This window comes from Salvelinus fontinalis, chromosome 32 (assembly GCF_029448725.1).
Source record: "Salvelinus fontinalis isolate EN_2023a chromosome 32, ASM2944872v1, whole genome shotgun sequence".
Taxonomy (NCBI): domain Eukaryota; kingdom Metazoa; phylum Chordata; class Actinopteri; order Salmoniformes; family Salmonidae; genus Salvelinus; species Salvelinus fontinalis.
Window position 1 is genome coordinate 23598055 of NC_074696.1, and position 60300 is coordinate 23658354.

Sequence of the window (60300 nt, forward strand, 5' to 3'; positions counted from 1 at the left end):
TCGGGATCCTAGGATGTCTCCCAAGTACCCCCTCTTATTGGATCAGTCCTAAATAGCATCACCATTACCTTTTATAGTGCACTACTTTTGACCAGGGCCAATAGGGCTTAGGGTGACATTTTGGACTTAACCATTCACATTTGTCAGTAATTCCCTCATCCCGCAGAAGATGTGAGATTCTGGAAATGGTATCAAAACAATGTTCACATTTAAACAGTTTTATTCTGACTCCCAGGTATGATAAAAATAACACGATTTACACAAAGATATGAAGTCATTATGGCATTCCTGTGGGGCAGTTCTCATCGACAGTTTGTTTTATGAAAATAGTGACAGTTTGAGTGAACCAGGGGACTACACAATGACAGCCTATCCCATGCTATTTCTAGAATGTTCCCTTGTTTATAAAGATCAAACATGATGCGTACTGCACAGTATTGAAACAGGTTGGTGAATACAGACTCCTGTTATGAAATGCCAGATGAAAAGGTAGTAGTAACCTTTTTAAAGTAGATATGCAGGTTTGTTAGTGAATGTCGTTGTACTGCCATTGTGCAACACCACATTCGTTCACTAGGTAGCGCTACTTCATAATGCATGTTCAAAAGACCTCAAAGAATTGCCTTAACTGCCTTTCAACCACAGGATTTCCATATCATAACCAAAAAGTCTTAACCCTGTTCCACATTTGGCTACTATGAGTCATAAGTGTTTACATCTGCCATCAACCTATCAAATGTATGGTTCATGCTGTTCTTAAATTCTCTGTATAGCCTAAGATCTTATTGATTAGGGTGTCCTCCCACCAATATTGTGCCATGTCAACTGTATTGTGTCATCATGGCACACCCTCCACTTCAAAATCCTTTGCGACCACGGCTTCTGGGCTTGGCTCACGGGTCTCCCAAATGACACCCTATTCCCTATTTACTGCACTACTTTTGATTAGAACCCATATGGATCTGGTCAAAAGTAGTGCACCACATAAGGGTGCCATTTGGGACAGCCTGTACCACCTCAGTCTTGACTCAGAAGAGAAGCATTCAACAGTGTTCAAGTCATATACAGTATCCCTCAGTTCTGTCATGTGCATTACATCAGTGAGGTTAGTCAGAACACTGACCCATTAGGATGTAGTGACTTCCACATTAGTCACAGGTTAAGTCCCCAATGGCACTCTATTCCCTACATAGTGCACTACTTTTGACCAAAGCTCTATAAGCCCTGGTCAAAAGTAGTTGCCCTATATAGGGAATAGTGTGACATTTGGGGCATGGTATGAATGGTTCCAAGCATCATCTCTCTGGAGACACCCAGGCAAAGCTACACTGCTGACATTAATGATGGAGAGGCTGTCTGGAATAAATCAATCCCTAGAATGCATTCTTCGGTTTTATGCTATTCTCCCTCCGCACCATGTTGGTCACGTTTCATTTGGAATGTACTATAGAATTACTATATTTATTTTTAGCTGCTGCTACTTTCCAAGGTTAGGCCTACAGCTCTTCTTGCTTTGGGTATTATTGTTGGTGTAGGGACTTGGGGGAGAAAGATTTGGGTTTTTCTCTAACAAATGGGTTTCATTTTATCCTCTAGCTTTTACCTCACTCATAATCCCTCATGAAGAATGATGGTGTATTTCAAATGACATACTTCTTTCCCTTCTCTATCCAAACCACACTGTCTAGTCCAAATACATGTCCTCCCCTCCCTGTCACTTCCCATGTCTGCAGCCATGGAGTCTGACATGAGAAGTTTATGGTTAGAGCAGGTCACATTTCAGTCCATGACTCAATCATGTGTCATAGATAAAAATGTTACTCTGTGTTCTATTGGAGCAATATGATCTGTCAGTTGTTGTTTTATGCTCCATCCAAAACATTCTGATCGGAACAATAGATTGTGCGAAGCAGCTTGAAAAATACAATTACTACAGGGTCGGGCCATTTCTATTTTGATTCCAGCCAGTACAGGAAATTCATAAACTAAAGACTAATGTTCCGGAACAACTGGATTCCTCGAAATGGCACTAGTTGTATAACTGGTTCCAGTATGTACTCTCTTGTGACAGACTTTTAACATAAATGTTAACCAAATCAAGTAGCTGGCCAGCATTCTCATGAGATTTGGTTCTGTGTTCTGAGATTACTTGTAGTATAACCCTGTCCCCAGGCTCAATTGTAGAGAGCGCCGACTGGGGACAAGAGTACTTCTAGCACAGTATATTGTGTTGTGAATGTATCCTGTTACAGACCCTAGTGCATCATGTGAGGCCTATATCTCAGTGATGGCCTGTAGGGGGTCACATTATGTGAACCTGATTTATTTTGCAGCTGCCACCGGCAGAACTGTTGAATAGGTTTCGGTGGGGCCTGTTGACTGCATCCCCAGCCCCAGCCTGTGTCCCAATTGGCATCCTAAGCCCTATATAGTAAACTCCTTTTGACCAGAGCCCTATAGGGACAAAGCCCCATATCAACTAGTCTATGATGCTCAGATCTCTTTGGGTGTTGTGGCCACAACCCTGGCTGATAGTCCTTGTGGGACCAAACAAGGGTCAGCCATCTTCCAGGAGAAGTCATGGGAAAAAAATATTTAAAAACGCACAACAACATTGCCCTTGATTTTTTTGATAGATTGTTGATCTCATCTGATAGGCTTTTGTTGCGATGAGAATCAAGCTTGTGTCGCAGTTAGTATTTCAAATGTGGGCTCTTTGACATGGGTCAGTAAGCATGGACACAAAACACACATGTACGGTTTTGAACAAGAAATACATTTTAATCTATTACTATTATTTGTCATTTCCAGTTCCTGGAAATCATGCATATAGGAATCATGCACATGTAAGTCTTTATCAGCCCCATTCTTGACTGATGCATACACACTGCATTGACCTGGGGGTTGACACTGGTCCCAGAGGAGTGGCTCCTCAAGCACATGCACTTGCGACTTCCGAGGCTAGGCCCCTCACTTCCTGTCAACTTCAGTTGAACTTACTACACACATGGGGTTGTCAATCCTGTATGAATGTGTGAACAGTCTTGTGTCTCGCTTTCGAACCACGTGACCCAACATATCTGTTTTTACCTGTAGAAACAACTTGGTTTAAAAGGCCAGCTACTTTTTGTTCTCTGTGTAGTCTTGAGCTACATATGGAGGGCATGGGCTTTTCTTCATAGTGCTATGAAGTTGCCATAGTGCCATGCTTAGTATATTCAAAGTCTACGCAAACGGAGCTACAGAGCACAACAGTACGTAGAACTGTTGGATCCATTGCGTAGACCGTGTAAAGCTTTTTACAGCCCATTATCAAAAAGTGGCTTTAGCAAGTCATTGGGTATTTTGAAGAAAACTACATTCCACATTGAATAAAGATTCAATCAGCCTTCTTTGGACAGTTTGTACCTCTGCTACAATGTGTTTTGTGTTGGTCTGCCTGAACCCTCACTGGATTCCAGGGAGTGGCCACTGGGCACCACCACCCTGGCACAATCAATGTAAAAATGATCAAATCTGTTCACACCCAGGGTTGAGTAAGGAAAGTCATGTGTAATGTATGCAGAAGTCTGAAGGCTGTTCCCATCAGAAGACAGTTGGGAAGCCTTATGAAGGGTTTCTTTTGGCCCATTTGAGAAATAGAATATATTCATCTTTACAAATACAGTATTCTGATCCAGTTGCGTTATTATTACAGTAAATAAATTACGCTTTATTTCTTTAGAGTAGTAACACTACACAATAGTTACAATACAGCATACAAAAACAAGGCAAGAAAGGCAATCTTGGTTTATATAAAATAATACAAAGGTGGGGGGAAAAAAGTTAAATATTATTGACAAGCTGAGCTCTGACAACATTTGGATCATTTTTTATATTGCTGCAATAAAATACAGCTGTTAAGGCACTTCAAATATTTAGTTCACACTATATGTGCATCACTAACACCATATTTCAGCAGAGCCCAGGTCAGGTGCATTAATATGTACGATACTTTCGGATCGTACGATACTTTCGGATACTTTCGGATTTAATGTATTTGTGTGCAAAAATATATTACAAATTACAAGAGGAAAAGCTTGTGTTATTCATACTTGTGTTATTTGCTGACTTTAAACATACATTTCAATGTGCTTTATGTTGTAAAGGCAGTTTAACAACATAGAATACATGCAACGCTGATTTAATTTTTAAAATATATTTATATAAATATATTTAAGGTGATGTAGTATAAAATGTAGTGTTTGCTTTAATATGTTGAGGTTTAGATGCTCTCTGTACTGTACTGTAGATGTTAACAAACCTGGAAGTGGACACCACTGTGTTACAAACTTGTTAGCTATTACTGTACATTTGTGATTGGTCAGGTGCAGTTGAAGGACGAAGACAGTGATTCTCATTGGTCTTCTTGGTCGTTGTTGCAGTCTCCACACAGGATCTGGTCACGGTCGGGGAAGAAGCCAGCCCCAACCAGAGAGACAGAGCAGCGGGAGCACTTGAAGCAGGGCTGGTGCCATTGACGATCCTGGAAAGAAATATACTTTCCCTCGCCAAACCCTGGAGGGAAATAAAACACACTCGTTAGCATCTATAATAGAATACGGTTGCGTTTCAAATGGCACCTTATTTCCTGTATAGCCCTATGGGCCCTAGTCAAAAGTAGTTCACTATAAAGTGAATAGGGTGCCATTTGGGACATAGTCTACGTCTGCAAAGAGACCTTTGACTCTCACCTGGATTGACAGTTGGGCAGTAAGAGAGACATTACATAACACAAAGAAATGACATTCTGAACATTGAGTTCTGTGGGTTATTCTATGGTTGGCTACAATAATAGCCCTGCTGAGGATCTGCCAGGTCTTAGAGGTCTCTGTGTTTAATTGAAACATTGGCATTCTAAACATAGCCACAAGCCTTACTAGTATATTTACAGTACGTCTGTGCTCTGGCATTTGCCTGGGTTGGTACAAAGTGACATAATGGGGAAGACATTGAGTGCATCCCAAATGGCACTCTATTACCTCTATAGTGCACTCATTTTGAACAGAGCTCCATGGGCTATATAAGGTTCCATTAAAGGACAAAACAGTGTCTCAAATCAATCCATATTATCTAGTCGAATGGAGAATGTACTAACCTGTGATGGGAGAGTTACAGGAGGCACACTTCTGTGCGTAGATGCTGCTGAAGCACTTGACGCAGTAGGGCGTGTCTCCCTGCGAGGTGAAGGGCTGGCCGGCCAGTGGGATCTTGCATCCTGTGCACACGAAACACTCTTTGTGCCACGTCTCATCCTTGTAGCTCACACCCCCTGTTGCCAGTGCCTACGGAGGATACATACCCATCAACCTCACCCACTTGATCTAGCAAGTCTTTTTCACAAGGAACCTATCAACTACTGTGAGCATGTCCCTAACAGTGACAGGGAGAGGATAATGAAGGTTTGCAGTTGATTTGAGGAGACCCTGGTTCACCTTTTTGCAGTGGCTGCACCGCGGGGCGAACCTGCCCTCGTAGCACGGTACACAGTAGTAGTGGTCTTTGTCTGGGATGAAGGACTGGGCACCGATGGGCTTCTCACAGCCATGGCACACAAAGCAGTTCTCGTGCCATGCAGAGCCCTCATACTCCAACTTCTTTGAGCCTGACAGAGGGAGGAGGGAGAGGGGGGATAGATAGGGAGGAGAGCGAGAGAAAGAAGAGAGAGAGGGAGAGAAAGAGAGACAAAGAGAAAGAGACACAGACAGGTTTTGTATAATTCAGTCTGTCTGCAAGAGTCATCATCTGAGTAGTCATCCCAAGTTTGTGTGCCATGTCAGCCACTTTAGTTCTGGGTTAGATTGTCCAACCTCAGCATTGCATAATCTCCAAGTGCTCGCACTACTGCTATTGCCAAAACAGGATGATTCAGTAATAACTGAACCTGTTTGTACACAGACTCAATATATCTCCCAGTCATCTCATAAAGTATAAATACTATTACAGGATTTTATCATCAAGAACGCTTGTGTGGTGTTACATCCAGTCAGGGCCGAATGGCTCTGGAGGTATTTCAGAATTATGGTTTATGGGTGACTGTTATTGGAACTTCTGACTTTAAGCGTGTGCAGTTTGGTCTTCCACAAATACACACTTCCTCCAAGTAGGTAATAAAAGTAGCCAAAATAAAAAAGCGAGCCATTCCTATGAAAATGAACATCAGACCTCTTAATCATTGCTCTTGTTTTACGAGCTTTGGGACCTGAAATGCGCACGTGGGGAGGTCGGCCAGTGGAACGTGTAACCGCCTGAATTTTTTAAAAGGGCGAGGGCACAGTGTAGTGTTTAACTGCGTTCCACTACAGAAACCTAACAAAACGACTGCTCAGTTCTGCAGAAACTGTGGAGAAATAACACCCCACCCCACCTTGTCCAGATTAAACCCTATGTAATTTGCAGTCATCTGACACCCACACCCGCTGATAGCGTAATGCTGCCATGCAGTCACAAAGACCCTGGGGCCAGAATTCAACAGTAAGGCACTTTCAGTCGAGCGAGCAGACAATTGCAATGTCACATCTAAGCTGTGTCACACCCTAGCTGCTCAACAACAAAAATGCATTCGCCTTTTTATGTCAATGTCCCAAATGGCAAACTATTCCCTACGTAGTGCACTACTTTTGACCAGGGCCCTGAAGGTAGTGCACTATATAGGGAATAGGGTGCCATTTGGGACACACACGACTGGATGTGAGAACCCCTACGTTTTCCCTTTAGTGACACTGACTGAAGCAGTGCTGCTTACTCTGTAATACCCATGACAGAGGTTTCCCAGGTATTACACGCCTGGCATTGATACAGATATAGGATCTTAATTTGAGCCAGTTTGCTACAACAGGAAACTAAATTACAAACTTTAGAAGCCTTTTTAAACCTCAAATACACTACAAGTTCTAATATCCTGCATTGCGGAAAAGTTCTCTTGCAACAGTGTGATCAAATTAAGATCCAACATCTGTAGGTGTGAGAACAGGAGTTGAGTAACCACAGGCCAAAGCATCACCAGTAAGGTCTTTTTAATGCACTTTTATGCCACAGCAACTATGATGGATGTGTAACCAGCCTAGCGCAGTACAGCTCAGCTCAGCTCAATACTGTCAAAGGGTGTTGTGCACAGGAGGAAGGGCTCGTGGTAATGGTACTGGAATGTTGTCAAATATATCAAACACATGATTTGATGCCATTCCATTTGCTTCCCTCAGCAGCCTCCACTGGTGTTGTGTTATGTTGTCATGTATCCCTGCACGTTTTTGAGAGTTTCGATTAGTACCTCCTACTAATCATGGTAAACAGTATCAGGTTTGTGTACCTGGCATAACGGTCTTGTCGCAGGCCACACACTTGGAGGAGAACTCATTGCAGTAGCAGTCGTTGCACAGCAGCGCCTCCTCCTGGCTGGTGAAGGGCTCGTCTGCCAGGGAGCGGTCGCAGCGAAAACAACGGAAACAGTGTTCATGGTAATGTCTGTCCTCATAGAACAGCTCCTGGAGAGGGAGAGGAGGAGTGAGAGGGATGGACCCAGGCAAGACAGGTCAGAGTCCGAAATATTTGGATTGAAAGACCATTCATGTTAATGGTAGCTGGTGGGCCGAGGCTCATTGTAATAGCTGGAGTGGAAATGGAAACCATGTTTGATGTGTTTAATACCTTTTCTTTCCGTTCCTTCCATTCCAGCCATTACGATGAGCCCGTCCTTCTACATCTCCACCCACCAGCCTTCTCTGGTTCACATTCATCATTTATGTTTATATGACAATGAGCTAGATTAGATCTGTTAACAAGGAGGTTTTAGTGAATAACTCTAACTTCAATCTAAACCATTTGAGTAAATATTGAAACAGTGTCCACAAAGAGATTTTTAGATTTTTTTTTTTATAATCCACCTCTTATATTCCAGATCAACTGTAGTCCAAGCAAACACTGTTAACACACATCGCATGATTAATGTCTTACTTTATGTTTGGGGTGAAAACAATAATAATCAATTTTATTTGACACGTTGGTGGGTTTTCACAGTGTTAGTAAAAGGGAATTGGACAGAGAGGGAGGGAGGGGTGCTGTTATTATTGTGTGGAGGAGGAGGAGGGCCAAAGCTAACAGGAGATTTATTTACTGCCAGTCCCTCTGAGAGAGTCCATAACTCAGGGGTCACCCATGCCCCGTGGCGTCTAAGGGTGTTCCCTTCAGCCCTGTGTTTTCATTTGACTCTAACCAAAAGGCCTTAATGTCAGCCTGGAGCAGCTCAAAGGGGATTTTCAGATGTCTTGGTACTAGCCAAAAGAGCAGGAAAGTTGTGTTTTCCAAGAACTCCAGCTCTTTAGAAGCCATTATAACCGAACAGATGGACAAGGACACGCACACATACACACACACACACACACTCGTGTATGTACACAGAAGTAAAACCTCAGAAGTGAGCACACATTCAAACAACTGTAGACAGAAAACACCCACTTGCCACATGTAAACACATTTATACACACAACATATGCTAAACACATTTACACCCACACACACAAAGACAGATCATACAGTTTATGCTTACCCGTGCATTGTGTGCGATGAGCTCCTTGCACTCCTGACATGTGTTGGCATACAGGCGGTCATAGCAGGGGATGCAGTGGGGAACGTCCTCCACTTGGATGTATTTGCGTCCGTACAGGGACTCCTTGCACTCGCCACAGTCAAAACGGTCACTCATGTTGTCTTATCCCTGATTCACCTCCTGAAAGGAAACATCACAACCACAGTGAGTGAACGTTTGCTGAGCAAAGGAGGAGGGGAAGGAGGACAGCGCTGTGAACGTGTGAGGGGGGAGGGGCAGTGAGGGGAGTGAGAGAGAGGAGAGAGAAAGAAATCATTAATACAGACATTGTCATGCTAATTTGGTATAGAGCAGGCCTAATTCACTCTATTAAATTCATCAAAACAGGAAGATTTTACATTTGGCTAGAAACTGAGAAAAATGTCCTCCTGTGTGCTACCCCCACTAGAATCCCCATCCCCATACAGCTTCTCCATCCTGTAGGGGGAAATTAATAATTTCCATGCCCATGGACATGTACTAGTCTGTGGCGACCTACATTCCAGAACTGGACAAGAACCTGACATCCTCAGCACACAGGGGGGACAAACACCTACCTGGAGGTGACAGCATTCCCTCCCACATATTCCCCCTAGGCGCAACTACGACAACGTAACCAACAAAAACCGGTCACAACTCCTGCAGCTCTTTCGCACACTGGGTATGTACATAGTCCACGGTAGGCTTCGAGGGGACTTCTATGGTAGTTACACGTATAGCTCATCTCTTGGCAGTACTACTGTAGATTACTTTATCACTGACCTCAACCCAGAGTCTCTCAGAGCGTTCACAGTCAGCCCACTGACACCCCTATCAGATCACAGCAAAATCACAGTCTACTTGAACAGAGCAATATTCAATCACGAGGCATCAAAGCCAAATAATATTCAAAGCGGAATAATATTAAGAAATCCTATAGATGGAAGAAAAGTAGTGTGGAAACCTACCAAAAAACAATTAGGCAACAACAAATTGTAACCCTTTTAGACAACTTCCTGGTCAAAACATTCCACTGCAATAGTGAAGGTGTAAACTTCGAAGTAAAAAACCTAAACAGTACATTTCAGCTTTCAGCTTCCCTATCAAATCAAAAAAATTCAAACAAAAAATGAAGAAAATTAGCAGCAATGACAAATGGTTTGATGAAGAATGCAAAAATCTAAGAAAGAAATTGAGAAACCTATCCAACCAAAAACACAGAGACCCAAAAAACCTGAGCCTGCGCCTTCACTATGGTGAATCACTAAAACAATACAGAAATACACTACGGAAAAAGAAGGAACAGCATGTCAGAAATCAGCTCAATGTAATTAAAAATACATAGACTTTAACCACGTCTGGGAAAATTGGAAAACACTAAACAAACAACAACATGAAGAGTTAGCTATCCAAAACATGAGATGTATGGGTAAACCACTTCTCAAATCTTTTTGGCCCTATAACAAAGAAGAAACAGCAAAAACATATACATGATCAAATACAAATCTTAGAATCAAATATTAAACACTACCAGAACCTACTGGATTCTCCAATTACATTGAATGAACTACAGGACAAAATACAAACCCTCCAACCCCAAAAGGCCTGTGGTGTTGATCGTATCATCAATTAAATAATAAAATATACAGACCACACATTTTAATTGGCTATACTTAAACTCTAACATCATCATTGGCTCTGGCATATTCTCCAATATTTGTAACCAAGGATTGATCACCCCAATCCACAAAACCGGAGACATATTTGACCCCAATAACTACCATGGGATATGCGTCACAGCAACCTTGGGAAAATCCTTGGCATTATCATTAATAGCAGACTCATACATTTCCTCAGTGAACACAATGTATTGAGCAAATGTCAAATTGGCATTTTACCAAATTACCATACGACAGACCACGTATTCACCCTGCACACCCTAATTGACAAACAAACAAAACAAAGGCAAAGTCTTCTCATGCTTTGTTGATTTCAAAAAAGCTTTTGACTCAATTTGGCATGAGGGTCTGCTATACAAATTGAGGGAAAGTGGTGTTGGGGGATAAACATACAACATTATAAAATCCATGTACACAAACAACAAGTGTGCGGTTAAAATTGGCAAAAAACACACATTTCTTTCTACAGGGCCGTGGGGTGAGACAGCACCCGGCCTCACCCTACTAGAATCTGAAGTCAAATGTCTACTGTTTCAAATCAAATCAAACTTTATTTGTCACATGCGCCGAATACAACAAGTGTAGACTTTATGCTTACTTTACAAGCCCTTAACCAACAGTGCAGTTCAAGAAGAAGAAAATATTTACCAAGTAGACTAAAATAAAAAGTAACACATTAAGAATAACAATAACAGGGCCTCCCGGGTGGCGCAGTGGTCTAGGGCACTGCATCGCAGTGCTAGCTGCGCCACCAGAGTCTCTGGGTTCGCGCCCAGGCTCTGTCGCAGTCGGCCGCGACCGGGAGGTCCGTGGGGCGACGCACAATTGGGCTAGCGTCGTCCGGGTTAGGGAGGGTTTGGCCAGTAGGGATATCCTTGTCTCATCGCGCTCCAGCAACTCCTGTGGCGGGCCGGGCGCAGTGCGCGCTAACCAAGGGGGCCAGGTGTACGATGTTTCCTCCGACACATTGGTGCGGCTGGCTTCCGGGTTGGAGGCGCACTGTGTTAAGAAGCAGTGCGGCTTGGTTGGGTTGTGCTTCGGAGGACGCGTGGCTTTCGACCTTCGTCTCTCCCGAGCCCGTACGGGAGTTGTAGCGATGAGACAAGATAGTAATTACTAGCGATTGGATACCACGAAAATTGGGGAGAAAAGAGGATAACATTTTAAAAAATAATAATAATTAAATTTTAAAAAAGAATAACAATAACGAGGCTATATACAAGGGGAACCGGTACCGAGTCAATGTACGGGGGTACAGGCTAGTTGAGGTAATCTGTACCTGTAGGTGGGGGCGAAATGACTATGCATAGGTAACAAACAAACAGTGAGTAGCAGCAGTGTACACAAGGGAAGGGAGGGGAGGGGAGGTTAATGTAAATTGTCCGGTGGTGACTTTATGATTTTTTCAGCAATCTTATGGCTTGGGGGTAGAAGCTGTTGAGGAGCCTTTTGATCCTAGACTTGGCGCGGAGAATACAGTCTATAACTTGGGTGACTGGAGTCTCTGACAATTTTATGGGCTTTCCTCTGACACCGCCTATTATATAGGTCCTGGATGGCAGGAAGCTTGGCCCCAGTGATGTACTGGGCCATTCGCACTACCCTCTGTAGCACCTTACGGTCAGATGCCGAGCAGTTGCCAGACCATACGGTGATGCAACCGGTCAGGATGCTCTCGATGGTGCAGCTGTAGAACCTTTTGAGGATCTGGGGACCCATGCCAAATCTTTTCAGTCTCCTGAGGGGGAAAAGGTTTTGTCGTGCCCTCTTCACGACTGGCTTGGTATGTTCAGACCATGATCGTTTGTGGGTGATGTGGACACCAAGGAACTTGAAACTCTCGACCCGCTCCACTAGAGCCCCATCGATGTTAATGGGGGCCTGTTCGGCCCGCCTTTTCCTGTAATCTACGATCAGCTCCTTTGTCTTGCTCACATTCAGGGAGAGGTTGTTGTCCTGGCACCAAACTGCCAGTTCTCTGACCTCTTCCCTGTAGGCCGTCTCATCGTTGTCAGTGATCAGGCTGTTGTGTCGTCAGCAAACTTAATGATGGTGTTGGAGTCGTGGGTGGCCATGCAGTCGTGGGTGAACAGGGAATAAAGGAGGGGACTAAGTGTTAAGGATCAGCGTGGCAGACATGTTGTTGCCTACTCTTACCACCTGGGGGCGGCCCGTCAGGAAGTCCAGGATCCAGTTGCAGAGGGAGGTGTTTAGTCCCAGAGTCCTTAGCTTAGTGATGAGCTTCGTGGGCACTATGGTGTTGAATGCTGAGCTGTAGTCAATGAACAGCATTCTCACATAGGTGTTCCTTTTGTCCAGGTGAGAAAGGGAAGTGTGGAGTGCGATTAAAATTGCGTCCTCTGTGGATCTGTTGGGGCGGTTTGCGAATTGGAGTGGGTCTAGGGTGTCTAGGATGTGAGCCATGACCAGCCTTTCAAAGCACTTCAGGCTACCGACGTGAGTGCCACGGGGCGGTAATAATTTTGGCAGGTTACATTGGCTTCCTTGGGCACAGGGAATATGGTGGTTTGCTTGAAACATGTAGGTATTACAGACTCGGTCAGGGAGAGGTTGAAAATGTCAGTGAAGACACTTGACAGTTGGTCCGTGCATGCTCTGAATACACATCCTGGTAATCCGTCTGGCCCAGCGGCTTTGTGAATGTTCACCTGTTTAAAGGTTTTGTTCACATCGGCTACCGAGAGCGTTATCACACAGTCATCCAGAACAGCTGGTGCGCTCGTGCATGCTTCAGTGTTGCTTGCCTCGAAGCGAGCATAAAAGGCATTTAGCTCATCTGGTAGGCTCGCGTCACTGGGCAGCTCGCGTCTGGGTTTCCCTTTGTAGTCCGTAATAGTTTTCAAGCCTTGCCACATCCGGTGAGTGTCAGAGTCAGTGTAGTAGGATTCAATCTTAATCCTGTATTGACGCTTTGCTTGTTTGATGGTTCGTCTGAGGGCACAGCGGGATTTCTTATAAGCGTCCGGATTAGTCTCCCGCTCCTTGAAAGTGGCAGCTCTAGCAATTAACTCAATGCAGATTTTGCCTGTAATCCATGGCTTCTGGTTGGGATATGTACGTACAGTCACTGTAGGGACAACGTCATCAATGCACTTATTGATGAAGCCGATGACTGAGGTGATGTATTCCTCAATGCCGTTGGATGAATCACGGAACAAATTCCAGTCTGTGCTAGCAAAACAGTCCTGTAGTGTAGCATCCACGTCATGTTTGCTAATAATCTGGGGCTTCTGTCCCCAACCAAGCAGGGCCTACAGCAGCACCTAGATCTTCTGCACAGATTCTGTCAGACCTGACAGTAAATCTTAGTAAGACAAAAATAATGGTGTTCCAAAAAAGGACCAGTTATCAAGACCACCAATACAAATTCCATCTAGGGCACCGTAGCCCTACAGCACACAAAAAACTGTACATAACTCGGCCTAAACATCAGTGCCACAGGTAACTTCCACAAACCTGTGAACGTGCTGAGAGACAAGGCAAGAAGGGCCTTCTATGCCTTTAAAAGGAACATAAAATTCGACATACCAATTAGGATCTGGCTAAAAATACTTGAATCAGTTATAGAACCCATTTCTTTAATGGTTGTGAGGTCTGGGGTCCGCTCACCAACCAAACATTCACAAAATGGGACAAACACCAAATTGAGACTTTGCATGCAGAATTCTGAAAAAAATATCCTCTGTGTACAACGTAGAACACCAAATAATGCATGCAGAGCAGAATTAGGCCGATACCCGCTAACTATCAAAATCCAGAAAAGAGCAGGTAAATTCTACAACCACCTTAAAGGAAGCGATTCCCAAACCTTCCATTACAAAGCCATCACCTACAGAGAGATGAACCTGGAGAAGAGCCCCCTAAGCAAGCTGGTCCTGGGGCTCTGTTCACAAACACAAACAGACCCCGCAGAGCCCCAGGACAGCAACACAATTAGACCAAATCATGAGAAAACTAAAATTACTTGACACATTGGAAAGAATTTACAAAAATACAGAGCAAACTAGAATGCTATTTGGCCCTAAACAGAGAGTACACAGTGGCAGAATACCTGACCACTGTGACTGACCCAAACTTAAGGAAAGCTTTGACTATGTACAGACTCAGTGAGCATAGCCTTGCTATTGAGAAAGGCCGCAGTAGGCAGACCTGGCTCTTGAGAAAACAGTACACACTGCCCACAAAATGAGGTGGAAACTAAGCTGCACTTCCTAACATCCTGCCAAATGTATGACCATATTAGAGACACATATTTCCCTCAGATTACACAAATCCACAAAGAATTCAAAAACAAACCCAATTCTGATAAACTCCCATATCTATTGGGTGAAATACCAGTGCGCAATCACAGCAGCAATATTAGTGACCTGTTGCCAGAAGAAAAGGGCAACCAGTGAGGAACAAACGTCATTGTAAAAACAACCCATATTTATGTTTATTTATTTTCCCTTTTGTACTTTAACTATTTGCACGTAATATGACATTTGTAATGTCTTAATTATTTTTTGTTACTCACTTTTGTGAATGTAATGTTTACTGTTAATTTTTATTGTTTATTTAACTTTTGTTTATTATCTAGTTCACCTGCTTTGGCAATGTTAACTTAGGTTTTCCATGCCAAAAACGCCCTTAAAATGAAATTGTGAGAGAGAGAGAGAGAGAGAGATTCCCATGCAACAACAAAAAATTTATGTACCTACAAGTAAGTATCCAAGGCAACCAGTCAACAGTAGGATAGGATGACATTTAATGCCCCAGAGGGGGAAATTGTCTACTGCTGTATACAAAATGGACACTGTACAAAACACACACAACATACAGTGCATTCGGAAAGTATTCAGACCCCTTAACTTTTTCCAAATTTTGTTACATTACAGCCTTATTCTAAATTGTATTAATTACAAATTTTTCCTCATCAATCTACACACAATAGCCCATAATGAAAACTGTTTTTTATAAATGTTTACAAATGTATTAAAAATAAAAAAACAGAAATACCTTATTTACATAAGTATTCAGACCCTTTACTATGAGACTTGAAATTGAGCTCAGGTGGATCCTGTTTCCATTGATCATCCTTGAAATCTTTTTACAACTTGATTGGAGTCCACCTGTGGTAAATTCAATTGATTGGACATCATTTGGAAAGGCACACACCTGTCTAAATAAGGTCCAACAGTTGACAGTGCATGTCAGAGCAAAAACCAAGCAATGAGGTCGAAGGAATTGTCCGTAGAGCTCCGAGACAGGATTATGTCGAGGCACAGATCTGGGGAAGGGTACCAAAACATGTCTGCAGCATTGAAGGTCCCCAAGATCCCAGTGGCCTCCATCATTCTTAAATGGAAGAAGTTTGGAACCACCAAAACTCTTCCTAGAGCTGGCCAAACTGAGCATTTGGGGGAGAAGGGCCTTGGTCAGGGAGGTGAACAAGAACCCAATGGTCACTCTGACAGAGCTCCAGTGTTCCTCTGTGGAGATGGGAGAACCTTCCAGAAGGACAACCACCTCTTTAGCACTCCACCAATCAGGCCTTTATGGTAGAGTGGCCAGATGGAAGCCACTCCTCACTAATAGGCACATGACAACCCGCTTGGAGTTTGCCAAAAGGCACCTAAAGGACTCTCAGACCATGAGAAATAAGATTCTCTAGTCTGATGAAACAAGATTGAACACTTTGGCCTGAATGCCAAACATCACATCTGGATGAAACCTGGCACATTAGCTATGGTGAAGCATGGGGATGGCAACATCAAGCTGTGGGGATATTTTTCAGTGGCAGGTACTAGGAGATTAGTCAGGATTGAGGGAAAGATGAACGAAGCAAAGTACAGAGAGATCCTTGATGAAAACCTGCTCCAGAGCGCTCAGGACCTCAGACTGGGGTGAAGGTTCACCTTCCAACAGGAAGTGGCTTCGGGACAAGTCTCGGAATGACCTTGAGTGGCCCAGCCTGAGCCCGGACTTGAACCCGATCAAACATCAGCGACGCTCCCCATCCAAATTGACAGAGCTTGAGAGAATCTGCAGAGAAGAATGGGAGAAACTCCCCAAATTCAGGTGTGCCAAGCTTGTGGTGTCATACCCAAGAGGACTTGAGGCTGTAATCACTGCCAAAGGTGCTTCAACTAAGTACTGAGTAAATGGTCTGAATACTTATGTAATATTTCAGTTGTTTGTTTTTTACAAATGTGCAACATTTTCTAAAATACTGTTTTTGCTTCGTCATTAGGGTGTATTGTGTGTAGATTTATAAGGGGGGGGAAACCATTTCATCAATTTTCGAATAAGGCTGTAACCAAATGTGGATAAAGTCAAGAGGTCTGAATACTTTCCAAATGCACTGTAGTACATACATTGCACGTTACCCATGTCATACATGTTGTACACGTCTCGTACAACCAAATACATAATACATATTGCACACACTGCCCTTACACATTCTGTCAGCGGCATACTAACAGATCAGCTTAATTTATTGCTGTTTAGACACCATGAACCTCCAAGGTCCTAGCCTGGTCCCAGATCTGTGATTTTGAACACTTCATTTTTATTGTCAAGCCAAACAAGGTTTTGCATTACAATTCCATAAGAAGTTGACAAGAGAACATAAACAGATCTGGCACCCAGGCTGCCAAGGCCCCTGATTCACCCTGGGAAACATTCCTGATTACATGTTCTAATCAGGTGATTGACATCTCATATGGTGAATAGGGAGGACGGGGTGAAAATACGCCTGACAGCTCTACTATACTGAGACAATCATAACACCCTCTGGCTACTTCTTAAGTCTGTAGGGAGCTGCTAGAGTATGTGACACAAGGTCAGATACATGTACCCCAGTAGCTTTCCTATGGAACGGGAAGGGAAAATAGGGTCCAACAGGGTACATATGGGCTGTGTCTCAAATGGCACCCTATTTCCTACATAGTACACTACTTTGACCAGAACCATATGGGCCCTGATCAAAAGTAGTTCACTATATAGGGAATAGGGTGCCATTTGGGAAGCATACATAGTATAGAGTAGCAAAAGTGGGGGGATAAAGGTTGGAATTACATGAGTGGAGAAAAGTCTCAAGAGTTCAGGTAAAACAGGCTCAAGAAAACATTGTCAGGAACATGGCATTGACAGAGACTCTAAAGGCAGACACATAAATGTTTCTCTTGGAAGACATTTTGTTTATTATATTTTCCCTCTTTTCAAAGAAAAGAACACCCTTGAAATGCTTTCAGAATGTCAAAAAGCAAGGAGCGCGGAGAAGGGTTGTGGGTTCAATGATGTGCACCGGAGATTCAGGCGGTAGGTTTTAAAGGGGGGGTGAATGGAAGGGAAAGCTCTGGGGTGAAGGGTTTAGCAGCTCCCACTCAGCAGACAGAGCTGAAGTCACAGCCTCACAGGCTCCATGTCCTTGTGGTGATTGAACCCAAGAACTGTGTTGCATCCCAAATGGCACCCTATTCCCTATACCTGTATAATGCACTACTTTTGACCAGGACCCAAAGGACTCTGGCCAAATGTAGTGCACTTTATAGGGAATTGGGTCCCATTTGGCACGCAGACATGGAGTTCCTAATGAAGCAGACCTCATTTCTTGGAAATGCATTTTGCACACACAGGGTTGGCTTGATATAAAACAAGGGGGAATCAACCATTGCTCATGAAAGGAATTCCATCCCACAGTTGCGGTTGTTTTTTACAGGTATTGAGTTAAATGTACTAGAACCCACAAGTTATTTGCGTCTGGTCAATTAAGGAGTCGGCTCAGCAGTGGGGTGTACGTGCCATTCAAATGACTAGCCTCAGACTTTATTTACCATTATTGCCACCATTTATACACGATGGCAAGCACACAAGACAGAAGACTTGGCGAAAGAACAACTTCTGTTTTATCCACCCTATTTGTCTCTTTTGTTTATAATCAAGCAACTGAAAACTTGGCTAACCTCCACAAAATGTCATAGCAGCAGAGCATTTGTAATGGGAACATTCAGCCATATCCTCCACCCCCATCAGCTAGGCTGCATCAGCCTGAAGAGGTTTGAGGCTTTACAAGGTCAAAGACACTTGGACGGAACACAAAACAGACAAGTCCATCAAACTCCATATCTGTTTCATGTCCGTTTATTGTGAGAGCGGTGGAAATCAGCTTGACTTCCCCTGCTAATGTCTCTCAAGAGGTTAGGCTTCTAGCTATTCTAGTTCATCCATCCCTAAAACCACTGCACTGATACAACAATGGTCTTCCTTCCGGGCATAGTCCCCACACAGCATGACATCTGCAAATACGTTATACTTGTGTCGACAAGTATAAGCATTATGACATTCCTTTCTATCTTTTGAAAGTGATAAAAATGTTAACCATAAAAATGTATATGTCTGACCAAAATCAAAATACAAACCACGCCCTTTCTGTTGGATAATTTTTTATCTATTGCGTCTACCCACCCACGGACAATATTTATATCTTTGTTTAAACTCAATTTCGGCTCATTTATGCAATGTCCAGACCGTTCTGTTATTGTAAGAGCTACTGAACTACAAAGAGCTATTCCCAAACAGCATGTCCTTTCCAGCTGTAGAGGAGATGACTGACCCTGAATGAGCCACGTCGGCATGGATACACTCCCTCTGTGGTTCCTCATCCTTATGACTGATGGTCGTGTTACACATGAACGTGACCCGGGTATAGAAACGATTTAGAGGGAATGCCTCAAAAATAGAGCACGGAGTAAAAGAATGAACAGCAGGATGGGCACATACAAATACACGTACACACACGTACACATATCGTAACACAGAGTAGCTGGCTAGCATCATTGTTTTCGGAGCCACAGATGAATTGGACCTACCCTTCACTGAACAGAAATATAAACGTAACATGTAAAGTGTTGGTCCCATGTTTCATGAGCTGAAATAAAAGATCCCAGAAATGTTATGTATCCACAAAAAGCTTATTTCTCTCATCTTTTGTGCACAAATTTGTTTACATCCCTATTAGTTAGTGGGCCTGGCTGCCAAGTGGGTGGGCCTATGCCCTCCCATGCCCATCCATGGCTGCACCCCTGCCCAGTCAGTTGAAATGCATAGCTTGTGACCTAATGAGTTTATTTAAATGTACTGATTTCCTTATATGAACTGTAACTCAGTAAAATCTTGGAAATTGTTGCATGTTGCGTTTATATTTTTGTTCAGTGTATATAAATGTATCTGTGTCTCTGCGTCCTGCTCCCAGTGAGTGGTTAAGTCAAACAGAAATCCATCAGTGGGACACGTGTTTTTCTCTCCTAGCACACTTCTGTTATAACTCTGCATTTCGCACCTCCAGCCACAGCGGACACCTGGATATTCTTCAGATATATTGTCCACGCTGGTGAAAGATTAATCGGAGTCATCAACTCTGAAGGCTTTGTACTGTGAGCCAGACAGCAAAACATACTCTCCCTCTTCGTCTCCCACATGGCCCAACAACAGACCAGGCCACTCTCTGTCCCTTCAAGGTTCTCTGAAGTTATTTTCTTTCTAACCTGACATTTTCTTCAGAGTGCGGAGCCAGTTGTAACTGCATGAGCCATGTGAGTTCTACTGCAGGACCAATGGGGCTCTGGTCAAAAGTAGTGTACTATAAAGGGATAGGGATCCATTTGGGATGCACCCTGTGTGTTTATTTTCCCAGCAGAGGAGTCTAGTGTGCCCTATGCTTTACAAACCAGAATGTTCCATGATGAAACCCCATGACACCTAGGAGCAAGAGCTAAGAGAAAGGAGTCTTTGTATGAAATGGAACAATCCTACAGTAGTGTGTAGGTAGCCTATGATAACGTTACCAGTTTCTTCCTAGGATTCAAAAAAAGACTCCTCAGCTGGTTGTGCTTGTTGACATGTGCTGGGTGATGTATTGCGCTTTCCACTGACATTCAAATTCGAGCCCTGCACAAGCATTAATTTTATGCCTGAGTCCTACCCATGCATGCAACGTTCAGGCCCAACCCTACACAGGCCAGATTGCTTTTGCCAAATTTAAGGCTCTGCCCGAAATCAGAAAAACGTTTCTTTGTTAGTATCTATTAGCTGCTCGTTTCTGTCTGTCCCTCGCTCCCTGCACTTTTCGCGCTGCATTCATTCTGTTGCTGGTCTCAATGATGAGACTTGAGAGAGCAGTTAGCTGTTAGCTAGCTATTTTTCGTCACTCTAAACTCAACAAAACTCAAGGAACAATATTATTTTATAGGGATGGGCATGAGTATCGAATACTTGAACACTCGAACGGATGTCTAAACTTGATCTTTAACCAGATATGTATATATTTTCAAATACTGTAAAACTATTGGGTAAAACTTTTGTCTTGAAGACAACATTCATTTGCTTTGACTTTAATGTTCCATTTGTACATGTGTATTTGTGGGGTAAAACAATAAAGAAACCAAGCCATGAATCAAACATTACTTATTATTAATTAAACTCCCTTTCACCTCCGTGTCTCGCTCACTCAGTTGCGTTCTGATCACTCCCTCTACACCAGTGGCATGTATTCATGGATGCCAAGGGGAAGCCAGGCTTCCCCAAAAAATGGAACAAGAAAAAAAGAAACAACGTTATTTATCTTTCGACTCTCTGTGTTTCATACATTTCCTGCCATTCACAAGAGGCTGAATGTACCTCACCGGAGAAAGGATCCGATTGAACAAAACTGCGCCCCTTTGTCTCAGTATGTGCAGAATATCTGATGCTGTCATCAGAAAGAGTTCAGACCAATCACATCACAAGTCAAATGTCATTCTTGACAGAAAGAAAATGCATCTTGTTGTGTTGTTGTCCTCTGGTGGCTAGCTAGCTAGAATCGGCGCTTTCCTAAATTAACCATGGATAGAGATAGGAATTTGGACTTGTGGATTTACTTAATTCTCCGTTCTGGCCAGTGATTATACCAGTGATTCTGATCCAACCCTAAATTCATACAGTACCAGTCAAAAGCTTGGACACACCTACTAATTCAAGGGGTTTTCTTTATTATCTTGGCATTCTCACAACCAGCTTCATGAGGTAGTCACCTGAAATTCATTTCAATTAACAGGTATGCCTTGTTAAAAGTTAAATTGTGGAATTTATTTTCTTCTTAATGCGCTTAAGCCAATCAGTTGTGTCGTGACAAGGTAGGGGTGGTATACAGAAGATAGCCCTATTTGGTAAAAGACCAAGTCCATATTATGGCAAGAACAAGTCAATTAAGCAAAGACGACAGTCCATCATTACTTTAAGACATGAAGGTCAGTCAATGCGGAAAATTTCACTTTGAAAGTTTCTTCAAGTGCAGTCGCAAAAACCATCAGGCGCTATCATGAGGACCGCCACAGGAAAGGAAGACCCAGAGTTACCTCTGCTGCGGAGGATAAGTTCATTAGTGTTACCTGCCTCAGAAATTGAAGCCCAAATAAATGCTTCACAGAGTTCAAGTAACAGACACATCTCAACATAAACTACAGTATGTGAATCAGGTCTCCATGGTCGAATTGCTGCATCAACAACAAAAACACTACTAAAGGACATCAATAAGAAGAAGACTTGCTTGGGCCAAGAAACACGAGCAATCAGTGGTGTACAGTACTTAAATAAAAATACTTTAAAGTACTACTTAAGTAGTTCTTGTGGGTATCTGTACTTTATTATTTATATTTTTGACAACTTTTACTTTCACTCCACGACATTCCTAAAGAAAATAATGTACTTTTTACTCCTTACATTTTCCCTGACACCCAAAAGTACTCGTTACATTGTGAATGCTTAGCCAGACACAAAAATGGTCTCATTCACGCACTTATCAAGAGAACATCCCTGGTTATCCCCACTGTTTCTGATCTGGCAGACTCACTATTATGTCTGACTGTTGAAGTGTGCCCCTGGCTATCCGTAAATTAAAAAAACAAGAAAATCATGCCGTCTGGGTTGCATAATATAAGTAATTTGAAATTATTTATACTTTTACTTTTACTTTTGATACTTAAGTATATTTTAGTGATTACATTTACTTTTGATGCTTAAGTATATTTAAAACCAAATACTTTTAGACTTTTACTCAAGTAGTATTTTACTGGTTGACTTTCACTTTGACTTGAGTCATTTTCTTTTAAGGTATCTTTACTTTTACTCAAATATGACAATTGGGTACTTTTTCCACCACTGCGAGCAATGGACATTAAACCGGTGGAAATCTGTCCTTTGGTCTGATGAGTCCAAATTTAAGATTTTTGGTTCCAACTGCCGTGTCTTTGTGAGACGCAGAGTAGGTGAACGGATGATCTCCGCATGTGTGTTTCCCACCGTGAAGCATGGAGGAGGAGGTGTGATGTTGTGGGAGTGCTTTGCTGGTGACACTGTTGGTGATGTAGTTATAATTCAATGTACACTTAACCAGCATGGCTTCTACAGCATTCTGCAGCAATACGCCATCCCATCTGGTTAGCGCTTAGTGGGACTATCATTAGGACAATGACCCAAAACACACCTCCAGGCTCCAGATATTTGACCAAGTAGAGTGATGGAGTGCTGCATCAGATGACCTGGCCTCCACAATCACCCGACCTCAACCCAATTGAGATGGTTTGGGATGAGTCGGACCGCAGAGTGAAGGAAAAGCAGCCAACAAGTGCTCAGCATATGTGGGAACTCCTTCAAGACTGTTGGAAAAGCATTCCTCATTAAGCTGGTTGAGAGAATGCCAAGAGTAAGCAAAGCTGTCACCAAGGCAAAGGGTGCCTACTTTGAAGAATGTCAAATATATTTTGATTTGTTTAACACTTTTTTGGTTACTGCATGATTCCATATGTGATATTTCATAGTTTTGAAGTCTTCACTATTATTCTACAATGTAGAAAAATAGTAAAAATAAATAAAACCCCTGGAATGAGTAGGTATCCAAACTTTTGACTGTGCTGTATGTGATGAGTCCAACAAAGTTGGTGGAAAACAGGTCAATGTAGATAGTCTGCGTATCGAATTGTTTAATTATTTAGAAGTCTTATGGCTTCGTGTTAGAAGCTCAGGGTCCTGTTGGTTCCAGACTTCGTGAATTGGTACTGCTTGCCATGCGGTAGCAGAGAGAAGAGTCTATGACTTGGGTGGCTGGAGTCTTTGACCATTCATAGTGCCTTCCTCTGTCACCACATGGATGGCAGGGAGCTCGGACCCAGTGATGTACTGGGTCATACGCATTACTCTCTGTAGCGCCTTTGCGTACAGATGCCAAGCAGTAGCCATAACAAGCTGTGATGCAGCCAGTCAAGATGGTCTCAATGGTGCAGCTGTAGAACCTTTTGAGGATCTGAGGGCCCATGCCAAATCTTTTCAGCCTTTTGAGAGGGAAGAAGCGTTGTTGTGCCCTCTTTACGACTGTGTTGGTGTGTGTGGACCATGATAGATCCTTAGTGATGTGGACACCAAGGTACTTGAAGCTCTCGACCCGCTCCACTACAGCCCCGTTAATGTGAATGGGGGCGTGCTCGGCCCTCCGTTTCCCATAGTTCATGATGAGCTCCTTTGTCTTACTGATGTTGAGGGAGAGGTTGTTGTCCTGGCACCACACTACCAGGTCTCTGACCCCCTACCTATATCGTTGTCGGCGATGATCAGGCCTACCACCGTCATGTCGTCAGAAAACGTAATGATGGCATTGGAGATGTGCAGGCCACGCAGTCGTGGGTGAACAGGGTGTACAGGACGGGAGTAAGCACGTACGCCTGAGGGGCCCCTGTGTTGAGGGTCAGCGTGGCAGATGTGTGGTTGCATACTCTCACCACCTGGGGCGGCCCGTCAGGAAGTCCAGGATCCAGTTGCAGAGGGAGGTGTTCAACCTCAGGGTCCTTAGCTTAGTGATGAGCTTGGAAGGCACTATGGTGTTGAATGCTGAGCTGTATTAAATGAACAGCATTCTCACACAGGTGTTCCTCTTGTCCCGGTGGTAGAGGGCAGTGTGGAGTACAATAGAGATAGCGTAATATGTGGATCTGTTGGGGCGGTATGCGATTTGGAGTGGGTACAGGGTGTCTGGGATGATGGTGTTGATGTGAGCCATGACCATCCTTTCAAAGCATTTCATGGCTACAAACGTGAATGTTAAGGGCTAATAATAATTTACCTTGGCTTTCCTGGGCACAGGGACTACGTTGGTCTTCTTGAAACACGTAGGTATTACAGACTGGGTCAGGGAATGACTGGGTCAAGTGAATGTTAACCTGTTTAAAGGTCTTACTCACATGGGCTACAGAGAGTGTGATCACACTGTCAGCTGTCATTTAATAGTTACCCCACTTTACTTTTATATTTATTTATCATGAAACCGGATTAGCCTATGTTTAATAATGTTCCTGCCCAGAACAGTTCACATTTTGTCAGACTTTTTTGGGTCACACAACACAGCCCACAGAGAATGATATTGATGGGCTTTAAAATGTGCTATAAACACATTAAAAGCTCCTGTAGCTTTAGTAAAATGTTCATGGTTGGGGCAGTAAATTCTGCCAGAAAAAAAAGGAAAGGCTTGTCCCTTACAGCCATCGGTCGGATGACTGCTCCCTCTCTCTTTTATCCCAGTACAAAGAGACCCAATGTGAAGTGACTGACTTCCTGCCGGATCAGAAAGCACTGTTAGCTGCCTGCACGCACACACAAACCAAAATGAACAGAGGTAGCTCTCATCAAGTTGATATGCAATGTCTGTCTGTATCAACATTCCAAGCGAGATGTTTTGAGACACAGTTTGCAAAACATCTCGTTTTGGATAATTAAACATCGACCAAGTCCAACATTCCTTTACCAATGTCCTTGGGAGATCACTTGAATCAATGTGTTGAAAAGAGACAAAATTGCACTGGGAAACACAGACTGGGCGATGATGATAATATCAACTCAAGACAAGTGAAGACTTTACCTAATCTTCATTCTGATCTGAATTGAATGACAAACACGGACTCCACCTGCTCGTAGGGTAGTAATTAAAAAATCCCTTGCTGACATTAACACAGAAAAACTGAGCCTGTAATCTGTTACCTGCCCTTTGAGGAACAATAAAAGCAAAATGAATGAGAGGGTACGTGCTTGGCTGTGTTTAGCTTTGGGCCCCCAGCTGGCTGTTTTTGCCCCGTAGGGAACAACGCAAGATGCAGCTGAAAACCTTCTTAGAACTACATCCCTCCCGCACCACCTCTGGTGTGTACTAAAACAAAAGGCCAAATCTGACAACAAATAAAAAGACGTCACTGTGCCAAGGCCTTCTTCGCTCTGTGTGGTAGACCTATGCTATCTTCATGAACAAAGAAAAGGAAAGGCCTGAGTATGACATGGTGTAGAAGTCAGTCTAGTAAAGATAACAACAAATATGTGCTTTAAATTAGAAGATAAACTGATGAAAATCAATTAAAAGGGGGAATACATATAATCTCCTATATCTATTAAAAGGTAGTCATGGAGATAAGAAGGCAGGAAATGTCACTAGCATCCTCTTCTGAAGCAAAGTTGCTTTTGGCAACAGGCTATGTTTCATTTGGATTATTTTGCAGTGGGAATTCGGCCAAAGAATAAATAAATAAAGTTTGCTTGATGTGCACAATCAGCAGTCAGTCATTATCCAAAACAAATATGCATGTAAACATATTTTCCCAGCATCAGATGCTGGTAGCCAGTAGAGCGAGCATCCATCCAACCCCAGGCCCCGGGTGTTAATAGTATCAATGGCGTTTATTTTCCCAGAGCCCCTGGCGACCCTACAGCCTGTTGCCTTTGTTTCATGAATGCTGTAAGATTTATTTGTCTTTGTTTTTGAGTAACATCTACATGTGTAAGCACTTTAGGACTGTTGAGACAAATGGTTCTAGACCCCAAACAGAATTTTGTTGGGAGAGAGGGAGTTTGAGGAAGTATGAGATGGAGTGGAATGCACATATTTCTGGAGACAATGAATGAATGGGACCAAATCCATTAGAAAGAGAAAGAGAAAGAGAAAGAGAAAAAGAGAGAGAGAGAAAGAAGGGGGAAAGAGACAGGAGGGCATAACGCTGAGCTCACATCCCAACTCCTTTTAAATCTTCCATTGCTGCTGTTCATGGTGGGAAAAGTGACACTCTAGAACCAGCCAGGCAAGGAGGAAATGGAAACACAAACAACAGTGTGATAATGGTAATGAATCATTTACAACCTATGGGTCAATGTCCCTAATTATGGCCTGAGCCCGTACCAGGGTATGTCCCAAATGGCACTATTCCAAAAGTAGTGCACTATATGGGGAATAAGTTGCTATTAACGATGTATTCCCAGCCTGGGAAAGACTTGTCCATCTCCAGAAGTCCTGGAAACCGTTTGGCTCTGCTCCAATGATTGTACACAGACCCAACCTTCCCCAATGAGAAGAATGTCAGAGGAATGAGACTGTGGTCAGAATGTGGCAGAATCATGTGGTGGGTCCAATGTTGGGATTGAAAAAAACAGCAAATGCATTTTTCTTCCATCCTCCCTCTGTTCTAAAAACGGCAAATTCCTCCTTTTCTAAAAATAATGAAGCAGTTCTTTTTGGTTGCCACCACATTGCTGGTTACTCACAGGGAAAGACTCCTCATAAAAAGCCAATTGTTGAAGTAATCAAAGAGCTATGTTAATTACACCCAAAGTGCGTCGAACTCACATGATGACATGGATATAGAGTTTGCTGAATACATGCAGAAACTATTCCATTTGGTGCCAACGATGGTGAGTGTCTGGGAAAATAATACTTGCAATCTTGAGTATAAGACATGACATTACTCTTAAGGATGTTGGCTAATTGAGATGGCTGCATAGGTGTCCTACACAGCATTTGTCCTACCAGTTTTTATTGCGATGCCGATAAGGCCAGAAAATCACACAAAAGTAAAACAGTTGAAAACAACAGTGTATATTACACTGTCTTCTTCCTGTTATACAATGTCTCCCCCCACCATATCAGGACACTGTTAATCAAGCTCTTAGTTTGAATGTGTGAGCAAATAATATGTTATGTGTGTTATTGTTCAACATTAATGTGTCAGAATCCATGAAATTCAAACAGAGAGATTGACTTGGGGGCAACTGTTACAGAGAGGCTCGTCTCTTCAAAAGACTCCCTATTCTCTCTTTAAATCATACCGGTTCAAAATGGTCTGCAGGTATTGTTGTGGTGTGGTCTTAGGTATCAATTCTAAACTTGTGTGCCTCTGTCCAAGGCAACTAACCCCAACCCCCAACATCCCTCAGCTAGTTTCCTCATTCTAAAGTCAAATTAGGCTACATCCTACGATATATCCTGTCAGTCCAGTTCCTTGGGAGAGAAGGGACAGATGCTAAGAATCTGTGCAACAGGATGTATAAAGTGTAAAGAGAGTTAAAGAGGACAAATAACCGAGAGAGAGCATGAGAGAGCATGAGAGAGAGAGAGAAGACAAATTCCATTCTCTGTCAGTGGTTTGTGTCAACAACAAAAAACAACAATAAATGTGTTTGTGCATCTGCTTCATGTCGAATCGTGTGAGTATGATAGAGTATCAAAGAGTTTCTCAGCTCGAATATTGTACTGTCTGAGACACAGGTGAGTTGTGTGAAAGATCTCTCGAGCTGTGACCTGTCTTGTGGACGTCGAGTGTCCAGATATCTTGACCTAAAACGTCACGCGAATTTCTGTTCCCTTGATAAAAATAAGCATAAATACCTTTCTCAATTTATGACAATAGTTAACATATAACACATTTTATCAGATAAAATAGTCAGTAGGCTAGAACTGAAGGGTCTAATAACGGACGATTCGACAGGTGACTCGATTCGCATCACCAACTGTATTATCCAGGTGCTTTATTGACTAAAATGTAGACAAGTAAAAGTAAGAATAAACAAGACTGTTCACTTAATCTCGTTTTCAATCAAATATTGATCTTATCGGCTCTCATAATTTTGTTATTATTTGTTATAAAACTGTAAAATATTATACCACCAATTTACAGCTCCTTTCGTGTCAGGGAACTTTGTCAAATGTAGTTTATTTGTTTCAGTCACCAACCTGTAGCTTGCAGCTTTTCTCTGGCAGCAAAATTGACTCCAAATATTGACAAGTCAAGATCCGACGCAGTGCTGAACCCTTCTCAACTTCAACGAATGTGAAATGCATTGTGTAGCTACTACCTCCCGTGCGCAACAGCATCAGGCAAGCGCGTAAAAACACGCCCTACAGAAATGTCGCTTCTCGCTTTACTGCGGAGGCACAGCCGCACAGGTAATTTCAAGTGGCACAGACAAAAAATTTTTTTACTGAGCTATTCATTTACTTTGGATGTCTGTGTTTGTTTAGACAAAATCTCTATGTTGTCATTGTTAAAGCTGTGTTTTTGACTTGGATGTAAAATGTCAAACGTGAACCGTAGACTGCTCCCTAATGTACCTTCTGGATCACAGACGACTGACTCATCAACCTGTATCTTTTTGTTCTTCATACCTGTGTTGTGTTAGTGCTAGTCTGTACTACCATGTTAACTCCTTGTCACCCATTATTGTCATGCTGTGCTTGGCTTGACAATTACCAATGGAGTTGACAAGAGAACAAGCAGATCTGGAACCAGGTCGTGTATCTCACTAACCAGTGTAAAGAAGTAGTGGACTACAAGTAGTTCAAGTAGTTTAAGTAGTTCAACTAGTAATTTAACTACATTTTGCATTAGCTTGGTGGTAGTTTAACAAAATTCAAATCTAGGTAGTGTTTTCACTAGTTAATTACTTTTTTGCCATGTAGTGGTGTAGATAACTACTGGAAGTACACTCTACTACTCTTTTTGCAAAAATAAAATAAAATCTGGGTGAAATAGGCAATCATTTCCTTTCTTTTTTGGCATCAGACCTGCGTAATTCTCTCACTTGTGTTTAATAGGCGAAATATGACTTTGGGGTCAAATGTTAACACCCCAAAATGAACTGTTCTTGTAATTATAGTCTATGACATTTCAGATTGACATATGCATTTTTTTTTTTTAGCTTAACCATTTTCAGTGAAAGGAAATTGGTAGCTTGGTAAACTATATTTTCAGAGTAGCTTCCCAAACACTGTCACTAACATTGGGTGATAAGAGGCTGATGGAGGTAAAAACTTAAGCAATTAACTACCATAAGGCTTCACTTTTGTGTTGTCATTCCTTCAGACTTGATTAAGGTTCCTTACCAACTCATTCAGCAGAGTAAATACTCTGTGGTCACGAGAAACTGCTGGGTTCCTGAAAAAAGCCCTGGCAAGCAAGATATTATTTTCCTTTTTTTTTTACCTCCATTTTCCACCAGTCTAAACTGGAGGTCTGGGGTTGATTAAAGAGTTACGTTGTGGCTCCATCCTGCCACTACCCATTAGGCATGAAAATGTATGAGCACATGTGTAGTATGAACAGTTTCATTACACATGTAACTGACTTAACTATTTCAACCTATTTATCTTGTTAGTGTTGTTCACCCTGTACTGTTAAAAGGCTTATAAGATGCCTCAGCGGTCCTATGTTTCAATTATGTAAAACATTTGGGGGGGGGGGGGGGTCAATTATGCAGTGGAGTAATGGAACATTCTTTTTGGATGATAGCAACCACCTGAGCTGATCATTCTCAACTGCATGGGGTCTACCTTAAAGACTACAATGCATAGACCATACAGACACATGTATACACAGTTCAAGTCAGGTCACCAATGTAGAGACAGTCACTGGTACCACAGTAGAGTAACACTGACTCCAGGTATTTCATATAATAATAAATACCATACAGCAATCTAGGTCTGCATTACATTACATTTGTGGTTAGGTCGGTGTTCTTGAACCTCTGATATTTATCATTGTATTAACGCAGTCACAGACATCATACTCCACTTTTCTGATGATTTTCATTAGTAGATCAATAGTGCCATCTACTGCCCACTGCAATACAGCAGCAGTGCCATGATGAGCCAAGACTAGGGCTGCAAAATTCTAGGAACTGGCAAGAAATTCCCTGGTTTTCCCAGAATGAGGGGGGAATAAGGAGGAAAGCTCCAACCAGGATTTCTCGAAAACCAGGGAATGTATTGAAAGTTCCCAGAATTTTGCAACCCTACCCAAGAAACCCACGTCTAGCCTCGATTTAGGCAAGTTACTTGTTTCAACCTCGGAAGCATTTTTTGTTTTGTTCAAGACAATACATTTACTGTATAGGATCCAAAATGGTAGGTAGACTGGAAGTTCAGAACAGTACAGTTATGAGTGACAATATTCAAATGAAAAAATATCTTTAATGCTTCACACAATTTCAGATAAAATAGTGGGAGACTCAAATTTCCCTTCTAATTCAAGTGCTTTAAATGCTTAATTATACTCAACAAAAAAACATTTATAACCTTATGGCATCTGACAACATATTCGATGATTCACCTCCCTTTGCACCCAAAAGCAGAACAAAAACCAGTGCAAATATTATCTCACAATGGAATCATAGAATCGTCCCAATTGGTTGTCAGAGTAACAAACACTTTCATCATAAAGGTTATATCCCGAATGGCACCCTATCCCCTTCATAGTGCACTACTTTTGACTGGGCCCTGGTAAAAAAAGAAATAGTACACTATATAGGGAATAGTGTACCACTTTGGAGGCATGCTAAGAGTCAGTCACTACAGCGCCCTGGAACCAATAAGACTAACATCCTGTAATACTCCATTTGAAACACTGGTAATTTATTAAGTTATTATAACTTGCACAGTTGGGGTCTAGGGAGACCTCAAGCATTCCCTTTATAGTGCAGTACTTTAGACCAGGGACCATAGGGAAACCCATAGGGCTCTGGTCAAAAGTAGTTGCCTGACGACTCATCCTGAATTGAATTCCGCTGCTCTATTGATCACTCCATAGAAGAAATGCTAGTGGGTGTGGCATATGGCCAGAGTGATGAGGATGGGTAGTCAGACTACAAAATGATTGCACTATGTAGGGATGCAGTCTGAATGATTACCTCTACATACCACAAGGGTTGTTGGTACTCACTACTAAAAACATACTGTAAGTACTGTACTGACCTTTCAGATAGCTTACCATGTCAGAGAGAGAAATACATTTACTCACACCAGTCAATTGTGTAATTGAAAGATTAAATTAATTAATACATTATGTAAAAAAATGTTGGACCCAGGTATTTGTAACACAGAGACCTTTCAGCAAACATTCACATATTTTGTCATTAGTATAGTTCAATATATATGTTTTTATGCAGCACAGGGCACTGACTGGCCCAAAAGTAAACTCATTTTATAGTGAATTTGGCTACAGTTTGAAACTGACAACTGCATGAGAGTAGTAGTTACAGTATCATAGTTTACAACCACAAGTACTTTGAGGTTGTTTTCTTCCCAGATGGGGAAATGTTATCTTTGAGGAACAAGGCCTAGTTTTTAGCTAGGCTCCAAAACAATCAAAACAACTAGTTGAAATACATATAGCAATAGGCCCAGATCTATAGTTGCATGCTTACAAATAGACCGCTTTGCACCGTAGTAACCAATGTCCAGTGCGATAACACTAACATGTACTCTACCGATCAAAAGTTTGGGGTCACTAAGAAATGTCCTTGTTTTTGAAAGGATAGCACATTTTTTGTCCATTAACATAAAATTCATCAGAAATACAGTGTAGATATGGTTAATGTTGTAAATGACTATTGTAGCTGGACACAGCAGATTTTTTATGGAATATCTACATAGGCGTACAGAGGCCCATTATCAGCAACCATCACTCTTGTGTTCCAAGGGCACGTTGTGTTAGCTAATCCAAGTATATCATTTTAAAAGGCTAATTGATCATTAGAAAACACTTTTGCAATAATGTTAGCACAGCTGAAAACTGTTGTTCTGGTTAAAGATACAATAAAACTGTCCTTCTTTAGACTAGTTGAGTACCTGGAGCATCAGCATTTTGGGTTTGATTACAGACTCAAAATGGCCAGAAACAAATAACTTTCTTCTGAAACTCGTCGGTCTATTCTTGTTCTGAGAAATGAAGGCTATTCCATGCGAGAAATCGCCAAGAAACTGAAGATCTCGTACAACGCTGTGTAATACTCCCTGAACAGAACAGAACTGGCTCTAACCAGAATAGAAAGAGGAGCAGGAGGCCCCGGTACAGAACTGAGCAAGAGGACAAGTACATTAGAGTGTCTAGTTTGAGAAACAGACGCCTCACAAGTCCTCAACTGGCAGCTTCATTAAATAGTACCCGCAAAACACCAGTCTCAATGTCAACAGTGAAGAGGCGACTCCGGGATGCTGGCCTTCTAGGCAGAGTTCCTTAGCTAACACAACGTGCCATTGAAACACAGGCGTGATGGTCGCTGATAATGGGCCTCTGTACGCCTATGTAGATATTCCATTAAAAATCAGCCGTTTCCAGATACAATAGTCATTTATAACATTAACAATGTCTACACTGCATTTCTGATCAATTTTATGTTATTTTAATGGATAAAAAAAAATCGCTTTTCTTTCAAAAACAAGGAAATTTCTAAGTGACCCCAAACTTTTGAACGGTAGTGATATTTACAGTTTCAATGCAGGCTTCCTAATTAATTTGTTTTCCAACATTGCTTCCTGTTGAACCTTGTCTGAAATAAGAGTGGGAAAACACAGATAGTGCCCTGTTTAAATGACTTGTGCTGAGGAAGACCACAATGACGACATTGTCATCTCGATACTCGTAAAACTGTTTGTAGCAAAAATAATCATTCTTGTCAAATAAGTGGTTAGACGCAACCCAAAAACATTGAGGTGCTTAAAATAGATGTGCTTGCTGGCTTCAACTCTGTTCAGTGTTTAGTCCATTGCAGTGTTTTTTTTTACCCTTTTCAATCCTTGCACAGAAAAGCACCCCCCCCCCATCCCAAGTGTTATTTTTCAAGGTTTTTCCTCCTTTTTCCCTGTGTCACCTTTGATCGTTCATAGCCTTCCAAGTAAAATACACAATTACTACTTGTCCATTCTCAGTGGCTAAGGCATTCCAAACCTATTTGCTTTTCTTACATTCCTCTAAACAGCACTTCCGTTTAATACACCAAGTTTTACGCTGGACAAGCTGTTGTTGGACGAGCTTGGCTGTAGTCTGCCTGTCCTCTGTGTCAAGGACCCCACTTCAAACACCTCCTGGATGGCTTTGCGGAAACAATGGAAGTTATAGTCTATTAAACCTGAAAGAAAACATCAGAAAATAAATCACGCTATATGAATTTATTTCAAAACAAATTGGGCTAATAACTTCCAGCACTACAAATGAGATAAGCATGGTAGTGCAGCGTGTTAAACTTCTTCTAAAGGCTATATGCATGTCGGTCAAATCAACAATAGGCTGCTAAGATAAATGGTTAAATCCTATAAATGGTGCCAGACTTTTGTCTTACCTTTCTTTTCAAAGCTCTCCTCTCTAAGGATGCAAACGAGGGCTAGGAACTTGGTGACCTCTTTCAGGTAGAGTATGGTGGTATTGTTGAGCTTAATGATGGCCAAAGACTCCTTATCATATGCACTGCCATTTCCATCTTCCCTCAGGCTGCAATGGAAGAACACAAAGCTATTCACTTTTTACAATCACAAAATAAACTCAAAGCTCTCCACAATAGCTTTTCACAATCACAGCGATCTACGATTCCATGTCAACCTTTGCAATCACAAAAGCATCCTTACCACATGCTTCAACCGAATACAGTGCCAGAGGAATGCGTATTCACTGCATTGTTCATTTCAAATGATTTTCACATAAATCCCAAGCATGTACAATGTAATTTATTGAAGAGACAGTTAAATAGGATGTCCAATATACACATTTTTAAATGGCATGGCAGGGTTCATCAACTAGATTCAGACGAGGGGTGATTGTTTTCTTGAGCAGATGGTCGGGGGGCCGGAAAATAATTACAAATTATTTGTAGACTGCAAATTGACGACAAGAAGCCCAAACACATAATAGTTGACTAAAACATAATAATTTCAAACCTTGCTTACATTTGTAAACGATCATGTCTCTATTATGCATGGGAATACATGGGAACAGATTTCCAAAGTTAAAAGTACTTGGAGCTGATTTCCTGGTGTTTTTGTAGTCTTATGTCAAACAATAATTTTTTATTATTATTTGCATTTATTTTGGGGGGGTTTTTGCTTATAAAACTTAGGAGGCCAAATAAAACCACCTGCGGGACAAATTCTGCCAGTTGGGGAACCCTGGCATATGATTTTCTCTCACCCATAGATACAAGAGACGTCAATGACAACATCGATCATGTCACAACAAAGCTCGTATGACTGCATGTCCACAGGGGAGCTGTCGGTGGCGATGTAAATCTTACTGACCACGTCAAACAGGAAGGCTTTCTCAATCCCAGAGTTCTGTCCAAAAATAAAAACACGGGCAATGTTTTGACATAAGAAACATTATCGAAAGGACTAAAACTTTGCAAAAAATCTGTTGTGATTTGTGTAGAAGTACAGAAAAACAAGCATCAGTTCAAATCAGCTTATTGGTCAAAACAATACGTACTGATATGAAAATGTTCACAAGGTTTTCCAATGTTGGCAGCTGAGGAATGAGCTTCTGGACAACTTTACTGAAAGCCTCAAATATAGAGTGGTCATAGATGCTGGTCAAGTAAAAGCTGAAACAGAGAGAGGAGGAAGAGGGAGAGAGAATTGAGATCGCAGTTATATTTCCTGTGTTTCTAACAGTTCCTCTCCCAACATGTTAGGTCAAAAACAAGCTGATCCCTCTGAGTAACATTCAGCCACATACCTAACCTACCACCAGTTAAGGACAAAACAGACCGAGGCCAACAAATGGTTAAAAGCAAGTGTGTGGCCTTCATATCTCCTCTGACTACAGAATATCAGCTGACATTTACTACTGTTCATTTCCCTAAGATTCTTCATGTTGAATAGCCACAGTTGGTCCAGACCCAGCAGGTGATCTACTGCGCACGGCCGACGTTCATTATGTTGTGTCTTATCCTTTATACTAAAGGCCGTTACACACGTCATGCAAACAGAATGACGGATCGCTGTATACTGTCCGTTCCAAATTTTGAGCCACACAAAAGTACATAGAACTAAATGTGAAAATAACACTCCGTTGCTGTGTTTGCATAGTTTGAGTGAAGTGTGTAGGGCCCTTAACCTGAGATGAAGCTTCTCCAGGCTGGCATCTGCCAGGTCATCGTTGGCTCTCTGATGGACGTCTCTTTGGGTTTCTATCTTGTGGTCGTCTGACAGGCCATCAACCTTATGGATAAACACCTCAAAGTTGATCTCTGGGTTGACCCTGTAGGCTCGGGACACTGTGAGATGTAGCCTCCCCAAGGCTTCAACATAATCATCCTGATGAAACCAATAGAGAACAAAGGCATAAGACGTGCTACCTGTCCCAGACCTGCTGTTTTCAACTCTCTAGAGACCGCAGGAGCGGTAGAGATACTCTTAATGATCGGCTATGAAAAGCCAACTGACATTTACTCCTGAGGTGCTGGCTTGCTGCACCCTCGACAACTACTGCGATTATTATTATTTGACCATGCTGGTCATTAATGAACATTTGAACATCTTGGCCATGTTCTGTTATAATCTACCCGGCACAGCCAGAAGAGGACTGGCCACCCCTCATAGCCTGGTTCCTCTCTAGGTTTCTTCCTAGGTTTTGGCCTTTCTAGGGAGTTTTTCCTAGCCACTGTGCTTCTACACCTGCATTCCTTGCTGTTAGGGGTTTTAGGCTGGGTTTCTGTACAGCACTTTAAGATATCAGCTGATGTACGAAGGGCTATATAAATACATTTGATTTGATTTAGAGCAGACACAATGCAGCAGCCTATTTTTTTATATAAATAAAGATCAGTGGAACTGTAGGCTGTACAGTCAATCTCCCAGGACTGCTGTAGAAAAGAAGAGCCTTCTCAATGTTTGCCATGGGTAGTGGGTAATTCCATGGTAACGGAATTATGGTAACGGAGACTCATTTTTTCACTTTCAAATGTATACCTAACAAAAAACGATTGATTTTAGAGTTAAACAAACCCTACATCTCTATGCACACGGACTACTTTTAACAATTTCCACTGAACATTTAAAAAAAAACATTAACAGGAAGAACTGTGCAGATACAAAGTTCAGTAACAGAATAAATCTGAGGGAGATTTTACCATTATTCTGTTACCAAACTGTGCATCTGCAGTTTTTCTAAGTAGTCATTAGAGTTGTATGGCTTGTTAATCTTTGAAATCAATGTTTTTTTGTTTGGCATACATTTTAAAGCATAATTCAAGTATGTTACCTTGGAATTGCCCTAGTACAATGTCTAACATTCTCACCTGAGCATCAATGACGAATATCAAAGCCCCCGTGCCCCTGAAGATCATCTCATAGTCGAAGGTAGGGTCAAAGAAGTCCACCTGACCCGGGAAGTCCCAGATTTGAAAATTGACGAAAGAGCTGCTGGAGATGTCATCCTTGTAGATTTTGTTGGTGCTCTCCAAGAACAGTGTCTCGTTGGGCGACATCTTGTGGAATACAACCTGGATATAACACAATAGATTTTTTAAATTAGACAAATACAATCAGTGTAAATTACTACTTGACTAACTAGCATAGGTAATCAACAACATGAGTAGTGTACTATTCATAAACACTATGGTGCATACACATTATAAACATTGTAGTGATGCACAGAAGAACTGACCAGCAGAAACTTATTGGAGAACTAAACTAATAGAAGTACAGCAACACACCTTTTGAATAGATGACTTTCCACTTCTCCGCAATCCCATCAGCAGGATCCTTGGTTTACTGTCACCTGACGTCGTGCTCTCCTCCTCGATATCTGGTTCCTCCACTCCGTAGCCAAAATCCTTTGGGAAAGAGTCCACAACACCATAACTCCGAGCCAATGCAGGCTCCTCGTACTGAATTGACATTTTGCCTCAACTCTACCAAACAAATCAACGTTAGCGATAGTTAAATCTACTGGTCAAATCCAACCCCGTTTTGAGATAGCGTTAGCACTAACTAGCCTAGCTAACTACTCAGATAGCTTGCTAGCTACTGGTTTTGCTTGGTTGTTCACAACCTAGTCGTGATTTGAAAACAGACAATAGGTAGTGCTGTTATAGGGTGTATTCACTACGAACTAAATACCAGCATTTTAGTACCAAACAACATTATTGTATACTATACTTCCGCTACCCAACACCCCCGGGTTTAGCTTATCAACTAGCCAATTTTGTCTCACTTCCGCCATAGCCTGTATTTTCCCGCCCCCTTAATCTCATTGGTTCTCTCTACGCACAGCAGTGTTAGAACATTGGCCCGTTGTCTTTCCTACTTCTCGAATTTTCAGCGCAGCTCAAGCAATTTCTCCAACCGTCAACACATTCAGATGAATAGAGGACGCGTACCTGGACACAAGTTGGTTGGGAATTGTGTGTGTTGGGGGGGCTAAGGGCTGTTCTTTTCACGAAGCAACACTGAGTGCCTGGATACAGCCCTTAGCCGTGGTATATTGGCATATATACCACAAACCCCAGAGGTGGTGCCTTATTACCATTATAAATGGGTTACCAACGTAATTAGAGCAGTACAAATAAATGTTTTGTCATACCCGTGGTATGTGGTCTGATATACCACGGCTGTCAGCCAATCAGGGCTCGAGCCACCCAGTTTATAATTTTGCTTATACAAGGGGTGGGTCTAATCCTGAATGCTGATTGGTTAAAAGCCAATTCCAGCCGGTGTCTATTTCACAAATTACCACCAGCTAAATCTATGACATTAAAATGCCTATTTACTCCACTGACTGCTCAATCCACTGTCTCATCAGCCCAGCTATTAATTTTTATTTAACTAGGCAAGTCAATTAAGAACAAATTCTTATTTACATTGATTGCCTACCGGGGAACAGTGGGTTAACTGCCTTGTTCAGAGGCAAAATGACAGATTTTTACCTTGTCAGATCAGGGATTCGATCCAGCAACCTTTCGGTTACCTGCCAAAAGCTCTAACCACTAGGCTTCCTGCCTTGAACGCCACAATAAAAAGCATACTATATCACATTTCTTTTAGACTAACATTTCATTTTCAACAGAGGAGATTTGTATAAAACCTTGCTGTCAGGACACTGTTGTTCAGAGGAGCAAGAACGTTGCCAGCCAGTATGGCAATCCAACAATTAGAACTATCGGAGTTATTGGAAACTCAATAGTAGACTGTTGGAAGATGCTAATTTCAAGATCGTTGCCTAAGATATTATACAACAAAATTTGAGGAAAGCCCAACCATTTTAGTCTTATGGGAAATATTGGTACTTAATGGAGTATGAAATAAGACAAACAGCCATGAAGAGAGGTAAAGAAATTGCTGAACTTAAAAGACTGAGGTAAAATAAACTTAAGGAAATAATTTCTCTAATCTCTATGGAGGACCTTGATGAAGAAGGAAAGGGTCAGTTATTCTCTTTACAACTGGAAATGGACCGAATGTATGAAGAGAGAGCAAAAGTGGCATTTGTAAGATCAAGAAGGAGATGGATGGAGGAAGGTAAAAATACTCAAAATACTTTTACAATTTCGTGAGAAAATCTGAATTTACCTCTATTCATGAGTTTAATATAGATGGTAAAGAAAATGAAAACCCCAAAGATATTTCAAAATATGTTTCAGAATTCTATGGTAATCTTTACACCAGAAATGCCTGTCCTACTAGTGACATATCTGCCTTTCTAGATGAAGACTTCCAAAAGTCTTGTGATTAATTAATTTATATTAATGAAATAAAAAAATGTATCAGCAAGATAAAAGAGAACAAATCTCCAGGGAATGATGGCCTTTTTTGTGAATTCTATAAATATTTTCAGGAGGATATTGTTGAATTTATATTTAAAGTTTTTAAGGAGGCAATTGATTTAGGGGTCCTGCCTGTTTCTGCAACACAAGGCCTTATTTCTGTAATCCCCAAACCAAACAAAGATCCTATGATGTTAGAAAATTGGAGACCAATCACATTAATTAACAATAATGGAAAGCTGCTTGCATGCATCTTTGTAGAAAGACTTATAAAAGGTCTTGACGAAATCATTGATGATACCCAGTCTGGTTTTATGAAGGGGAGACATATATGTAATAATATTTGACTAGTATTGGACTTGATAGACTACAATGAGCACATTATGGAAGATAGCTTTATTTTATTTGTAGACTTTTACAAGGCTTTGATACAGTAGAACATTATTTTATTTTTGAGACTTCGATTTTTTGGTTTTGGTCAATATTTTCAAAGTGTAATTAAGACACTTTACAATAATAGTAATGCTCTGTTAAATTATCCCATGGAACTTCACAGAGATTCGACATTAGAAGCGGAATTAAACAAGGATGCCCAATTTCTCCTTTCTTATTTTTATTGGTCACACAAGTTATGGCACTTCATATCTATACGGATAGATTTAGGGGTATTCAGATACAAGATAAAGAGATACAATTTTCATTATTGTCTGATGACACCACCATTTTTTTTAAAGATCATAATGAAGCCAGGAAAGCTATTGAGTGTGATAATGCCTTCTCACATGTATCTGGTTTATCTCTGAATATTAGGGAATGTGAATTATTTGTGTTGAAAAGATGTGACTTAAACTCAGTATATAATATCCCTGTAAAAGATGTGATCACATATCTTGGTATTAAAGTTAGCAAAGATCCGAAAGAAATGGCCAACTTAAATGTATCTCTTATTGTAGATACTATTGGAAAGAGATTTAACTCATGGTTATTATGAGATTTTTCTTTATCTGGATGTGTACTTTTGTCAAAATCTGAAAGTCTGTCCAGATTAGTTTATACCTCCCTTGCCTTGGATGTTCCTCTGTCAGTAACTAAAATGGTTGATTTTAAATTATTTAACTTCATGTGGAGGATAAACCTCATTATTTAAGGAAAGCGGTAATATGTAGCACCCAAAGTGAAGGGAGGGTTGAATGCTCTGGATTTTAAAACCTCTAATATAATCTTTAAGATCAAATGGATCCAAACTATTTAAGAAATAAGGATTGCATTTGAAATATAATCCCTAATTTAATATTCCAATAGATTGGTGATCTACAATTCTTACTCAAATGCAACTTTGATGTGGGTAAGATCCCAATTAAGCTTGCTAACTTTCATAAAAAAGCACTTCTAACTTGGAACCTCATGTAAAAACATAATTTCCCCCCACATAGATCTACAATCTGGAATAATAAAGACATAAAATACAAAAACAAGTCTTTGTTTTTCCAGAACTGGTTTTACAACAGCATTATCTGGGTTAAACACTTATTGAATAATGATGGACAAATGTATGATTATCCAGAATATATTAGAACACACAATGTTACATTCACTCCTGAGGATTTTCAAATAGTTGTTATAGCTGTCCCTAAAGGTGCCATTCTTCTTTTAGGAGAATATAACAGTACTCCAAGTTCAACTGTTGAGGATTTTGTAGCCTCAATACAACTAGAAGGAATTGACATTTTAAACTATTAATGTAGTAACATGTATATAAGAAAACTATGTCAAGATGTTACTATCCCCTCTGCTAAAATATACTGGAATGCAGCCCTAGGACAAGTGAACTGGAACAAAGTCTCGTTGTTGTCTGGCAAATATTGTATATCTAATAAGGTGAAAGAAGTATTATACAAACTCATTCATAGAATCTACCCTGTAAAGACCTTTATTATACACAGATTCAAAACAGCTATTGATAACAAATGTGTATTTTGTGGTTGTGACCCAGAAACTCTTTTGGGACTGTTCTTATGTCAGAATATTTTGGAAGTGCGTTAGAGTATTTTATTTTAAAAGAAACTGCCATTGATATTAATTTGTGAGACTCTGATATTATGTTTTATTTTTATCCAAATTATATGGACCCTGATTTAACTTTCATTGTTAATTTGTTTATTTTTCATACCAGATTCTTTATTCATAAAATGAAGTGGGCGGAGAACAAACCTATCTTCACATTGTTTGAGATAGAATTGAAATATTATTTAGAAATTATCAGTAAGTGTAAAAACAAAAAAGCAATATGTACACTTTTTGACAAATTGAAAATGTATCTCGATATGTAACACCCCTGTCTGTTTATGTACTCTTGTTTGTATATTTCTGTTTTTGTATTTGTTTTGTTCATTATAATAATTTATGAAAAAAGTGACAAAATGACCAGCCGGCTTGGGCAGCAACCCTAGATTTATGTCGGGACTATATCTTGTGGAATAATTATATGGTATGAGTAAATAAATAAAACATTAAATTAAATTAATCATAGTTATAGCAATCGTAATGTTACCACGGTGGAAGAGAGCAGTCAGGGGTGTATTCATTACGTCTCGCAACGGAAACCGTTTACCGTTTAAGAACCAAACGGAAGCAAACAGAGAAACGGAACAAAACGGGGAGGGTCCTACCAGAATTTGTCCAATAGAAACACTCGTTTTCGTTGTAAAACGTTTTCCCTTTGGAGTGAACGGTTTCTGTTGTAAAACGTTATGCAACAGACGAGAAATTTTGCAACAGAATCTGCGTAATGAATACAACACAGGCTTAGTCGTTTGATAAATATTTCCAGCTGTAGATAGTTTACTCATCTTCATAACCCAACATATTTGGTCGCCAGGCATAATGTCCTATTACAGAGTAAGTATACGAAACCTTTCTTCAATTAACTTCATACGAGTGGTTTGAAGATATCGCTTTCATATCCTGCGTTTTCACTTGTTAGCGTAGTTTTAGCAAACGTTACCTCGCTAACTGAATTCATTTATTACTTTAACTTTCACTCAGCGGCTACACATAATCAGCAGCATGACTGTATTGGCTAGCTTGTTTAGTAGTTCGTTTTCAAACTTCATGGTCAACCAAACATATTTGTATTCTGCTTGCTTACTGCCCGGAAACAGTTAAGTAACTGAAGTAGTAAGCTAGTTGCTGCACATAGACAACGTTTGTTTTGTTACAGCCTTTTTGATGTATTTTCTTTATTGTTTCTTTCAGGGTTCTGAGTCAAAGAGGGAACAATTTCGAAGGTATCTCGAAAAAGCGGGTGTTCTTGACACTCTCACCAATGGTAGGTCTTTCAGAAATTCAAGGACATTACTGCCACAATGAATAGACTATGTATGCATATAGCTATTGTCTGTGTGAGAAACTTTGTTTCATTTTTTCTTTTAACCGTAACCACTTGCATAGGCTAGTGTAAATGTAGTATCTTTGAGTGTTATACACATCACCACCAATGTCCATAACTACAGTCCTGCTGTTTGCAGTGTTGGTGGCCCTATATGAAGAGACAGAGAAACCTAATAATGCTTTGGAGTATCCTTTTGTCTTGGTTTGGTAATACTCCAAATTGATATGATAACAGAAGCGTCTTAAACTAACTTATCTTATTGATGGTTCCTGTCATTTTTTAAATTTGTGATGAGAGATTCATGTATGTAGAACAAACATGCATCTCTGACAGGCTCTATTTGTGGTATTTCTGTCTGCACAGGTCAAGAATGTTTTTGTACTGAACATGGCCCATGTAGGCCTAGTCAGTCATTGGGCGGGGAAATTACCTTGACCAAAATCTGGTGACTACAGCCCCCCCGGCAACTCGGTCAAGGGTAGAATTTGTCTACATCACAATATCCGCATCTACAATTGTGGTTGTGCATGTGATGTCTTTAAAATCTCCATCCCAAACTATGAAAATTTCTAAAATTTTGGCTGCCTTTCCTTCCATTTCTCTGCTGCCAATGACTGGAACGAATTGCAAAAATCACTGAAGATGGAAACTCATATCTCCCTCACCAACTTTAAGCATCAGCTGTCAGAGCAGCTTACAGATCACTGCAGCTGTACACAGCCAATCTGTAAATAGCACCCTCAACTACCTCATCCCCATGTTATTACTTACCCTCTTGCTCTTTTGCACCCCAGTATCTCTACTTGCACATCATCTGCACAGCTATCACTCCAGTGTTAATGCTAAATTGTAATTATTTTGCCTCTGTGGCCTATTTATTGCCTTACCTCCCTACACGTCTACATCTGCACACACTGTACATATATTTCTATTGTGTTATTGACTGTATGTTTGTAACTCTTGTTTTTGTCGCTTTGCTTTATCTTGGCCAGGTCACAGTTGTAAATGAGAACTTGTTCTCAACTGGCCTACTTGGTTAAAAAAAGGTGAAATAAAAAAATAAGAGTTTAGGATGTGCCAGTGGCTGGTCTAGTGGTAGTGCTGCTGCCCCTAGACCACACATTGCCTCTGGAAGAGAACTCTGTCACATTCCATTCTATGCACCATCAGCTCTATCTCCTCATCCCAATAACTTATTCACTGTATCTAACAACAAGAAAGAGTTAGAATAGCCTTCACCTATACACAGCTTTCTAAAGCATCACCTTGGTGTCGCTGGTGTGGAGACAGCAGATGCCGAGGCCCTCCGTTTGGGGGTGTCTGAGCTACAGCAGAAGTGTGATCTGCTCACGGAGGAAAACAAAGAACTCAGAAAGAGGGTCAGCAGCATGGCTGGATAATTTAAAAAAAATCCTAAAGTGCAAGGGGTGGTTTCCAGGACACTGATTAAGCCTAGGCTTGGACTAGAAAGCACTTTCAATCGAGTTTAAAACCACTTTTTTTTTATTGTCCCTGCTTTTAAGTCCAGTCCTACGCTTAATCTTTGTCTGGGAAGCCATCCCAAATGCCTGAAAATGTCAAATCTCGGTACCTTGCAAATAGCTGAATTTGCTCTACTTTGTTTTATAGCTTCTGCAGTATGAACCAACACCTGAGGATGGAGCAGCGGAGTAATGTAGTTGGTTGAATTGTTATATATTTTTTTCACTGTTTGGAAGGGGCGCTTAATGTAAAGCCATCATTTCTTTATTGTGTGTGTGATATATATATATATATATATATATAACACTTCATTATTAAGGCAATGTAATTTTGTTTAAGTAGTAAATGTGGCTTCTGTGTACAGGCACTTCCTTTGTTACCATTATCTCCAATTTAAGTCAATAAATACTCTTGCAGGAAATATTTCTCATGGAATTTCTTTTTGTTGATTTACATTTTACAGTATCTATACTGAACAAAAATATAAATGTAATGATTTGACTTAGTTATAGTTCATATAAGGAAATCCGTAAATTGAAATTCATTAGGCCCTAATCTATGGATTTCACTTGACTCGGAAGGGGCGTGTGCCCACACATGGCTGCTCTCCAATCAGAATGAGTTTTTCCCCACAAAAGGGCTTTATTACAGACAGACATACTCCTCACCACCCCTCTCAGACGATCCCGCAGGTGACTAAGCCAGATGCAGAGGTCCTGGCCTGGCGTAGTTACATGTGGCCTGCGGTTGTGAGGCCGGTTGGACGTACTGCCAAATTCTCTAAAATGACAGAGGCAGCTTATGGTAGAGAAATTAACATTAAATTCACTGGCAACAGCTCTGGTGGACATTCCTGCAGTCAGCATGCCAATTGCACTTGAGACATCTGTGGCATTTTTGTCCCCAGCACAAGGTGCACTGGTGTAATGATCATGCTCACTAACAGGGATGTAAACCAACTTATGTTAAACATTTGAGCGAAATAAGCTTTTTGTGCATTTGGAAAATTTCTGTGATTTTTTTTAATTTTTTAATTTTTTATTTTTTTTATTTTAGCTCATGAAACACGGGACCAACACTACATGCTGCGTTTTATATTTTTTGTTCAGTTTAGATGGAATTCCCAACAACTGATACTTGCCCCTTATTTCAATGCCAAAAAAACAGGGTTTAAAAATGTGTTACCTAAAGTCAATGTTCTTGCCTGTTTCTGTTTGGATTGATATTTTAACCCACACCTTAGGGAAATTATTAAATTCATTAATTTAATAAGAAATTAAAGAATATTTGTACTTTATTTTATAAAGGAAGTTATACAATTGTGAAAACAAATCAATGTTCAGTAAAAATACAGTTTTCATTTAATCCCCTACCACAGCACCATAAATATGTATAATTTACATTGTCAAATGACCAGTGGGCTTTGGGCCACAATATCAATGCTATTTGAGGACGGAGGACATCTGCAGTAATCCGACCTGGGGGAAAAAAACTAGTTGAGTAATATGCAACTGGTTTATTACTCCTTAGCCAAAGTCCTTGTAGTAGTGGGTTTTCAATTACAGTTAAACTCCAACTGTATTTTGTTATTATAGTGGATAGTATTGAATACATTTGACCAGTACATCATGAGCAAAGACACTATTAATTGGACTGATACTAAAATGGATCGTAATGTCGCTGACAAAATATCCTCTGATTAGTTTGGTAGCTAGTGAACTCCAGCCACCAATTTCAACTGGGGAAAGTCAAATTCTGAACGGAATTTAAAAAAGTGCAATACCACAGACTAAAATGAGAATGTTGCTAAACAGGTCTCTTATTTTCCTTGTTAACAAATGCTGGCTTTATCCAATGAATAACATTGATTCAGTTTTGGATTACGTAATTGCAAATTACTGCCTAAAGGATATAGATGTTCTGATTCTGCTTTCCATTGCTCTTTGTTCATTACTACAAAATGCACCTTTTTTTATGGTACAGTATATAAGACAAAGTAATGCTGTAAACATGACACTGGCGTTGCTATACGTTTTCTCTCAAACATAGTTTTACCGTTTTGTCCTGCTTCAAGGAGTAGTTCACTATTTTACAACTTGATGTTAGGTAGTTCTTCACCCTGAAAGTAGTGGGTCAAGAGAAACTAATTCTTTAAACAGCCATTACAAACCTCAACTAATTTTAGCCATCAAAAGCTAACAATCAATGGAAGTGATGGGGGAATGTGAGCATAGCCTAACACTGTAACAGTTTCTTGTGACATGAGTTTAATACCCTAACTCTTAGATCTGCAGGTCGCCTGGAGCTCGTCTGCTTGTGGCTTTACTTGCCAATGACATTCGGCGGTTGGGAGAGCAGACAGGACTGTTGCCATCGTGGCTGTGCCGGGATGCAGACCTCAGCTCTCCTATTGAGTCTGGGCTATGGGGTCTGCTCATTCTCTTGAGGTCCGGCTTAGAGAAGGCCCTGGCTCGGCTGGCAGCAAAGCTGCAGCGTGGCTTCATTCTTATTGTTCCAGGGTAGGAGTCCCCACTATTTGAGCCATTCCCTTCCACCACTGTGGAACAGTTCCATGGGGCACTGACCCGTCGTGGTTTCCTCACAATGACCGAAAGGGTCGGACATGAGGAGGCATCTACCCCGGGGTACTCAGAGCCCTGTGAATTGAAGCCCACATGGTGGGGGAAATGGGCGAGAGGATCTACGTGGCAGGGTAGAAGATCCATGTGATAGGGTAGAGGGTGCATGACAAGGACCTCTGGCTCATCCACAGAGGGAGACCGAGTCGTCTCACTGCTGGTGTTTGAGTTGCTGTTGTGCTCAGTAGGACTTGGCAACACTCCCTCCTTACTGTCTGTATTGTGGCTGTCAGTACCTGGCTTGACTCCAGGGTACCCCTGAATGGGAACAAAGGCAGAGGAGGCATTGAGGAGGGGATACGTGGGTCCATTACCCTGCTTCTCCAGCAGGAATGTGTACCCACTCGGTGCTGTGTGGATAGTAGGCTTGGGGCCCACAGAGGTGCCCCCCATGTTAACCTGTTGCACAACAGAGTTTCTTTTGGACTTGCTAACATAGCAGTCATCCAGGTCATCCTTAAGATGTGGTTGGTCGGCCAGGATGCCCTTCTTGAGCTTCTTGTAGCTCAGGTGCATGATCTCCAAGAGGCTGAGGAAGAGGGACACGGTGGCGATGCCCTGCATGAACATCATGAAGATGTTTTTTTCCGTGGGCCTGGAGACAAAGCAGTCCACCACATTTGGGCAGGGCTCCCTCTTGCACTTAAATAGAGGGTCCAGGTGGTGGCCATAAAGGAGGTACTGGCACAGCATGAAACCCACCTCCACCACAGACCGAGTGATGATGTGGGCCACGTAGGTCTGTAGCAGGGACCCCCTTAGCGGGGCCTTGTTGAGCTTCCCCAGATCCAGTTGTTTCATCTCTCTCTCGATACGTCTCCGCACCTCGATCAGCGCCACGTCCACTGCCTCCAGCTCCCGACGCAGAGCCGCCTTTTTAGTGTGACGCGTCTTCTCCAGAGCTCGCAGCTGGTAGATGGCGTGACCCATGTAAACTAGAGAGGGCGAGGAGACGAAGATGACCTGGAGAACCCAGTAGCGGATGAGCGAGATGGGGAAGGCTCGGTCGTAGCACACATTGCGGCACCCTGGCTGTTCTGTGTTGCAGATGAAGTCGGCCTGCTCGTCGTTCCACACGCCTTCTGCAGCAACGCCAAGTGCTAGCATCCGGAAGATGAAGAGGATGGTCAGCCAGGTCTTTCCCACCATAGTAGAGTGGATATGCACTTCCTCCAAGATCCCACCCAGGAAGTTCCAATCTCCCATCTTCACACGGGTTTTGCTTATTGACGGGAAAAGGTCTTTGTTACTTAAAAAGCAAAGACAATATGGAAATGGAATGTCAAAGTTAAGTGTATGTGGAGGTCAATAATAATACATGGCACAATGTGTAAACAATGTTCAAAGAATTCCAGGCTTCATTTGATTATGAATTAGTATTGATGATGATGACGATCATTACAATGATTGGTAATTGGAGAAAAAATATAGAATTATTAGCCTACCATTGATCCAGGTTTATTGGACCAAAAAAATATTGGGACGTGTAATGGATATAGGAGATGATAGCAGCGGGAAGTAGTTTGGGGGTGCCTGCGCTGAAGACTTCTATATCGGTCCACTAATATAAGACTAGTAAAGGCTTAGTGCATTACTTTTATTTTATACAACTAAATACATTTGAGTGTTTACCAGCATTTGTAACTTGAGTCTGATAATTATCTTTACAAAACAATTTATCTGATTGTGTGCAAATGATTTCTATGTGGAAACTGAAATGGTCTATTCATTCCTTTTCCATTTTAGTAGCTGCTCTTATCCAGAGCAACTCACAGTAGTTAGTGCATACATGTTCATGCTGGTCGCCCATAACCCTAGCATTGCAAGTGCTCTGCTCTACCAACTGAGCCACATCACATCAAAAACAATTATTTTTACTTCATGCTCAGGGAAAGTCTACAGGTACAATCCTAGATGAACAGCCTATTAATTGGTTTGTAAGGATGGTAAATTAATACTGCTCAAAAAGTGGTTGTTTTCCATGTTATTTGATCAAGAAAAATATTTAATTTGATGTGAATGTTTTGTCTGTCCATAATTTTGCACCTTTTGATGTAAATGTTTGAGGACAGGGTTTTGTTGTTTCTGGAATCCATTAGAATGACAATCGCAGAGAAAGGGAAAGGGCAAAAAGTATTAGAATATGGCAAATATCAGTACATTTTTGCATTCTCTCCATGCTTGCTTTCCCGTGCTAGCTGAGACATGAAACAGATAGGCTGTCGACAATTTATTAATGTGCAATTTGCCTAAATGGCTGACGGAAACACTTCAATGGAAACACTATGACGTCATTACGTCCAGCTGTTTTCGTCAACACAATAATTAAAAGGCAACACACCCTAGCAGGCAATTGCCGCATCGATTTTCTATGCGAACTTTCTAAATGTCGACAACAAAAAAATCGCTGGACAAGTTAATTGAAACATGATGATCATTTGTCCTAATTATAATAATTAGGTAACGCAATATCAAATTAAATGATCATCGATAACATTAAGCTGTTATATCATTCATATTAAGTAGCCTATTTGCAGTCCAGTTAATTGCATAATTTACAAGTTAAAGAGAAAAAATATATATTCTTCCGAAAAAAATCTATGCGAAACATCAAAATGTAGTTCTCTTTGAGAGTTTAAGTCAGGAGGCCTCTGCTGGGAAAATAATGTATTCATTCATATGTTAAAACTCAATCTAATATAACACAAGTAAACGTACCTTTCATTTAGGAAATAAGATGTACAGAAACGTCTTACCAAAATATTCGTACGTTCGATGCAGTCCCGTGCTCATTGTCAATCTCTTTATATTTATCAGAAAAAATGCATATGCATATGCCCTCATTAACGATGGGCTACAATCCCGGACCCTGATGAAATGAAATGCTTTAGTTGATAAGAATTATATAGGCTGCCAAGATAAATCAATTGTACTATTTGTTGTTGTTTACCTTGTAGTATGCACGGCCTGCGGGTGGTGGGGGCCCTGTGCGTCATCGGGCGATGGGGGGACGTCAAAAATATTCAATGGTTTTTCTATTTGAGGCTGCCCCTAGAGGACCTCGAACCCATGGTGACTCTCGGTGGCGCTCTGCCCGGTGATGCCTGTGGAATATGATGTGGTGTGTATGAGAGCATTGCCCCCAGTAGCTCTGAGTGCATGTCAGAGGGGTTCCTGTAGTTACATAAAACATCTACTAAGTCAAATATACTGTGTCTGAATTTGATTAAGTAGCCTGCCGGTGGTTACTAAAAGTGATGCCTACTTTGGGAACAAGTAGAAAACAATTAGAAACAACCCCATCTTCAATTCAAAGTATTTTGAATATCTCCTCCCCGAATGTGTACTCTTCATAATTAATGTGTACTCTTCATAATTAATGTATTTCAATTCTAGTAGTTGATTAGTCAGGATTATGTTGCAGAATTACTCAATTTGGAGAATGATATTTCGGTCAAACTCAAATCTCAACAAACTACTGTGTTGGTAACAGAATTGTAGAATGTGTGAAAAAAATGTATGTTTCATAGTGAGACAGACTGAACAGGAAAGCTAATTTTCTTTCATTCATCCATGGGGTAGCTGTATTGCACAATACCTGTCAACCATTTTCTCAGTTTGTTGCCACAGGCAATGATAGCCACACACTATCAATCTATGAGCTTCGGAAGGAACCGCTGAAACCTACAACCATACAGTAAAGCATATTCAATTTTTTTTGTACATTTCTCAAACACAATTTAACACAATACTGGCACATAATCATGGAGATATCAACGCTACAGGTTTCAAACCTGCCATAAAGACAGACTGCAATTGATTGTATTTTGTTTAATTAACAAAACTGTCCAAGTATTATTTATCTTACCTTGTTCTGCAATGTCAAATATTGCTAAATATGTTTACAAGCAGCTGGCTATCTATCTTCCACCTCCAATTGAAGTGATATTTCTAGTCATAGTTGATCCTCAAAACAAATGTATTCTGTCCGTCATTTATTCCACTGGCTTTTAATGAACAGAAGCTACACCTGTACTGATCCCGTTAGTATTATTATTTCTTGTGTGTTTTTGTTCTACATTGTTATTTTTAGTATTAGATTGTTATTGATTACTGCATTGTTGGGTTTAGAGCTTGTAAGGAAGGCATTTCACTGTAGTGCACGTGACATCAAAACTTGAATCCCACACCAATATTGTTTATTTTTTATTTTTTAAGTGCTTGGATATTGGATGAAATGTGGGGAATTATAAAGGAAACATGTATATGTGATGTACACAACTTTTATTAGTGTATACACATATTATAAATAGCATCATCACAAATGTACTATAAGACTGATTCTAATATGTACAGTATAAAAACTAAGATAATTCTGGCTTGTCACAACCTCTTGCTGCAACCTCACTGTCACCCTTTGTTCACTTCACAATTCAAGGGATTTTGGTCTGGGGCCTATATTTTTGTCTATTAGTTGCTCTTCACATATACAAGTCCAAGTGAATGCGTGTCATACTATATGATAGCATTTCCACAATGGCACACTACACTTTTGGATCAATGCATTTTCTCCGTCCTGAGGATCAATAGGTCATGTCCGATTTCATACATGGATGACTCCGTGAATCAAATTAAGATGGTCACCCCAGCTATTGTATGTTTTTGATTCTATTTATAGGAAATTAATGGGTATGGCTTGTTGGCAGGTTTGATTTTGTTGACTGCCCGGTGGCCTACTAATACTACGTGAACCAGCCAATCCCTTTTTGAGTTTCAATGAGGTAAGAACACCCTGTTATGTAATTTATGTGTGTGAAAAAAGGCTGCCTCTATTTGCTACTGAAATATGGTAAAGCCATATGAACATTTGAAGTTACTGTACATGAAGTCTGTCTGGATGTTGCTGTCTGTTTTAGCTTACTCTACTATTGTCATTCTCTTATAGAGCTCGCAGCTTGTAGTCCTAAAAAACAGAAATGAGTTAGCATTTTCTACCTGTTTCATAGGCCATTCCTGTTGGGGAAATGAATGGGGTTTTGAGATAAAAGCTGAAAATAAGGTCTCCTATGCTTGTGTTTACAACATACCTTTTCAGTGTCAATCCAACAACCATACAGAAACAGATCCCCATAGGGTTTGGCCAATGAGTCATGGCAGAGTTAGCCCCTACAAAAAGACATTACTATTGCAGCTTTGGAGTGGTCTAAAAAAAATTGATAAGCGCATAGCTCAAATGTCATTGTGATTGGTAGACTGGAGTTTCCTGTTGCGTATATTGTAAAGAAAACCAGCCTGAAAACAAGGAATTTTCTCTCCCTCATACCAATTGTTCAGCAATCAGAACTGTGTACTTGGACAGTATATTGAATGTATTCCAAGCTTTTGATATAAGTCATCTTTCAAGTATTTATGGTTGTGTTTCATGGTCTGATATTCTCCATAACTATGAACAATATGCTTTATACCACTCAATGGTCAGTGTGGCCCCCTGGTGCTCCATTTGCTACAATGTAACACTTGTGTGACATGACCCGTATTAGGCTTACTTCATTTACTCTCACAAGAATTACATTCAAAATGATTCCCTTCAAACCAAGTATTTATTCAATGTTATAATTGTGTTCAACAAAACTGACCTTAAAACACAGTAGTTAGGACAATATTTTTGTGAAGGTTCAGGGTATTCTTTTGGTAAAAAGGTGATATCAAGAGCTTCTTGTACAGCAGAGAGCAACTCAATCCACAACACAACTGGAGAATTAAAAATAAATCAAATGGCATGTCTTAATGGTAGGCGTGCCATTGTATGTATGCAGTCACACATTAGTTCACATTTGAATGGTGAAAATCTGTTATTTCGACTTCAACCCATCCATTAAGGCGTACATTCCCTTTATTCAGTGGTGTGATGTGTAACAACGTAATCCCTCACCAAACCACAGAACACACCACCTGTACTACAGGGTCACCTAACTAAACTCTCCCCAAAAATATCAGACAGTACACTCAGTTGATATAAAATCACAAGTAATCATTCAATAAATCAAATATACAAAAAGAGAGTACATAGGGCCAGCTACAGAGTAAAAACATTGAGCATGCCTCTACAATGAGTGGAGTTCCATTACCAACCTCAAGGGTCCAGGTATATTGTAGCCAATTCAGGGGGAGGGGTAGCCATTACGCCAAGAGAGCCGAACCTTTTGACGAGGTTGCTCGGTGTTGGGTTAAGGTCACTACAATGTCGATAAAAGAATCAAGTCTATACAGATGTTTTATTCCAAACCAAGAGGTGACTGTGCAGTTTCACACATTTCAGCCTCCATTTTTTTGCTGGCCTAAAACGAAAACCCTCATCCAGTCTATCCCTGTAAGAAGGCTCATAACCAGTAAACAATTGAGCCCTTCCATCCATGTTTGGTTCTCTTGGGAGTAATAGCCTGCATATCTTACAAAGAGCTCAGTATACCGACACACACGCTGTGTTGGCATCTCCTCAATTGCAGCATAATCTGGTAGAATGTCTAACAAGAACCCTAAAATATGTAAAACAAGGGAATCACCCAAAACTCTGTACAAAATATGTATAAAGAAAAGCAAAACTGCAATTGACTGTAGTACACAAGTTCCAATGTATAATATCATACCATTTACATAAAGCGCAAATAACTTTCCTTTCTAAAATCAAAAGAAAACCACCTTTTCAAGTATGTTTTGTGAAAATAAAATGTAAAAAGGCATGTAGGGTTAAATGCTGCAGCAGTGAGTTTTGGCAGGTTAAATTGAACAGTCACGTCAGCCCAGCTTTCCACAACCCTTGAAAAGGCAAGTCCACTATCCATCTCCCAAAGAGCACATCCACACAAGTACAGTACAACTCAGACTCAGAATATTGAGTGTTTTAAAAGGAAAAGAAAATCATGTCACTGAAGTAGTGAAGAAAAACTTGGAGATTGAAAGCAGCAGTCTTGAGGTGAGCGCAGGTAGCTTACTGTTAAGATTATGAGACATCTGAAAAATAGAAACAAAATGTTGATTAAAACAGCCACTGGGGGAACCGAAGAGAAAAAGTTAGTGTGCGTGTTTCGATTATCGTTGGAACTCACAGCTGGAGGGTCTAGCGCTATATTGTCGCATGATCTGGTCATGTGTGAACTTCACAAACGATTCATATTGTTCTGGGAAGGAACCAAAAACATTAAAATTATCTATGAGTCTTCATACCATGAGATGGCCCGTATTCATAAAGCGTCTCAGAGTAGGAGTGCCGATCTAAAATCAGGTCGCCCATGTCCATGTAATATTATTCATTATGATCTAATAGGCAAAACAGATCCTAGATCAGTGGCGCTCCTACTCTGAGATTCTTTATGAATACGGGCCCATATCTGTAATAAGAGAGTCAGCATACCCGCCAGCTTCGTGTTCAGGATCTGTTCATACTCTTCACAGATGCTCTCCTCGTGGTCCTTGAGGATTCGTTCACACAGGGAGCCTACCTGGCGCAATGTGAAGCAGGGCTGGTCCCTCTTCATAGACACTCCTGGGGAAACCATAACATGACAAGGAATGAGCTTTTGTCTGACAACTGCATACACAATCTGGTTAAAAAGAGACACCCAATTAGTTCTGGTTTACTTCTGCAAGTGTTGAGACATTGAGAATAAACAACAAATGCAAAGGTTAGTGTGAGTCATCTTTTCTTAAGAATTTTACTTTGTGGCTCTTCTTCCCCACACCACAAACAAGAGACAGCACGGTGAGTTGACTGTTATTCACCCTTATAGTAAGTTTGTCTGTAATCAGATGTTGACTGCATCTTCAGCTTGGTGAGGGCTAACTGCTTGAAAACAGACCTGATGGGGAGCTTGGTGCCATGAAACCAGAGCTTTGTCCTGGGCCATCACTTGGAGTCTGGGACTCACTCTGGTTGAAGGCCTCCTCAAGTTGACACCGTCGCTGGTAACGGCTATATTCTTGCCTAAGATTCTGGACGATCTGCTCTGTGGATGGAAAAACAACTAAAGTCAGCTTAACATGGTTGTCTTACTCTGGAAAGGGTGTTTCCTCAGGCAACAGCCCAGGCCTCACATCTATATTGGGTGTGACGAAGCATGAAACATGGTCACATAGCCATGCACCCAATAAACCTATCAAACACATGATCAACTTGGTACCTGGATGGATGCATGAATGATTTCCTAGCCAGGTATTATCATCAACTTGAAGCTACACTGTTATACAGGATAACTTTGTTAGTTACAATCAGGACTGGGTTCATTCTGGCCAACTACAAAGTGGGTAACGTTAGCTATATGCCTAGCTAGAATATCATGTGAGTCTTTCTTCAATGTTTGGCCTACTAACTACAACCTGTAAATCGCGTTCATTATTAGATTGATAACGTTAGCTAGATAGCCTGCTAAATGATAACGTATGATCTCATATTTTACTATTCGCTACTTTCAGCCACTGCACTGGCGCTAGCTAGCTACAATGGCCACCATCTAACGTTAGCCATTTATTTTTTTACATTCTTCAGGCAAACAACTAACCTGGGGTAAGTCTATGTTCTCCTCCACAAGTTGATTGGGGAGACATCGAACTGTCACCGGTAGCGGAAAGCAGGTTACACCGCTTTGGCGAGGGGGTGACTGGGGTCCCTGGCAGAGGGTTGCACCTTCGCCGTTTTGGAGATTGAGGGCTGTGAAGGGCCTCAAACTCAATTGAACGCTTCAAAGTAGCTCCGCACGCCATGCTAGCTAACTTAGTCCAGAAAACAATGTTTTTCGGTCGGCAAAAAATCCGGATAGCTGCTAATAACGAGTAAATTAAGGTTATCAGTTTGTCCGTCTTGCGCTTTCTTATGTTCTTATAGCTTGCCGGTGTCTGGGAAATCACTTATTCGCTAACACAGGCTTCGGCTAAATAAAAACGTTAAAGTGGCGTCTTCTTCCCTCGAGTTTAATGTACGATGTCACACCTTTACTTGCCTTTACCGCCACCCACTGCACTGGGTTGAGAAGAGTATTTTAAAAAAAACTTTATTTAACTAGGCAAGTCAGTTAAGAACAAATTGTTATTTTCAAAGACTGCCTAGGAACAGTGGGTTAACTGCCTTGTTCAGGGGCAGAACGACAGATTTCTACCTAGTCAGCTCGGGGATTCAATCTTGCAACCTTTCGGTTACAAAATTATTGATTATTATTATATTATTATCCTATAAGAGCTCTTTGTCACTTCCCACGCGCTGGGTTGTGACAGAAACTCACATTCATTATGTTTAATAAATGTATTGTATAGTGTGTGTGGCAGGCTTACAATGATGGCAAAAAACAACCTTTGAGAGTGCGCTGACCCTGGTGCTAGAGCGGGTACGCAGCTGGAGGTTGAATGCTTGAAGGGGTACAGGGTTATACAAAGTTTGGAACCACTTTCTAGAGAAATAAAGGCACTTTATTTTCTAGAGAATTAAAGGCACGACAAACTGTTGTAGGTAGCTATAATGCAATGCCATGTGTCATAACCGGGGGTCACTCAACTGGTTGAGTATATTTAGGCCAGTATCTTCAAAATATGTCTCTGAACTAGTTAGTTATTTAGTGATGCATTTGTAACAAAGCATGATTTTTATTTGTCATATTTTGAATCTCATACCAGGTGACAAAGTAAAGTCAGCATGGTAGGTGGGGGAAAGAGCAACGTTCTATTACCATGTTCAGAGGACCATGTCAACACCATGCAAAGCAGGGGTACGGAACCAGTCTGTTATCAAAATGGAAATGCAGCATCAAGGAGCAGTGTGACAGTTAATGGGGGATCATCCTAACTCTGCTCACAACAAGATGGCACAAGCAGAGACCAAGAACAATATGTATTTTCTCCTGTATGACCAGACCTGGGATGGTGGTGTTGTGTCTTCTGACTTCAACACACTGCTGGCTTCCCAGAGCCACAAGTTCAGAGAGCCGCCCATTCCTAGTGTTCTACCAAAGCCACCCAGTCACTAGGTGTCACACCCTGTGGCCACTGGTGACCACCATGAAACAATTACATACCAGCTTAAGAGCCTCCTCAAGGTCCAATCCTAGTCTGAGATACCAGGGTTGTATTTGTTAGTGAACATTGTAGCAAAAAGTTTTGCAACAGAAAATGTAAACACACAGTTTTTATTGGTGAGTTCAGGTAGTTCCTCCCTGTTTGGTTAACTAGTGAATACGACTCAGCTTAAGGTTCAGTGATGATTAAGCCTACTTATTGAGTCTTGCATTTTTATTCATTCTGGTCTGGAGATGCACTTATTTATAACCAATTTTATAACATTCAGTTGATACACTTATAGCATTCAGTTGACTGACTCACAACTGAACACATTGGCAATGGAAGTAAACTGGCAAAATGTCTGAAAGTATATCTCATTTGAATAATCAGGTAAATTGCCAATATTCCTATATTGATGAATAAATAATTATTTTCTGGTAGGAAGAGGATGAGTGTGGCACATACAGTACACACCTTTCATAGAATCTATATGCTTTTATGTATCATTTTCTAAAGCTCCACATCATTTATAGTGAACAAAAATATAAAAATATATATTTCAAAGATTTTACAGAGTTACAGTTCATATAAGGCAATCAGTCAATTGGAATAAATTCATTAGGCCCTAATGTACAGATTTCACATGACTGGAAATACAGATATGCATCTGTTGGTCACAGATACCTTTTTTTTAAAGTAGGGGCGTGGATCAGAAAACCAGTCAGTATCTGGTGTGACCACCATTTGCGTCATGCAGCGCGACACATCTCCTTCGCATAGAGTTGATCAAGCTGTTGATTGTGGCCTGTGGAATGTTGTTCCACTCCTCTTCAATGGCTGTGCGAAGTTACTGGATATTGGCGGGAACTGGAACACGCTGTCGTACACATCGATACAGATCATCCCAAACATGATTAATGAGTGACATGTCTGGTGAGTATGCAGGCCATGGTAGAACTGGGCCATTTTCAGCTTCCAGGAATTGTGTACAGATCCTTGCGACATGGGGCCGTGCATTATCAGGTTGAAACATGAGGTGATGGCGGCGGATGAATGGCATGACAATGGGCCTCAGAATCTCGTCACGGTATCTCTGCATTCAAATTGCCATCGATAAAATGCAATTGTGTTCGTTGTCTGTAGCTTATGCCTGCCCATACCATAACCCCACCGCCACCATGGGGCACTCTGTTCACAATGTTGACATCAGCAAAACGCTCACCCACACGACACCATACACGTGGTCTGCGGTTGTGAGGCCGGTTGGACATACTGCCAAATTCTCTAAAACAACGTTGGAGGCAGCTTATGGTAGAGAAATTGACATTAAATTCTCTGGCAACAGCTCTGGTGGACATTTCTGCAGTCAGCATGCCAATTGCACGCTCCCTCAAAACTTGAGACATCTGTGGCATTGTGTTGTGTGACAAAACTGCATATTTTAGAGTGGCCTATTATTGTCCCCAGGACAAGGTGCACCTGTGTAATGATCATGCTGTTTAATCAGATTCTTGACACACCACACCTGTCAGGTGGATGGATTATCTTGGCAAAGGAGAAATGCTCACTAACAGGGATGTAAAGAAATAAACATTTCTTGGATCTTTTATTTCAGCTCATGAGACCAACACTTTACATGTTGCATTTCTATTTTTGTTCAGTGCACTTAGAAGTGGATGGAAAGTGAGTGGAGTGCATCTCGGAGTAGGAGTGCTGATCTAGATCTTCTTCCACATGTTGTTACCTTACAGCCTTATTCTTTTTCCATTATCAGTCTACACACAATACACCATAATGACAAAGCAAAAAATGTTTTTTTGATTTTTCTGCTAATTTATTAAAAACAAAAAACAGAAATACCATATTTACATAAGTATTCAGACCCTTTGCCATGAGACTCGAAATTAAGCTCAGGTGCATCCTGTTTCCATTGATCATCCTTGAGATGTTTCCACAACTTGATTGGAGTTCACCTGACGTAAATTCAATTGATTGGACATGATTTGGAAAGGCACACACCTGTCTATATAAGATCCCACAGTTGACAGTGCATGTCAACTGTGGGGAAAAAAACAAGCCATGAGGTGGAAGAAATTGTCCGTAGAGCTCTGAGACAGGATTGTGTCGAGGCACAGCTCTAGGGAAGGGTACCAAAACATTTATGCAGCATTGAAGGTCCCCAAGAACATACTGGCCTCCATCATTCTTAAACGATGGTGGACATTCCTGCAGAAAAAGTTTGGAACCACCATGACTTTTCCTATAGCTGGCCGCCTGACCAAACTGAGCAATTGGGGGAGAAGGGCCTTGGTCAGGGACGTGACCAAGAACCCGATGGTCACTCTGACAGAGCTCCAGAGTTCCTCTGTGGAGATCTCTGCAGCACTCTACCAATCAGGCCTTTATGGTAGAGTGGCCAGACGGAAGCCACTCCTCAGTAAAAGGCACATGACAGCCCGCTTGGATTTTGCCAAAAGGCACCTAAAGACTCTCAGCCCATGAGAAACAAATTCTCTGGTCTGACAAAACCAAGATTGAACTTTTTGGCCTGAATGTCAAGCGTCACGTCGGGATGAAACCTCCCTACGGTGAAGCATGGTGGTAGCAGCATCATGCTGTGGGGATGTTTTTCAGCGGCAGGGACTGGGAGATTAGTCAGGATCGAGGGAAAGATGAACAGAGCAAAGTACAGAGAGATCCTTGATGAAAACCTGGTCCAGAGCGCTCAGGACCTCAGACTGGGGTGAAGGTTCACCTTCCAACAGGACAACGACCCTAAGCACACAGCCAAAACAACATAGGAGTGGCTTTGGGACAAGTCTCTTAATGTCCTTGAGTGGCCCAGCCAGAGCTCGGACTTGAACCCGATCGAACATCTCTAGAGAGACCTAATAATAGCTGTGCAGCAACACTCCCCATCCAGCCTGAGAGCGCTTGAGAGGATCTGTAGAGAAGAATGGGAGAAACTCCCCAAATACAGGTATGCCAAACTTGTAGCGTCATACCCAAGAAGACCTGAGGCTGTAATCGCTGCCAAAGGTGCTTCAACAAAGTACTGAGTAAAGGGTCTGAATACTTATGTAAATTAGATATTTCCATTTATTTGTAAATTTTTACATTTACAACATTTTCTAAAACCCTTTTCTTGCTTCGTCATTGTGGGGTATTTTGTGTACATTCATGAGTATTTAAAAATAAAGTTGAATCCATTTTAGAATAAGGGTGTAACATAACAATGTGTGTGTGTATACAGTGCCTTGCAAAAGTATTCATCCCCTTTGCATTTTTCCGATTTTGTTGCATTACAACCTGTAATTTAAATTGATTTTTATTTGGATTTCATGTAAATGGACATACACAAAATAATCCAAATTGGTGAAGTGAAATTTAAAAAATGACTTGTTTCAAAAAATTCACAACAATTCCAAATGGAAAAGTGGTGCGTGCATATGTATTCACCCCCTTTACTATGAAGCCCCTAAATAAGATCTGGTGCAACTAATTACCTTCAGTAGTCACATAATTAGTTAAATAAAGTCCACCTGTGTGCAATCTAAGTGTCACATGATCTCAGTATACAGTCACCTGTTCTGAAAG

The 60300-nt window shown here is 41.1% G+C and overlaps 5 protein-coding genes across 6 annotated transcripts; 1 reads left to right on the forward strand and 4 right to left on the reverse strand.

Moving 5' to 3' along the window:
* Nucleotides 1–3685: 3685 nt before the first annotated feature.
* On the reverse strand, nucleotides 3686–28839 carry LOC129830957 (four and a half LIM domains protein 3-like). The gene is made up of 6 exons (XM_055893842.1): nucleotides 28355–28839; nucleotides 8585–8764; nucleotides 7349–7523; nucleotides 5475–5644; nucleotides 5138–5324; nucleotides 3686–4557 (listed from the first exon to the last, which is right to left on the reverse strand). Exons 2-6 carry the CDS (start codon nucleotides 8738–8740, stop codon nucleotides 4397–4399), a joined length of 849 nt encoding a protein of 282 aa, XP_055749817.1. The 5' UTR covers nucleotides 8741–8764; nucleotides 28355–28839; the 3' UTR covers nucleotides 3686–4396.
* Nucleotides 28840–30569: 1730 nt separating this feature from the next.
* Nucleotides 30570–38001, reverse strand: LOC129830955 (ras-related GTP-binding protein C-like). Its single transcript, XM_055893840.1, has 7 exons — nucleotides 37102–38001; nucleotides 36685–36888; nucleotides 35502–35701; nucleotides 34872–34986; nucleotides 34578–34720; nucleotides 33736–33884; nucleotides 30570–33525 (listed from the first exon to the last, which is right to left on the reverse strand). Exons 1-7 carry the CDS (start codon nucleotides 37285–37287, stop codon nucleotides 33368–33370), a joined length of 1155 nt encoding a protein of 384 aa, XP_055749815.1. The 5' UTR covers nucleotides 37288–38001; the 3' UTR covers nucleotides 30570–33367.
* Nucleotides 38002–41860: 3859 nt separating this feature from the next.
* Nucleotides 41861–44444, forward strand: LOC129830958 (c-Myc-binding protein-like). 2 transcript variants are annotated; one of them, XM_055893843.1, is made up of 5 exons: nucleotides 41861–42048; nucleotides 42406–42478; nucleotides 42663–42726; nucleotides 43791–43920; nucleotides 44171–44444. In XM_055893843.1, exons 1-5 carry the CDS (start codon nucleotides 42034–42036, stop codon nucleotides 44213–44215), a joined length of 327 nt encoding a protein of 108 aa, XP_055749818.1. In that variant the 5' UTR covers nucleotides 41861–42033; the 3' UTR covers nucleotides 44216–44444. The 2 variants fall into 2 exon arrangements, with proteins under 2 accessions (XP_055749818.1, XP_055749820.1); XM_055893845.1 differs by having other exon boundaries at nucleotides 41865–42048; nucleotides 42678–42726.
* LOC129830956 (gap junction alpha-9 protein-like) lies at nucleotides 44436–47871 on the reverse strand. Its single transcript, XM_055893841.1, has one exon. It carries the CDS (start codon nucleotides 47866–47868, stop codon nucleotides 46306–46308), a length of 1563 nt encoding a protein of 520 aa, XP_055749816.1. The 5' UTR covers nucleotides 47869–47871; the 3' UTR covers nucleotides 44436–46305.
* Nucleotides 47872–52243: 4372 nt separating this feature from the next.
* LOC129830959 (akirin-1-like) lies at nucleotides 52244–55720 on the reverse strand. The gene is made up of 5 exons (XM_055893846.1): nucleotides 55218–55720; nucleotides 54519–54665; nucleotides 54074–54205; nucleotides 53769–53840; nucleotides 52244–53673 (listed from the first exon to the last, which is right to left on the reverse strand). The coding sequence occupies exons 1-5, from the start codon at nucleotides 55417–55419 to the stop codon at nucleotides 53663–53665; spliced, it is 564 nt and encodes a 187-aa protein (XP_055749821.1). The 5' UTR covers nucleotides 55420–55720; the 3' UTR covers nucleotides 52244–53662.
* Nucleotides 55721–60300: the final 4580 nt, after the last annotated feature.

What these genes read in the sequence shown, in the direction of transcription:
- LOC129830956 (XM_055893841.1), bottom strand. Translation starts at nt 47,868, where the DNA reads ATGGGAGATTGGAACTTCCTGGGTGGGATCTTGGAGGAAGTGCATATC.
- LOC129830957 (XM_055893842.1), bottom strand. Translation starts at nt 8,740, where the DNA reads ATGAGTGACCGTTTTGACTGTGGCGAGTGCAAGGAGTCCCTGTACGGA. An exon ending in TCATCGCACACAATGCACGG is followed by an intron (nt 7,524 to 8,584) that starts GTAAGCATAAAC and finishes CTCCCTCTCCAG; the next exon opens with GAGCTGTTCTATGAGGACAG. An exon ending in CGACAAGACCGTTATGCCAG is followed by an intron (nt 5,645 to 7,348) that starts GTACACAAACCT and finishes TCCCTCTGTCAG; the next exon opens with GCTCAAAGAAGTTGGAGTAT.
- LOC129830958 (XM_055893843.1), top strand. An exon ending in TCTTGACACTCTCACCAATG is followed by an intron (nt 42,479 to 42,662) that starts GTAGGTCTTTCA and finishes CCATAACTACAG; the next exon opens with TCCTGCTGTTTGCAGTGTTG. An exon ending in ACAAAGAACTCAGAAAGAGG is followed by an intron (nt 43,921 to 44,170) that starts GTCAGCAGCATG and finishes TTTGTTTTATAG; the next exon opens with CTTCTGCAGTATGAACCAAC.
- LOC129830959 (XM_055893846.1), bottom strand. Translation starts at nt 55,419, where the DNA reads ATGGCGTGCGGAGCTACTTTGAAGCGTTCAATTGAGTTTGAGGCCCTT. An exon ending in AGAACATAGACTTACCCCAG is followed by an intron (nt 54,666 to 55,217) that starts GTTAGTTGTTTG and finishes TTCCATCCACAG; the next exon opens with AGCAGATCGTCCAGAATCTT. An exon ending in GGCACCAAGCTCCCCATCAG is followed by an intron (nt 54,206 to 54,518) that starts GTCTGTTTTCAA and finishes TGGTTTCCCCAG; the next exon opens with GAGTGTCTATGAAGAGGGAC.
- LOC129830955 (XM_055893840.1), bottom strand. Translation starts at nt 37,287, where the DNA reads ATGTCAATTCAGTACGAGGAGCCTGCATTGGCTCGGAGTTATGGTGTT. An exon ending in CTGGAGAAGCTTCATCTCAG is followed by an intron (nt 34,987 to 35,501) that starts GTTAAGGGCCCT and finishes TCTCTGTTTCAG; the next exon opens with CTTTTACTTGACCAGCATCT. An exon ending in GGAGAGCTTTGAAAAGAAAG is followed by an intron (nt 33,526 to 33,735) that starts GTAAGACAAAAG and finishes GTTTTCTTTCAG; the next exon opens with GTTTAATAGACTATAACTTC.